The sequence below is a fragment of the Idiotropiscis lumnitzeri genome, chromosome 2 (assembly GCF_059441095.1).
Source record: "Idiotropiscis lumnitzeri isolate Australia: NSW breed Sydney's pygmy pipehorse chromosome 2, RoL_Ilum_1.0, whole genome shotgun sequence".
Lineage (NCBI taxonomy): Eukaryota > Metazoa > Chordata > Actinopteri > Syngnathiformes > Syngnathidae > Idiotropiscis > Idiotropiscis lumnitzeri.
In genome coordinates, this window is record NC_142392.1 from 32,281,398 (window position 1) to 32,353,486 (window position 72,089).

General features: G+C 42.1%; 2 protein-coding genes across 2 annotated transcripts in view; both read right to left on the reverse strand.

Moving 5' to 3' along the window:
- Positions 1-4,156, reverse strand: part of LOC148342331 (uncharacterized) — a 21,421-nt gene extending 17,265 nt beyond the window's left edge. Inside the window, exon 1 of the mRNA XM_088288138.1 lies at positions 3,579-4,156. Within this exon, the coding sequence (XP_088144264.1) occupies positions 3,579-4,156 (578 nt within the window). The remainder of the gene's footprint in view (positions 1-3,578) is intronic.
- A 10,145-nt stretch (positions 4,157-14,301) lies between these two features.
- LOC148342332 (uncharacterized) lies at positions 14,302-38,886 on the reverse strand. Its single transcript, XM_088288139.1, has 3 exons — positions 38,883-38,886; positions 32,759-33,359; positions 14,302-15,168 (listed from the first exon to the last, which is right to left on the reverse strand). Exons 1-3 carry the CDS (start codon positions 38,884-38,886, stop codon positions 14,433-14,435), a joined length of 1,341 nt encoding a protein of 446 aa, XP_088144265.1. The 3' UTR covers positions 14,302-14,432.
- Between the last annotated feature and the right edge of the window lie 33,203 nt (positions 38,887-72,089).

Genomic DNA, 72,089 nt, shown 5'->3' on the forward strand with positions numbered 1-72,089 from the left:
ATATGACCTAAAATCAATATCGCGATAAATTGGGCAATTTTACCTCAATAACGATAAATGTGCGATAAATTCCCCCTGAGGACCAAAATCAAAATAAATGCAGGAAATGCATATTAACGGCTTTTTTTATTGACCAACTGGTACACATTAGTTTAAATGAAAAATAAAAGTACAAAAATCATTTGAATAAACATTCAAAATAGCTTGCTTTGCATGACTTGAACAATGTCACCAAGAACAGGAGAAAAAGGGTACCTCTCACAAAATCTTTTTCTGCAATATTGTGCTGAGATGCTGTAATGCCATTTGCATAGGCCTAAATTTGTGTAAAGGTATTTTGTAAACAATATAAATAATGCCATGTGCAAAGGAGCTAGTCGCCTGTAAACAAAATGCGAACTAAAATGAAAAAAATGTCAATGGAATGCCAGTGCCAAATAAACAAGTGTGCTTCATCAGGAAAATGTGCCGTCTCGAGTGGTGCGCGGTCGCTACTTGTCGTCTACGTCATGCACGGTCAGGCTCAAACAGGGATCCATGTTGCGACTCGACCACAAGTCGGATGTGGATGCAAAATGCTCGACATGTCTACGCTCCCGTCCCGATGTTGTCCATATAAGGAAGTGCTGTTTGCGACAAATATTTCCGTGCCTCTTGTCGGCTACGTTCATGAGGCGTTTAAATCCTGTGCGCTCCACTGTAACTAGAGGAGCTCTATCTTTAGCTATGTGCTAGGCTATCGCGTCCACCTCTGAGACGTTCTCTCGTATGGTGTCGCCTCCGTTATGGGCTGTTGTCACTTGTCGAACCTTGCTCCTCACTTTGAACTTTTAGCACAAGCTCCAAGTCAACAGCATGATTGTGTTGGGGTGGTGAAAAAGAAAAGGTTGGACGCGCTGTTTCAGGTGCTTACGACGCACTTTGTAGTTCATGTTCTTTTGCTCAAACATTGTCTTAATGGAACCCAAAACATTTCCAAACGACAGATGTCGAATTTCTTTTCGGGACAAGCGCGACAGGAACAATTTCAACTAACGTTACTTCGTCTGCAGCCGTGTCAGCCGCTTCAGGATTTGAATCGCCAGCATCGAACGCGTCTTCTGTTTACATTCTTCTACAGCGAATGAGTCACGTGACTAGATGCGTTGTAGCCGTCTTAAAGAGGCATGAACATCGCCGCAGACAGAAAAGACTTCCTTTTTTAGACACCGAATTTACCGACAAGGGCAAAATTATGTCGGTCACTGTAATACATTTCGGTAACGGTAAATTTTCGGTTTATCGCCCAGCCCTAGCCTTGAGCATGCATTTCACACTAGTCCGCCAGAGCATTTAGGGGTTTACATGTTCACTAGTAAGATACAAAAATGAGCTTACTAGTGGATCATGTAAGCTGAAAAAAAAGCCCACTCGTTCACTAGTAAGATATTTTAGCTTACTTGTTCACACGTAAGCTCAGAAATGCCCATCACATGTTAACTAGTAAGCTAAAAAATGAGCTTACTAGTGAACTAGAGGGCATTTGTATCATACGTGTTAACTAGTAAGCTAAAAAAAACTAGTGGGCATTTTTATCTTACATGTTAACGAGTAAGATACAAAAATGAGCTTACTAGTGAACTAGTGGGCGTTTTTATCTTACATGTTAACTAGTAAGATACAAAAATGAGCTTACTAGTGAGCTCAAAAAATGCACACTAGTTCACCCGTAAGCTAAAAACTGCCCACTCGTTACTAGCATACTAGTTAACATCTAATGGCCATTTTTTAGTTTACATGTTAACTAGTAAGCGCTAAAATAAGGTTACTAGTGAACTAGTGCGCATTTTTTTTAGCTCATGGGGATCAGTAGGAAAGAATGCAATGGTTTCCTATTGGCGGTCCATTTCAAATTAATATAATCTAACCAGTCACTGCTCATGATTTTGGTATACGGTAGTCTGAAATTAGTGACATATGATGACTGTATTTTATATTATGTAATATTTAATAGCTTAATATTTACTACACAGAAAGTATTGTACATGTTTTCTCTTTTATATAACTACATACCTATTTTTTTACACCCGCCTGCATATGGAGAGGGAGAGAGAGTAAGATTAATCATAAGTAGGATGTGTTTTTATACAATCACTCTTTTCATAACAGGTATGACGGGCCGGGCTCTTAAGGGTTAAAGCGTCAAGAGATCTCATCTAGATATTGACCAATCAAAGTACTTGTCCCGCCTGCTTCATTTGAATGCAGTTCACTAGTGAACATGTTGGTGTATGAGTCATTTTAGAGACAACAATGGTCACATATTTCATTTTACATGTTGTCTAGTAAGGGCCAAATGTCCACTAGTGACACTAGTTAAGCTTTTTCCTGGCCTTACTCGCTGACTTGTCAGATTCTCAAATGCTCACTAGCTCACTAGTAAGGCATAACATGTCCACTAGTCACACTGCCAACCTTACTAGCTGACTAGTGAGGTTCAAAATGTGAACTAGTTTCCTAGTAAATGCAAAGATAGCCACTGGTTAGTCTAATTTTTACCCCACTCGTTAACTTGTGAAACACATGTTTTCATTCTAGTGAACTAGTTGAGTCCACAATGAGTCACTCGTTAATGAGTGACACTGATGTTTATTTAACTAGCTAACAAGTAGAAGGAATTTTGTCTCACTTGTCAGACACAGAAAAGAACCTGTGCAAGATTTGACTGAACATGTTTGAATTTTATCCTACATGTTGGCCTTTTATTTTTACTTGTTAAAGGTTATGCATCACGAGTGATGCATTGTGCACAACAAATATCTAACATGTGGGGATTTTTGGTATACTAGCTAATGTTTTTGCATACTAGCTGGCATTTATATCATACTAGTTAACCAACATTGCTTACTAGTGGATATGTGTGCACAACTTGTGAACTTGTATCGTTGTAACTGGGAAACAAATCAACTTCTCAAATTTGATGATTTCACAAGTTAACTTGTTGTGTGCCCATGTCACCTAGTGCGCAATTTTGTCATCCACTTGTGAACTATTTATGTGAAAATAATTGTCACTTGTTTGCTCGTGACTCACTTTGAACCCAAATACTTTACTAGTTAGAATACATGAGCTTTACAAGTTAACAAGAGAGGTCAAAATGAGCACAACTAGTGTAACTAGTGGATATCTCAGCATGTACTAGTTTACTAGTTAATATTTTGAGCCTCTCTAGTGAACTTGGAAGGCCAAAATAGATTGCAAGCCTTTAAGTAGTTTGGCTTCATGCATTCACTCGTCAACATGTAGCCCATGAGAGGCAGCTGCTAGTTAACTAGCTGCAGTTCCCCAGGAACACTTGTCAACTTGTATAAACCATGTGCAAATAAATTGGGTGGGACAATGACAAAATCTGAATTCTGATTCGTGTATTTAACTGTAGAGCCAATAGTAATCCTGGATGCACACATCTGCCCCACCTTCTCATTAGTTTTTTGTGTAACTAGTTGACTAGTGAGCATCATCATCATATCTTATCACTCCATACTGATAGCCATTGACGAGCGGTGTTATTTGCTAGCTTAAGGTCATTGTCTGTGCACGGGCTGCTCAGGCGACAATCCTGGAGAATGTGGGCCATCGTTTGGTTGGGGTTTCCGCACGGGCAGTCAGCGCTGTTCTTGAGGCCCCACTTGACTAGGTTATCCCCAGTCTTGCCAACCTTGGCTCGTGCGCGGTTGAGCGTGGCCCAGTGACGTCTTGGGAGGTCTTTTCCCGCAGACAGGCTCTCGCAGATATCGGGTAGAGCCTCGTTTGGGTTGTCGCTATCGGTACGTCTCCAGGTTCTGAGTCGGAAGCTTGGGGCTGTCGTCGCGCCGAGTCCGTCGATAGTGACGAAGCTCTTCCTAGACACGAGGCGCCTCTGCTCCTCCTGGTGTCCATGTAGTGGATGGCGTGGATCTTTTTGCTGCCTATCCCTCTCTGCCTTTGAGATTGCAAGGCGGCGGATGTTGGGCGGTGCGATGCCAGTCAATCTATAGAGTGCTGGTAAGGGCGTGGCTCTCAGGCTGCCCGTGACGACTCGGCAGGCCTTGTTGAGCTCTACGTCGACCTTTGCGGCATGCACAGAGCGGGCCCATACTGCTGCGCAGTACTCTGCAGTCGAGTAGCATAGTGCCATCGCTGTCGGTTTTGGACCTCACTAGTTGAACTTTCCATCCATCTTCTATACCGCTTCTCCTCACTAGGGTCGCGGGGGGTGCTGGAGCCTATCCCAGCTATCTTGGGGCAGTAGGCGGGGGACACCCTGAACTGGTTGCCAGCCAATTGCAGGGCACACAGACACGAACAACCATCCGCGCTCACACTCATACCTAGGGGCAATTTCGAGTGTTCAATCGGCCTGCCATGCATGTTTTTGGAATGTGGGAGGAAACCGGAGTACCCAGAGGAAACCCACGCAAGCACGGGGAGAACATGCAAACTCCACACAGGATGGCCGGAGCCGGGATCGAACCCACGCCCGATGATGTCTCTCACTGTGAGGCCATCGTGCTAACCAGTCGGCCTCCGTGCCGCCAACTAGTTGAACTCGTTCAGTCAAAATTTCTCACTAGTGTAACTAGTGGAAATTTGGGGCATCACTAGTTGACAAGTAACATTTTTGAAAGTTACTAGTGAAATATTAAGGCTTAAAGGGCTTTCACAAGTCTACTAGGAAGTATTCTAGCCATTACAAGTTAACTTTTGGGTTTTTTCGCTCTCACTAGTTAACTAGTGTAGGAAATCATATGTCACTAGTTAACATGTTGGAATAATCCACGTTTTACTATTTAACATGTTGCTGAAAATGAGTCACTTGTCAGAGTTTCTGTGCAACTACTACAACAACAAAGGGCATCACTAGTGTGGCTGAATGTATAACTAGTGCTGGAAAAGACCGCACTAGTGAAATACGCAAATGTCTGATATCAAGGATATGGATTAAATGCTCAAAGGTCTTGCCAGATGCGCTAGCTAGCATGCGCGGATCAGGTGAAGTACGCACATGTGCACAAAATTGTGCAGGGCCATCGAGGTTCATTGACTCTCACCCGACTGCGCCAGTACAAAGTTCATAAATAAATAAGACCAATACGTACTTGAACTTAATAATTTGTGTTTTATGCACTAAAATTGATCAACAGCCATTGTCAGGTAGAATTCATTCCATAAGGAATTGCTTCAACAAGATATAAAAACCAGAAAATGTAAAATGTTAAATAATCAGTTCAAATTTTATACTGGGAAACAACATGGGGTTTACCCCCACTATTGGTTATTCTGTGGCATTTATTTTCTGCACTGATTTCATTTGGCAAAAACAAATGTTCAGCAAACCGACAAGTAAAAGGCAACATTTAAAAATAAAACGGCAATAACCTTGAACGATTTCCCCAAACAACTTAATGTTGTGATGCATATTTCGAACGATAGAAAGTCGTTCTTTAGAAAGCAAATGAGAGTAAGACGTGTACAAACCTGCTTTGTGTAGCACAACACGTGGCTGCTTGCAAACTTCGTCCAGCAGTTGAAGATGTTGCTCGTTCTCTTCTTTTATTCCACAAAGTTCCTCTTTGAACTTGGGTGTCGTTCTTGCACACATTTTCAAACGCCAATCTCAACAAATCCGCACTTGATCTCTGCTTGGCGATAACTCGTGTGCTTCTCTTTGTTCGACGAGACGAATGAAAGATGGCGTCTTTTTTTTCAAGTAGTGCTGAATGGATCTCCTGCGTGAAGACTGCAGTTTGTTCAGCACTCAAGCGGAAGAATAGGACACACCCCGCTGTGATATGATTGGCTCCTGACTTTGTGGAGCACTGTCACCAACTCACCGACAGATGTCGCCATTTGCGATGCAAATAATTGTTGTCTCCTTCCAAACAAAGGAAAAACGTAAGATTTAAACCGTATGCACATTAACAAACATTTTAGCTCCCAAATATTAAAGGATTTTATACATTTGACTATAAAGGATGTAATACGATTGACTACAAGTTACATGTATTCCGTTTAATGCAATAAAGATATTTGCTGATTGTGCTTTGATTCGATGTGCAGTGGAAGGTCAGGGCAGGCTGTGTGTAATGCGTAGGTGGCAGATATCTTTTGTACAGGACGGGCCGCGCTTCTGATAACGGGGGTACTGACGCAGGCCTCCCGCCATCAAGGCGCTGCTGTGTGAGATTGGACGAGCCGACACGTCATCCTGCGGGCAGAAAACGTCCACTAAGAGAAAGCTAAAGTTAACTGCAGATGACACATAGCCAATAGTAGAATAGTAGGTTATCTTTGTTTTGTTTGCTGAAATGTATAATTGATCCTGGGCAACTCGGGGGGGCGTCGTCTTCTGTTGGGTACAGGGACGCGCAGAGCTGTAATGTTAGGGACCCGAGCCCCAGATTTGTATTAGATCTCCTGTTAGGAATAAATCCGCTCCCGTGTGAAGTTGCCGGCTTCCTGGTCATCTTTCTCTCAAAAACGAGCGCGCATAATTGTTGGATGAATGAAGGTCGTGTTTGGTTAACCATTAATGGAGTCAGATAATTAATTCGAACTATTTGGTAAACTTTTGGTGCATTTAAAGTGTAAAACCCAACAATTTTTGGCGACCCCGACGTGATGAGAGGGAGAGGACTACAAAAGAAATCCACAGACTTCGAATAAGAGAACCACAGGGTCAGGGACCCGTATCCACACCAAGTCACGACTTGTAGAACGGAAAGGAAATCCCGACTTAGACCTGTTTTCCTCTGGTGGTACCACATCTAAAAGGTAAGCAGAATACCTGTTACTACATGTCTGAATTCTGCACAATTGGGGAAAAATAAATGTAACAGAGGAAAGCGGGGATAATTGGGACATTAAATATTAAAAGTGTGGATTGTGACACGGTGTAAAATCTGGGATTTACGTATCACGGTAATAAAGTGTAAAATCTGGGATTTACGTATCGCGAAGTCGTAATAAGGTGTAAAATCTGGGATTTACTTATTACAAAAATAGTCTGGGACTATATGTGGTATTGATACGGTGTAAAATCTGGGATTTACGTATCGCGATTTGTGTGCAAGTGTAAGCAGTGTGATTGGTGTGATATAATTTGGACTGTTTTGTTTGATATTTGGCTGGGACGCACGGGAGTGGATTGTTCAGGAGGAGTGGAGATAGGTGAGATATGGGGCTCGGTTCCGATGAACCATATGAAAGTGATGGTGTGAGGCAAGAAATTGATGGACATTATGTGAAGTTGGAGACGCAATTAATGAGTGGAATTGAGGAGAAAAAAAAAAAAAAGATAAACAAAAACAAAAAAAAGGAAAAGAGAGGTATCGGAAGGTGTTTTTGAAATTACAAAAGGATGACCACATGGGATATGATTAAGTTGGCTAAGCAGGTGCAATAGAAAGAGAGGAAAATTTTGAATGACATCAAACAATTGAAAAGGGGCAAAAGATAAAGCTAAATGGATTCGGAAAGGTAAAATGGAAAAATAATTGGCAATGGCGGAGGAGGACAGACGTAGTGTGCATCAATTGGCGACAGTGGCAACAACATTGGCAAACATAAAATTGGAAGAAAAGGTTGAGAAAGTTGTGAAAGTGGACAAGAAGGAGAGGCACGTGAGAAAAAGAAGATGTTGAATGTTGTGGAAAGTTGTGCAAGTGACAAGATTGGTAAAGGGTGATATTGAACTGGTTGTTGAACCTTTTGGCGTATATTCGGAGCCAATCATGTATGTCAGGGGTTTCCAGGCAAAAAGAAAAGGGCAAAAGTTATTCCAGTTTAGAAAAATGGGGATAAACATGATTTGTTTTTTCAAAACTACAGGCCAATGGCTGTGATGTATGATATTCGAGAAATTCTTTAAAATTAGGTCAAACTGTCAGAAAGACTCGGGGGGGGGGGAACCAAAGTTTCACAGACAAATCTATAGAGCGATACAATATTTAGAAGTACACACTCCACATTGAGGGTACGTATGGAATTAACGGAACTGTATTAGATGAGAAAATTTTGCAAGTGTTTTTGTTTACCTTAAAAGGCTTTTGATACCTTGGATTATAGTGTGCTCCTTGAAAACTGAGCAAATGTGGTTGCGGAGGAGTTGCATTCAAAGGGATTTTCAAGTAATTTAGAAAATAGGGAGCAGGGATAAATAATATTTTTATGTTTAATTTTGGGGGAATATATTACAGGTGCTGAAGGGCTTGAAACAAGAATTTAAAAGAATAAAAATCAGGTTGGATTAAAATAAATTATCTAATAAATTAGTGTAATTAGAATTATTAAGTCAAAAAAATTTCATGTTATTCAGTAACAGTAGGAGAGACATGAGTGTTCAAATTAACATAAGAGAAAGAGTAAGAGAAACTGCTTCTGGGTGTCATTCTTAATTAGAATTTGTGTTGGAAACCACATCTATCGAACACAAAGTAAAAATTATCAGAAAACAATAGCCCTGTATGCAGAGTAAAAGATGCACTGGATAAGAAAGCACTATATATATATCGATTGTTAATATAACGTTCTGAGTGTTCTGTATATGACCTATTGCATTGACGTATGAGGAAGGCCTGCAAAACATATTGTCAGTCAATTTTTACTTTACAAGAATGAGCCATAAAATAATGAATTGAAAACCATAGAGAGAACCAACAAATCCACTATTTATTCAATTAATTAATAAGATTTTGTGAATTGGCAGATAATATTATTTATTTTACTTTTGATTTTTCTGAGTGAATATTTTTCCCTTAATAATTCCAGACAAATACGAGTGGAAAACCACTGAGGCCCTGAGTGGCCCGCGGCCCCTATGTTTGTTTCCATACAACCCACCCCTTCACAGCCCAGTTTGTCTCTTTTCCTGACACTAATCTCCTCGTTTCACTGTGTGTGTGTGTGGGGGTGTGTCTGTGTTCCCTTTGGCTGATAAACATAGCTGGTAGTTTGGTCTACTAGAGTTTTGTTTACTTTCTTTTCTGCTTACTCTCTGAAGGTCATTGTAAATTTATTTCTTCTTATTATGTTGCATGAAGATTTTTTTTTAAGGATCCATTGGCATAAACAAAGGTCAGTGAAGGAATTTGTGTTCCCGATAAGAAAATATGAGCCTTGATGGGGTCAAAGTGACGTCATACTGCAGGTTCCTTGCAAGATTGATGTGTCACCCGCTGTTAAGGATTTTTTAGTGACATAAGCACTGGCCACTTATATAGCTCCTGATAAGACCTGTTAAATTTGTAGAATTAATTAGTCCTATAGAAAACAAACGTCTTTACTAGGAGGCGTTCATCGAAACATCAACTCAAAGCATTAAGACCCTTTTCAATCCCCTTGCACCTAACTCTCTCTCTCTCTCTCTCTCTCTCTCTCTCTCTCTTTTTCCCTCACTCTTTGTGTGTGCGGGTGAGTTGGGATTTTAAAATTTTTGGGACATAAAGAATATACAACTTAATTGATATAGCGCATTTTACTTTCCATATCAGGTAATGAAGAAATTAATAGATAAGATGAATATAAATTAGCAGGTAATTAGAACACCAACACTAAAAACATACAAGAGACACCTGAAGAACAGTGACAATCTTATTAAAATAAAAAATTTTGAGTTAAAGGGATTATGGTTTTGGGATAGGTTTTAGGTGAAATATTCTATGAACATGTTGAAAGAAAATCCTTGGAACAGGAAATATCTAGCAATTGGAGATTGGTTTACCAAATATAAAGCTGGATTAAATAGTCCTGTAGATGATCTATTAACTGATGTGTATTAAATGTGACAGAGGTGGAAGACAGATGTTTTATGACTGTACGACGCGAACCCTGACATGACAACTTTTAAGGGACATGACTGCATTCCATAAATACCAGACTGCTAACTTCCGCATCTATGAGCTGTTTGACGTCGCAGGTGCATTATCGTCAGCCACGTCCAGGAGGAACAGGAGAAAGAGAAACGACATCACGGGGACTAAATGGGAAAATAAAGAGACCCACAGTTGTAAATTTTGGCATACGCTGGCTAAATTGAGGCAAAATTATGGATCTGCCAGCACAAATCTCAGTGAAATCAAGGCGGACACGCCGAGGGAGGGGTCTCTGTGTGGAATTGGAAAGTATCTTTTTGGTGAATGGAAGTGTGAAAGAAAAAGTGTTTGTACGTATATGTGGTTTGAGTGAATGTTTAAGGGACGGGCCTCAGAAAAGAAACCTGATTGAGGGCATCGGCAAGCCCTTACAGCACGTAGGATGCAATGGGCGGACAGGTCTGATCAACCTGGATCCCTATTGCACTCCCAAGTACTGATTTTCAAATTGTTATTGGAGAAAGATTGGACTAATCAAATACAAGCATCAAGTGAATGATTGATTGACATTATTACACAAAATTTATGCAAAACTGAAATTTTCAGAAGGGAGGTAATTTACCCCTTCACTGGCAAGTGCCACTCCTCCTCCAGTTCTCTCCACAGGTTTGAGGTGACATGTGACCTGTGTGACCAGAAGGCTGGAGAACGCTTCAAATAGCGTCACATCACGCCCATCCTGGAGGTTCTCCTCAACAAGGAGGGTGATATAATATATTCTAATTTAGGGCCCACAAAACAGATTATTAAGATATAGTTGTTACTTTAACCTGCTCATGTGCTCCGCAGTTTTAATATTCACATTGGGTGCACGAATAGATAACACACACCCAGTACAGGATAGGGAAATTTCGTTGTATTGTTTAGACCAGGGGTCTCAATCTCGCGGCCCACGGGCCATTTGCGCCCCGCGGGATGATAGTTTGCGGCCCCCGCCTTATTATGAAAGTTTAATGTTCGTGCGGCCCGCGAATTTGATATGACTGGCACTTTACAGTGTTTTGTGCGAAGCTGAACGAACCTACCAATCACGGTGGAGTATATGGCTCTCGAGGGTGGGCTTGACGTAAGCAGAGAGTTACAGCAGCGAGTTCATTCGTGTGCTGGGATGAGACTGTGACTGGTGATGTTGAAGATGTGCGGACGGATTATAGCAGGTTATGGATGTAGAAATGGACTATGAAGTGAAACTGTATCACTCAAACAGATAGTTGTCAGGATATGATTATACGTCTATGCGGGGTCTCATGATCCGCTCGCAACGTAGTTAATTCTCTGTGGGTTAATGCTGCACTTTCATCAATGGGATCCTCATCAAAAGGATATGCCATGTTCGTAATAGTAGTGAAAAGTGATGAACAATATTTTTTTTTATTCAAGACGACGGAACTACGGCAAAATTGGCCGGCTGTTTGATTGAATAAGGAAATGATTTCTCGTCTGTGCCTGTGAAAGCTGGCGGAGACGGATTCGGTGTCAATCATGAAACTTGGTCCCGACCAGTTTAGTGAGTCCCAGGGGCAGTTATCTGTTATTAAGATAGTTATCGTTATCTCTCTCTGTAAAAGTAGTCAAAATAAATGACAACAACGGTCCGTAAGCAGTCGCCTTTTTGCGCTCGCCATCCCGGTCCTTACCATAGAAACACCATGGCCTTCATGGGGAGCGTATCTATGTTCCCCGCTTTGTATGGGACCGGGGAATATAGGACCCTTTTTCTAAATATAAGTCCGATGTTCCCCGCTTTTCCCCAAAAGGGTCCTTTGTTCCCCGCTTTCCGCCAAAAGCCTTGAAATTGTGTTGTATTTCATAATTAATCCTTACCTCCCAGCTAATCCTCATCTCCTCCTCCCACCCTCCCCCTCTGTCTCGCCACGAAATAATCAAAAATTCATGTTCAGAAGAAGATTGGGCTGCCAGGATGGCCGAGTGATCTAAGGCGCCGCGTTCAGGACCCAGTCTCCCCAGGAGGCCTCGGTTCAAATCTCGAATTTCCCCATTGTGGGACTAATAAAGGGAATATTATTATTATTATTATTATATTATTAAAGAACTCTTAATACAGACATTTGACTCATTATTATTATTATTATTATTGATTACTGATTAATTTGATTAATTCCTTATTTATTTTCTTATTAATTCCTTATTTATTTTTAAATCTTATTTTGTGTTAAAAAATAAAAATAAAGACATTTGAGAAGATTAGATATTTTTAATTTTTTTCTTGCGGAAAACCAGCCTCACCCAGAGTCTGCCTCTAGTGGCCCCCCAGGTAAGCAGGGAAGCCCAGACTGGAAGTCGTTTTCCATGGCCTCACCGAACTCCTCCCACGCCCGAGTTTTTGCTTCGGCAACCACCGAAGCTGTATTCCGCTTGGCCAGTCGGTACCTGTCAGCTGCCTCCGGAGTCCCACAGGCCAGAAAGGCCCGATAGGCCTCTTTCTTCAGCCTGACAGCATCCCTTACCGCCGGTGTCCACCAGCGCGTTCGGGGGTTGCCGCCATGACAGGCACTGACCACCTTATGTCCACAGCTTCCATCGGCTGCCTCAACAATGGAGGCACGAAACATGGTCCACTCATACTCAATGTTCCCCGCCGCCCCCGGTACGTGGGCGAAGTTCTGCCGGAGGTGGGAGTTGAAACTCTTTCTAACAGGGGATTCTGCCAAGCGTTCCCAGCGGACCCTCACAATGCGTTTGGGTCTGCCGGGTCGGACCGGCATCGTACCCCAACCTCGGAGCCAACTCACCACCAGGTGGTGATCAGTTGACAGCTCCGCCCCTCTCTTCACCCGAGTGTCCAAAACATGCGGCCGCAAATCCGATGACACGACTACAAAGTCGATCATCGAACTGCGGCCCAGGGTGTCCTGGTGCCAAGTGCACATATGGACACCCTTATGCTTGAACATGGTGTTCGTTATCGACAATCCATGACGAGCACAGAAGTCTAGTAACAGAACACCGCTTGGGTTCAGATTGGGGGGGGCCATTCCTCCCAATCACGCCCTTCCAGGTCTCACTGTCATTACCCACGTGAGCATTGAAGTCCCCCAGCAGAACGAGGGAGTCTCCAGGGGGAACGCTCTCTCGCACACCCTCCAAAGACTCCAAAAAGGGTGGGTACTCTGAACTGCCGTTTGGTGCATAAGCACAAACAACAGTCAGTACCCGTCCCCCCACCTTAAGGCGGAGGGAGGCTACCCTCTCGTCCACCGGGGTGAACCCCAGTGTACAGGCGCCGAGCCGGGGGGCAATAAGTATGCCCACACCTGCTCGGCGTCTCTCACCTTGGGCAACTCCAGAGTGGAAGAGTTTCCAACCCCTCTCAAGAGGACTGGTACCAGAGCCTAAGCTGTGTGTGGAGGTGAGCCCGACTATATCTAGTCGGAATTTCTCTTCCTCGCACACCAGCTCAGGCTCCTTCCCCGCCAGAGAGGTGACATTCCATGTCCCAAGAGCTAGTTTCTGTAGTCGGGGATCAGAGCGCCAAGGTCCCTGCCTCTTGCCGCCGCCCGACTCACACTGCACCCGACCCCTTAGGCCCCTCCCATATCTATATTAGGCCATTTAAAAATACATGACTTTTTTTTTTATTTCAATGTATATTTAAGCTTGCTTATGTAATACTACAATATTTATTAAATTATTTTAATATGCAAAATTATATCAATATTAATTTAAACCTTTTTATTTCACACTTGAATATTTCTTAACATATTTGTTCTTTTGAATTTGGATGCAATTTAAATCATTCCATCCATCCAGCCATTTTCTGCCGCTCATCCGGGGTCGGGTTATTGAATTAATTTAATACATAAGTATTTTTTATATTTCAATATTTATTTCAAGATTAACTCTTCTCAATGTGTTCAATATTTATAAAATGTTTCTATATTTCTTATTAATTGCATTAAGTCTGTATTTTGGTTTCCAATTTTAAATTTTAATATTTCCCGATTTCATTATATAAGCAATCCAAAGTATAAAAAATATAATATAGCATGAAAAAAGTATTTTGTATATTTGACAAAATTATAGTTTTTCCGAAGTGAGATTCTGCTTCGCAACAAACCCCAAACGCTTGATAGAGCTCAACCTAGAAAGAGAAACTGAGACTGCTTGCGTTTCTCTTTCTTGTTCAACTTCTACATCTGTTTTTCACCTTTTCACACAGCGTAATGAAGGCCAGTTGAACAAGTGATTTTATTGATGATTGCCAAAGGCACCGATTTCATAAGCACCGTTTCTTCTCACACCTTTTCCATTAGGTATGATTAAAAAGACAACTGAAAAGCATAATGTTAAAAAATGTTATTCCAGGCAAAGGCAATAAATTTTATTTACATGTTTGATGTAAACACCAAAACAAATCATCATCACTCAGACACAATGGTTCTTCTGGCACTGATCACATTGGCTTTGTGTCAATAAAAGAGCTTTGCAAAATTCAATTTCATCATATTATATTGAAAATCACATTTACATCTTACCACAAAGAGTCGGTTCTTTCATTTTTTTTTCTTCTTTTTTTAATCTTCAAGTATCGCTGCAATTCTCACCAGCACAATTGTGTCTCTCAGCATGCTGTTTAGTGAAGAATGTTTTTGCACAAACGCTGCAACTGAATGGCTTGTCTCCACTGTGTGTTCTTGTGTGGCTTCGTAAATGTGACCTTTGAGAGAAACTCTTGGCACAAACTGAGCAGGAAAAAGGTTTTTCTCCAGTGTGTGTTCTTGTGTGGCTTGTGAAATGCGACTTTTGAGAGAAACTCTTGGCACAAACTGGGCAGGAAAAAGGTTTTTCTCCAGTGTGTGTTCTTGTGTGGCTTGTGAAATGCGACTTTTGAGAGAAACTCTTGGCACAAACTGAGCAGGAAAAAGGTTTTTCTCCAGTGTGTGTTCTTGTGTGATTTGTTAAAAATGACTTTACATTAAAGCTTTTGCCACAAACTGAGCAGGAAAAAGGTTTTTCACCACTGTGCTTTCTGATGTGGTTTGTTAAATGCAACTTTTGAGAGAAACTCTTGGCACAAACTGAGCAGGAAAAAGGTTTTTCTCCACTGTGTGTTCTTGCGTGCCTTGTGAAATTAGAATTATGGGAGAAGCTTTTACCACAATCTGAGCACGAAAAGGGTTTTTCACCACTGTGTGTTCTTGTGTGGATTGTTAAATGAGAATTTTGAGAGAAACTCTTGCCACAAATTGAGCAAGAAAAAGGTTTTTCTCCACTGTGTGTTCTTGTGTGCCTTACTAAATGAGTCTTTCGAGAGAAGCTTTTACCACAAACTGAGCACGAAAAGGGTTTTCACCACTGTGTGTTCTTGTGTGGTATGTTAAATTTGATTTTAGAGAAAAGCTTTTACCACAAACCAAGCAGGAAAAAGGTTTTTCTCCACTGTGTGTTCTCGTGTGCGGTTTTAACGACAGCTTTGAAGTTAATGAGTCAGTGTGACATGCCCTTTCACATTTGGCTTGCCCATCATCATCATCATCATCATCATCATCATCATTAGTATCATCATCATCATCATGAGCGTCTGATGTGCCCTCATTTTGTGCTTGTGATGGCCCCCAGTGGTCTTCATCACCTTCTGTTGTCAAGTGATGACTTGAGCTGCTGCTTGTCGGCTCCGCACCTCTGTTGTCCTCACTCTCATCCTTGTTTTCATCTTCAGTCTTTTTAGGGACAACGTTCACTGGTGACTTGTTGACCTCCTCCTCCTCCTTTTTGATGTGAGCCAAGTCTGGCTCCTCTTTCACAGAACGGAGATCGTATACACTGACGTCTGCGGGACACAAAAAGACAAATTTGGTTTGGTCAAGTCAAAGTTCAGGCGGCGACTTTGTCTTATATTATTTCTCCCGTGCTCCCTTGACTTGTGCCTGCCGCACACGGAGCAATACGTGCGACCTCGATTTGGACCGGACCATGGGGCCATTTCACAAAATTACGTCCTACGATGTAAACCTCCCTTTAGCAGCACAACAGTGATAAACGAGCATTTAAAAAGGAAGCACGTTGCGGCTGATGCCCGATTTCATTCCTGAATTAGTCACAGACGTTTCTGGAAGCGAGCTGAAGTTAGCACACACAGGCTATTGTGTGCGTCTGATGGAACACCTGTTGTGGGACCCTAACATATTGATGCAGACCACTGGGGGCCATCGCAACATAATGTCATTGATAAAATAGGAATCCTTCAAGCGAAATACGTTTTCAAGTATTTCATTTTGCATTTATAGATAGTTTCATCGTGGGTACTTTTTGCTTCCATTATAATCTGGATCCCTAAAAGAATTAAAGGGGCCCTGGAATCAGAGTGGCTATTTATTGCATGATTTACGTTTGTTTTTTGTTTTGTTTTTTACCCAAAATGACATTTATCCTGCTAGTACATTCCGACATTCCCCGTTTTCCTTTTTTAAAATAAAATTTCTGTTTCTAAATCAAATTTAAAACAAAATTATGTTTGAAGAGACAAAATCCCTTCACATAAGCATTAAGCAACAACACTTTCACTCTGACTTTAATGTTGACATATTTGAATAATGACTGTTTATATTAAAGTTATCCAATACATATTCAAATTAGACTAAGATACACCATAATAATATTAGAGTTCACTGAATTATTTCGTACCTGCAATGATGCATAACAGCCAGAGGGTGTCAGTAATGAGTAACAAAGTAACACAAGACCTCCCACTGATACGTCATCATTGCCATTTGGATAAATTACCAGGAACTATGAGTTGTGGGGGAGATCCAAACCACCTGGGCCACAGGAACTTTATTACCAGGAACTAAATGTTCCTGGGCTTGTTGGTAGAAAAGGGGGTTGTGGCGTACTCCCTTTTTAAGCCCATAGTAAGCCAAAGATGAAGATGCATTCCTTGCAGCATGTGCTTGTTCACTGATGAGATCCGTGCAACCCTGGATGGATGCATTAAATGTATTTTAAATGTTTGGATGAGGTGAATCTACGCACATGTGCACAAAACTTGAATTACACCCGACGAAGCCAGTACAAAGTTAATAAATAAATAAATAAGACCAATACGTACTTGATTTAAAAAAAAAAAAAACGTATTTTGTGTTTTATCCACTAAAATTGATCAACCGCCATTGATGTTTTCGCCGCAGTGTGCACATATTTTAGATTCAAGCAGAATTCCTTCCGTAAGGAATTGCTTGAACAAGATATAAAAAACAGAAAATGTAATATGTTAAATAATCAGTTCAAATTTTATACTGGGAAAAACATGGAGTTTACCCCCACTATTGGTTATTCTTTGGCAATTATTTTGTGCACTGATTTAATTTGGCATAAACAAATGTTCAGCAGACCTGCAAGTAAAAGTCAATATTTAAAAATAAAACGGCAATAACCTTGAACGATTTCCCCAAACAACTTAATGTTGTGATGCATATGTTTAACGACAGAAAGTCGTTCTTGACAAAGCAAATGAGAGTCAGACGGGTACAAACCTGCTTTGTGTAGCACAACACGAGGCTGATTGCAAACTTCGTCCAGCAGTTGAAGATGTTGCTCGTTCTCTTCTTTTATTCCACAAAGTTCCTCTTTGTACTTGGGTGTCGTTCTTTCACACATTTTCAAATGATAATTCCAAAAAATCCGCACTTGATCTCTGCTTGGCGATGAGTCATGAGCCTCTTTTCGTTAGCGGCGAGCTAGCTAACAAGCTAAGCTAACTACGCCGAAAAGCATCAACGCGCGAAGATGAGGTTATCGGCACACAAAGACTTAATGAATTATGTCGTGGTACTTTAGAGTAGCACTGGACATTCTGTGAGAAAATTACAGTCAGTTCCACACTAAATCAGAAGAATTTAGCGGTGGGTGTTTTTATTTCGGTGTGGACGGGTCGGTGGATGTGGTCAAGGTCCTTCGGAAGCTGCGCGCTTGCTAATGACGTCATGCTTTAAGCACGTATTTTTCAAATATATTTCTTTGCCTCTGTGTTTGTTTTTACCCCTGGCTGTTCTGTTTGGATATATATTTTATATAATATTTTAATTCGGTTGTTGAAAAACAACAAAATAACTACATTAACGCCGCATTCGCGAGTCAGCTCCGACGTCACTTCCGCCTATTTCCCGAGAAGCCGCTGCTGGATCAGCAGTGGGACGTTTACGTTTCTCCTACCGAACTTGCAACAATACTGTGGTTAAATCGGGCTGCAAGATTGTATGAATATAATGTCTGCATATACTAGCAGTGCTTCTCAATTATTTCACACCCGCCCCTACCAAGAAGAAAAAGATTCGCGCCCCCCCACCACCACAAATTTGTTTTCTGTCTTTCTAGATTGATATTAGATTGTCAATAAAATATCCCTAAACTAAGCTAAATTGACAAGAAATATAATTTTGAGAACTATTATAGTGAGGTTCTCGAAACTCAGTACTCTGTTGTGCAAATATTGATGAGATGACAAATATTTGTCATGTTATTGTTGGAATTGGGTCACCGTGGAAATAAGAAGTAGTTAATAAATCAACCTTTAAAAGCCAAACTTACTCCAATGCGTGTTCGTTTTTTTGTGCTCAAGAAGAAAAGGGTCAAATAAAGACTCAACAACTGATTAGAGTTCCGATATTTAGTTTCTTCAATTTCTGGAGTTCAGGAAATAGTACAAAGACAGACATCTGGGCGTCTTTTTCTTAATCTCACGAGAAAACTGCACTCGGGCGAGCACAGTCGAAAAATGCGCGCCATCTTTCAGCCCAGCTTCAGTTTTTATAGGAGTTTTTTATGTCAAGGGTAATGTAGGTTGAATCGGTTGAATCGGTCGTCCTCGCTCCCTCCCACGGCACGGGTTCACGTCCAAGGGAAGGTCCTCCCCAGGTTAGTCATCGTCTGGATAGTTGATTCCCGTCTGGTTCCCAAGACTGGCACGCCAAGGCTGGCCTTCTCCGGCGGGCAGTCCCTCCGTCTCTCTCCTCGCTGGCATTCTTCTGTAATCTTGTCGGTGTGTGCGCGTGTATGTGCAAGTGTATGTGCGTGTATGTTTATGTCTGTGTGTGTGTATGCGTATGTGTATGTGCTCCGATCTCCAATTGTTCTGTCTTTCGGAATGTGTTTTTCTTTTGATAGCGTCTGTGTGAGTCCTCCAGTGCCCAATTTGGTATGTTTGCATCTCTACAGCCCATGTGGAGAATGTGCTTCGTCGTATTTGTCCATGAAGTGCTGTGAATGTGAGGGCAGCTCATGGAAATGCTATGTGTAGAGGTTATTTTAGATTCCATTAGTTTCTTCTTATTTTCGTTGTTCAACCTCTTCGTTTGGTGGCGAATAAAAACAACTTTTTAGGCGTGAACAAACACTGATGGTCGAAGCACGGCAAAAAGACCGTGTTGCTCCTTCGCCATCATCTTTATTTCTTCTTCAACCAAAAAACACTTTCTTCTTCGTGCATAACAGTAAATAAAGAATTGCGCCCTCTAACGTTGACACATTTCACTCCACAAATCAAAATAATTACAAAAGACAAAGAAATGTATAATTTCTTGTCACAAACATACAAATGGCAAAAAACAAATATTTGCAATCATTATCCACAAAAATATAAACATTTGTGAAATGGCGCTAACATTATTGTTGTTGATGTGCGGGTCTGGCCCAGCTTCCCTCCGGACAGGTCGACAGGCAAGGCTGGAGTGGTGATATAAAAAAAACTTCTGAGACACTCTGGTGGTTGGAAAAAGATTGTATTGGTGTCAAATTAGCTGATGCCAGAAGTTCCCCCAAAAAACAACAGTTGCGCTATGTTAGAAGTAGAAATGAAGAATTATGTTACAACGTATGGAAATACAAAGGTAAAATGTTGTTGGGTTTCTCACCTGTTTCACATTCTTCACTTTGCCAGCTTTCTTGTTTGTCACTTTTTCCTGTTTGCTTGTCTTTTGGGTTGCGATTTTTGATTGGCTCTCTTAATCACTGAGGTCAGCGTCGATCTGGAGTAACTCAATGTCGGTGTAATGTGTGCAAAAATATACTTTATTTCTAAAGCGCATTTCACGTATATGGGTTTAAACTTGAATTGCTGTCTGTTTTGTTTTTTCAGCGTTACACGTTTACATTAAGTACACTAAAGTCCATCAAAGGCTATTAATTACATAAATCCTACAATAAAGCAGAACTTTAACTCTATTCATGGAAGTAAAGTTTAATTTAGGCTATTAAGTAACGCAGTGGTGGGCCTTCAAGGCCTTCTCTGTTGGCCGAACATAATCAATAAAAAAAAGAATTATCATAATCGTCGCATTGATGTCATATTATAGCTGAGCGTTGTATTTTTAGGTGAGAGTTTTGAATCCAATCAGAATTCCGCTCGCTCGTGTTGCTGGGCAGGTTTCACAATATGGGGAGCGCGCATTATTCGTTCCAAGGCCTTAAGATGCAATTGTGCGTGTCATGTAATGGTACTAAATTTATATTTGCGACTATGTTGCACCTTTACGGTAACTGAGTGTCACAATTGTCTCGCAGGGGTCTCGCGAGATTGTTCATGCAAGTGGGGAGTTGTTGGAGTGGTATCGCCATTAAAACGTGTTACAAGACAAGAGCCTCGTTGCCATCATTTACATGGTGTCAGAAGTGAACTCGAAACAATGGCCAAGTTTAATCCCCCGACGGGTTTCCCCTTTGATAAGCCACGAGAGTGGCCGGACTGGAAGCAGCGATTTGTGAGATTCAGGACCGCCACGAAACTCGACAGAGAAGAGGGCGCGGTGCAGGTGAGCAGCCTGATATACGCCATGGGTAGCGAGTCCTAGAACATCTACAAGTCGTTTACATTCGCCGAAGATGGACACAGAAATTACTTTGAACGAGTACTTGGCAAGTTCGACGACTATTTCGTGCCACGACGGAATGTGATACATGAACGCGCATGCTTCCACCAGCGCGCACAACGGCCGGGCGAGAAGGCGGAGACTTTCATTCGGGCGTTGTACGAGCTCTCCGAACATTGTGACTTCGGCGCGACCCGAGAGGAGAACATTCGTGACAGGATCGTCGTGGGAATATTGGACAAGGAGGTTTCACGTTAACTGCAGCTGATAAACGACCTAACGCTGGCGCGGACGATTGAGACGGCCAGGCAGTGTGAGGAGGTAACGTCCCAAATTAGCATGCAAGGAGAAGCAGCTGGGATGGTACATGAAGTGACCAACAAGTTTAAAAGGTGCACCAAGCAACGCTTCAAGCAGAGGGAGAGCTGTTATGGACAATGTGGAAAATGTGGGAAAGCCAAGCATAATAAGGATGAAATGTTTCCTGCTAAGAAATCTACATGTAACTCGTGCAACAAAGTGTGACATTGGAGCAGAGTGTGTAGGAATAAAAAAGCGGCGGTGAGTGAAGTTACAGAGCAACCGGAGCAACAGCAACCGTATTTCCTTGGGTCAGTGAGAAAAGCAAATGGGACTTCACAGCAATGGGCCGTGAAGTTGTTGCTGGGATCTACACCAGCAGAATTTAAAATTGACACAGGGAGAGATGTGAACGTCATCTGCGAACAGATCTATCGCTCGCTCATCCCCAAAACACAATTGCAGCCTGCTGACATTCCGCTTGATAGTCGAGGTGGTGAATTGCAGTGCTTAGGTCTGATCCAAAGCACAGTTACCTATGAAGGCAAAACCTACCCTCTCGCAGTTTATGTTATTCGTGGTCGCACGGTGAATAACCTCCTCAGCCGGCCAATGTCTGTGAAAATGAACCTGGTGAGGAGAATAGATGAGTTGGTGACTAACAGAGGCCACATACAAGCATACGGTGAACATGGGACTTTAAAGACTGAACCGGTGCGAATACAATTAAAAGACAATGCTCAACCATATGCCGTACACACAGCGCGACGTGTTCCTCTGTCCATGCTGCAAAAGGTGAACGAAGAGTTACAGAGGATGGAACAAAATGGCATAATAGAGAGGGTTACACAGCCCACTGACTGGTGTGCACCCATGGTGCCAGTCCTGAAGAAAAGCACAGGAAAAGCCCGCATCTGTGTCGACCTCAAAAGGCTGAATGAGGCTGTTAAACGAGAACGGTACATTTTGCCCACAGCTGATGACATAATAGCGAAACTAAGCGGAGCTACAGTCTTTTCTTCCTTGGATGCAGCCAGCGGGTTCTTCCAGATACCTCTCCATCCAGACTGCTGTAGGCTCACTACATCCATCACTCCCTTTGGCCGCTTCAACGTTAAACGACTCCCGTTTGGAATTACAAGTACACCAGAGATCTTCCAGAGAAAGATGATGGAGACTCTACAGGGCCTTGAAGGGGTTGAGGTCTTCATGGATGACATCCTGGTGTACGGGGCTACTGAGAAGCAGCATGACGACAACTTGGAGAAGGTAATGCAACGCATCAACACTGCTGACCTGAAGCTCAACAAAGATAAGTGTTCAATTCAACAGGACCAGCTGCGATTTCTTGGACACCTCATCGACAGGTCTGGCATCCGGCCAGACCCAGAGAAGGTGGAAGCTATACGGCAGTTGTCGCCACCAGGTGATTTGAAAGAGCTGAAGAGGATATTGGGAATGGTCAATTACCTAGGAAGGTATATTCCAAACCTCTCAACGGTGGGTCAGCCAATGCATAAGGTTATGAGGAATGATGCGGTCTGGAGGCTCAACAAGCAGCTTTTTGAGAACATTAAGGACTTGCTAACAACTGCACCGGCGCTTGCCTACTACAATGTGGGGATGCCAACTGCTGTGTCGGCTGATGCGAGCAGTTATGGACTGGGTGGTGTGTTACTGCAACTCCATGGAGATCACTGGAAACCTGTAGCTTATTGCTCCCGAAGGCTAAGCGATGCAGAATCTCGCTACGCACAGATAAGAAAAGGAAGCATTGGCTGGTGTCTGGGCGTGCGAGAAGTTCGACAGATACCTTAACGGACTGGAACAGTTCAAGTTGGGAACTGATCACAAACCACTTGTACCTCTCATCAACAATCGAAGTTTGGACAATGTACCCTTACGTTGCCAGCGTCTTCTCATGAGACTAATGAGATTCAACCCTATCGCAGAATATGCTCCTGGGAAAACCCTGATTGTTGCGGACGCGCTGTCACGCAGCCCGCTACCTAACGCAAACACTGTAAACGAAACGCATAGCGATGTGGCCTGTTATGTGGCTAGTGTGGTGGAAGGGATCCCGGCATCTACAGGCAAGTTGGAGGAAATTAGGGTAGCGACAGCCGCTGACCCCGAACTTCAATGTGTTGCAGGGCTAATAGAGAGAGGATGGCCTGAGCACATCAGTAAAGTGCCAGTAGTTGCTAGAGCATATGTTCAAGTTAAATCAGAGCTGTCAGTGCACGATGGCCTAATTCTGAGAGGGTGTAGGATTGTTGTGCCACGATCAATGAGAGGGGAAGTACTTCAGAAAGTTCATGAGGGACATCAAGGCCTCATCAAATGTAGACAGAGAGCGGGTTCATCCGTGTGGTGACTTTCATCAGAAATATGCAAGCTCGTGGCATCATGTCAAGTGTGCTACGAAATGAGAAGAACTCAACAAAAGGAGCCACTCCTATCCACACCGCTTCCGGAGCGACCTTGGAAGAGAGTAGCCATGGACATCTGTGAATTTAAACAACATAACTACCTTGTAATCTCGGATTACTACTCAAGGTTTATTGAAATATTACACCTGCCATCTACAACGAGTGCACAAATAATAAAAGTTTGAAAACCGTTTTCGCTAGATTCTGCATTCCAAGTGAGATAGTGATTGTCAATGGTCCCCAGTTTACAAGTGCTGAATTCAAGGAGTTCGCTAAACAGCTCGGCTTCCAACACTACACGTCCAGCCCTCATCATCCAAAAGGAAATGGACATGCAGAAAGAGCAGTGCAGACAGCTAAGAAGATCCTGAAGCAGGAGGACCCTGTCATGGCGCTCATGTGTCATCGAGCTACTCCCTGTTCCATGACAGGCTACAGCCCAGCTGAGCTGTTGATGGGGAGGAAAAATAGAACGACACTTCCAACGCTGGAGGAGAACCTCAAACCTAAGTGGCCCAGCAGGACAGATGTGGAGGAGACAGATAAGAAGGAAAAGGCTAAACAGACTCACTACTTCAACCGTCGCCATGGAGCCAGAACTTTGCCTTCTTTACATCCAGGTGACCAAGTGTTTTCCAAATTGGATCACGAGAAGTCATGGTGTTTGCCAGCTGTGGTTTCATGCGAGAGTACAACACCTAGGTCCTTCATCATCCGGACACCACAAGGAGCAGAACTGAGGCGGAACCGCCGTCACCTCAAACCTGGGCCAGTTCCCCAGTCAGTCCCAGCAGCGTCCGAAGACTACAAGCTGACGGACATCCACCCTGTCAACACCGGCATAGACGACAACGTTTCTGTATGCCGGAGCGAGTCGACATCCTCGACTTCCCCACCGACTCAGGTGGTGACCCGTTCTGGACGGGTGTGCAAACCAGTTGACAGACTTGACCTGTGAGACTGAGACTCATGGTCTTTGGGGGGGGGATACAAAAAAAAGGGGAGTAGAAAGGAAAAAAAATACATTGGAGAATTGCATGGAAATTAAGTAGATTGTTGAAGAAAACAGTGGGATTGTTTGTTACCGATGCCAAAATTACTCATGCTGTTGGGATTTGTTTGATTGGTGCATATTTCTGGTTAACTTGATTTCTGAGAGGCATCTTTATTTTTTTTTTTTTTTGCATTTTGCAGCCCAGTTGGGGAAATAAATGCTTGTTTTGGTGTTATTGAAAATAACACAAAAGAGGGGAGATGTCATGTAATGATGCTAAATTTATATTTGCGACTGTGTTGCACCTTTACGGTAACTGAGTGTCACAAATGTCTCGCAGGGGTCTCGCGAGATTGTTCATGCAAGTGGGGAGTTGTGGGGAGTGGTAACGCCATTAAAACGCGTTATAAGACAAGAGCCTCGTTGCCATAATTTACAGCGGGAGTCTCTCCGTCTCTCCTTCCCCTGTAATCTTGTCGGTGTGCAGATTGTGTGGTGTATGTTTTCCCAGATCAAATAGTTATGTTTTTTCTAGGCGCAGCCACCTTCGGGAACCTGATGCTCAGTCCCACGAAAGGATTCGTCGAAAGCACAAGGTGCTCGTTGCTAGAGTGCTGATCGATGCCCAGTCTTCCAAAGTGGTCCCCCTTTGACTTTTCAAACCATGCAACAAAGCTGTGACTGTTAAAGAAGAATCCATTGCTGGGCTCCTCCAGCCAGCCGAAGCCATGCAGCCGTCCAGCGTACCCTCGGTGAAGGACACACTTGTTGGCCCGCCAGTGGTTCCTCTGCACCTGCAAGAGCTCGATGCCCAGAGTTCCCAAGACCTTGATGACCATGAGCAGCTCCAACTTAAGCGTTTGCTGTGCACTTATGGCCACACATTTTCCACAGGGCCTACAGACTTGGGCCGAACCAGCCTTGTCCAGCACGACATTATGACCCGTCATGGTGCTCCAGTCAAACAACCACCAAGGAGAATGGCAGGAGAAAAGCAGCAGCAAGCAGACCAGCAGATCCACGACAGCCTGCAAAGCGGTGTTGCTCAGCGTAGTCACAGTAGCTGGGCCTCACCCATTGTTATGGTGCATAAAAAGGATGGGACTTACCGTCTATGCATCGACTACAGAGCCCTCAACGACCGTACCATCACCGATGCATATCCCCTACCCCGTATCCAGGATACGCTGGACACGCTCTCCACTGCTAAATGGTTCAGCACGTTGGATCTTGCTTCGGGCTACTGCCAAGTGGAGTTGACCCCAAGAGCACGCAAAGACGCCGCTTTTTGTACCAGAAAGGGCCTCTTCGAATGGAATGTCATGCCATTCGACCTTTGCAACGCTCCAGCGACGTTCCAACGGCTGATGGACCGCGTCTTGGCTGGCCTGCAGTGGGAGACCTGCTTGGTCTATTTGGACGACATCATTGTGCTGGCCAGGGACGTGACGGAGATGCTGCAACGTTTGGGCAAGGTGTTTGACCGACTTCAGCACGCGAACCTGAAGCTGAAACCTTCTAAATGCTGCCTCTTTCGACGCAAGGTTGCATACCTTGGCCACATAGTATCTGAGCACGGTGTGGCCACCGACCCGAGCAAGGTCCAGAAGGTCCAGACGTGGCCCACTCCCACATCAATCCAGGAGGTGAGACGATTCATCGGTCTAGCCTCGTACTATCGTCGGTTTGTAAAAGACTTTGCATCAATAGCCGAGCCCCTGCACAACCTTGCGGTGAAATGATACTGGACACCGATGCGAGTGACACGGGCGTCTGCGCTGTACTGTCACAGATTCAACAAGGTGTGGAGCGAGTGTTGACTTATGGCAGTCACAAACTGACGAGAACCGAACAGAACTACTGCACGAAGAGACGTGAACTCCTAGCCATTGTGGACTTCACTTCACATTTCCGCCAGTACCTCCTTGGACGACGCTTCAAGGTGGGCACCGACCACAGCAGCCTGCGCTGGCTAACCAGAATGAAAGAGCCGGAAGGGCAATTGGCTCGAAAAACTTGCTAAATACGACTTTGAGATTGTTCACCGCCCAGGGCGTCTGCACGCCAATGCTGATGGCCTCTCCAGAAGGCCCTGTCGCCAGTCCTTTGTCTGCAAAGTGCCAAGTCCTTCCTCGCATCCGACGGGCGTCACACATCAGGCGCTCCAGTGCGAATTGGACTCTGTCCCCGGTTCCCTGTCGCTGAGTCCAGTGGGGGTAGAGGGACGACCGTCCACTATGGTGTCGGGTCTAGTGGGGGTAAGTCAAAGTGCCCCTGCACCCGACACACATACTGTAGACCAAGACAGTCAGACCAATGTACACATTATCAATATGACCGAGAAGGTACATGTGACGAGAACCCTTGATACTGCTTCGTTGTTTCATGGCTGGACAATGGGGGAGCTGAGCCAAGCCCAGGACGCAGATGCTGACATTGCACCAATACGCGCCTGGATGTCAGCCAGCAGTGAGCGCCCCCCTTGGACTACAGTTTCATCATGCAGTCCAGCCGTGAAGACGTACTGGTCCCAATGGAAACGACTCTACTTCAGAGATGATGTTTTGGTCGGTCGTTTCTACTGCCTTGACGACACCCAATTCTACCCGCAAATTCTGCTGCCTCGCAATTTACGGCCGGAAGTGATGAAACAGATGCATGACGGTGCCGTGGGTGGACATTTTGGTGTTGAACGGACCGTGGCCAGATTACAAACCCGATACCATTGGTACCACATGAGAGAGGATGTCACCCTCTGGTGCCGGACCTGTACCAGCTGTGCGTCCAGGGCCCGCCCCGTCAAGAGACCACAAGCCCCAATGGGAAATGTCCGGGTTGGGGCCCCGATGGAGCGCATTGCCTTGGACATTATGGGACCACTCAATGAGAAACCGGTATGTGCTTGTCATACAAGATTACTTCACGAAATGGACAGAGGCGTTTCCCATTCCTGATGAGCAAGCTGTGACCGTTGCCGAAGTTGTTGCTTCTGAGTGGGTGCTACGGCATACCTCATGCACTGCACAGCGATCAGGGACGCAATTTTGAATCTGAAGTATTCCTAAGCATGTGCCGCTTGTTTGGCATTGACAAGACTCACACTACACCATTTAGACCCCAGTCAGATGGCCAGGTTGAACGCTTCAACGCTACTCTCCAGAAGATTCTGGCCTCCACCGCGGAACGTTGCCATTGGGACTGGGACCTTATGGTTCCTTATACTGTCATGGCCTACAGGGCAACTAAACACAGTTCCACCGGGTTCACACCAAACTCCATGATGTTCGGCAGAGAAGTGAGCGAACCAGTGGACCTCGTTGCTGGGTCTCCACCCGACCCAGACATTCAACCGTTAGTTCCAGAGTACGTCAAACAGCTGCGTGAACGCCTGGAGCTGGCCGATCTGATCACCAGAGAAGCTCTGGGTGAGTCTGTTACGCGTGCAAAAAGACAGTACGACAAAAACTGTTGCCATTCGCAGTACAAGATTGGAGATCCTGTGTGGTACCTTGTAAAAGGTACGCACCACGTCAAGAACAAAGTGAGGAAGTTCCTTCCGTCATATGAAGGGCCATTCTTTGTCCTTGGACAATTGGACGACCTGGTCTACCGTATTCAGAAGAACCCGAGATCCAAGGTGAAAGTGTTCCACCACGATCAACTTAAGCATTATCGCAGCCGTGAGCCCCTGGACAACACCTGGGCTTTGGACCGAGCTCAGAGGTGGGCACCTACCGAGGTTCCTCCGCCAGCTGTGGAGGATGGCCCAGCAGACCATGATCTAGGCCTGCGTGATTTGTTCTCAAGCGTGACTGACGATCCTGGCACCATTTCACCATCTGCATCTGACCCCACACCGGTTGTGCTCATTCCATCCTCCCCTTCCCATGGAGACCATGAAAATGGTGGGGGCGCGGTGAGTGAGTCACTCCAGCTGCGCCTGCCAGTCCAACGACCAGGACGTCCCTGCAGGGCAGCTGACCGTTATGGTGCCTAGGTGACTTAAATGGTGTGAGGAGCACTTGAATGTTCAAGGCAGTTCTCAGGGCCTTATCTAAATTTTATACAATTTTCCTACTTCGTCCATGTTTTAATGGAAGTTGTTTACAAATGCGATTTTTCAACGTTTTTTTGCTGTTAAAAAAAACTAAAAAAACTGTCACTGCTACGCTTCTGACCTGTCATTGTAAATTGCTTTATCTGAGGAATTCCGCCGGTCGCCTTAAATTGATTACTTAGGAGTGGATTTCAGTTCCTTCCTCGTGGCGTTTATTTTCACCGTGGTTAATATGCATTTCCTTATATGAACCGATTATTGTAACCAGGCTGTCATTTACCATACCTCGCTTGTATAAGAGAATGATAATCACAACTGTCTTTTGGGCACCAAGCCTCTTATAGATGTTGTAGGTCAGCTCGTGTTTCTGTGCTGGAGTGGAATTGTTTAATTACCATCCAGAGTGGGGGTAGTGTTGCGACTATGGTGACAAGCTTGCGTGACGTGTGGGTGTGCGCATGCGTGGAGGAGGGAGGGGGCGGATGTTTTTGTTGAGTGTTGTATGAAAACAAAGTGGAAGAAAAAGATGGAAGAGGGGAGAGCATGAAAACAATAAAGTGAGGCTACAGGTACACTGTCTCCCTGCTGGCGTGTTATTATTGATTGGGAGGGCTCCGCATATCGACGACGTGCGCCGATCACGATCCCAGGGCAACTCCGGCCTTGGAGACGGATCTCCCCTGCGTCCCCCCCGACCACGGTCAGGAGGAAACCGAGCAGGAACGGATAACAATAATATAATGAATCAGTAAACACCATGACTACAATCCCAGTCTTATCTATGCACTGTACTTCTACTTTCATTTGATAAATTATTTTAACATATTCAGTAAACATGAACCTGCTAAATTAAATAATTTGTGAGGAATCGGAGGGTGGAGGTAGAGGAGGACCCAAAATGAAGGGATGTCAGGCAAGGGTAACTTAAAGGGAATTTAATTAACAAAATAGGGCAAACAAGGTACTAGGCACAAACAAACGAAATAAAGTGCAAAACAACGACGACTAACAAAACACGGCTGGGCACAACTAAACTGGACTAGGACGCAGGGACAGAAACCAGGGATAAGCGACCGTGACAATGAAAAATGAACAATGAGCATGGACAATGAACAAGGGCAACAGTGACATCCAAGAAAGGGCAATGAACCAACGCCGAGTAGTCAGCGTAGGAGGCTTAAATAGTGACGTAATTAGTGGGTTGACGAGAGACAGGTGCGTGGCTGGTGGGCGCGTCTCTCCAGCCATGACGACATGACAGGACATGCGCTGGAAAGAAACGCCCCCACGCCCGTTGAGCAAACGTAAACAAAAACAAGACATGACGGAAACGGACCATAACATAATTGACCTTTTGTCCCGTAAATGTTTAAAATAATGCCAGCAATCGTAATACAATCCTTCACTATTAATTACATAAATCCTACAATAAAGCATAACTTTAACTCGATTGATGAAAGTAAAGTTTAATTTAGGCTATTAAGTAACTCAGTGGTGGGCCTTCAAGGCCTTCTCTGTTGGCCAAACATAATCAATAAAAAAAATGATAATAATCGTCACATTGATGTTATATTATAGCTGAGCGTTGTATTTTTAGGTGAGAGTTTTGAATCCAATCAGAATTCCGTTCGCTCGTGTTGCTGGGCAGGTTTCACAATACGGGGAGCGGGCATTATTCGTTCCGAGGCCTTAAGACGCAATTCTGCGGGCATCTCTTCTGTCAAAGTCAATGAGCTTTCATATTTGTTAGACGGTTGCGATAGCCAATCAGATCACGAGTTGGTTACAGTGAGCCTTTTCGCTGGCCTTATGCTGAGGGTGATGAACGCGTTTTGTGATTGGATACTCACTCGTAAGGGGGCGGCGCTATGCCGAATCAACACACCCGAAAGTCGTAATTGGCGGCCGTTCGAAAATCTGAAATATATTCTAGCTTTTTTTAAACCACAATGGCCGAAGGAGGGAAAAGTGTGATTTTTATTGCAGATACACTTGCAAGGACATTTTCAAGTCGGACCTTTCAAGAGAAGCTATATCGTCCAACACTCACTTAGTGGTGCGTAAGTGTGTTTCTGTATATTGTTTGTCCAGCCGTGGTGTCATAAATGATGATATTTTGATGGGGATTTACTCAAGTAGGACAAAGTAGGACTTCACTGAAGGCACAGGTGTGAAATGCACTGAATTAACTAAAAAAGTAAAAGTAAAAAAAAAAATTACGATTGTTTAAGAATGTGCAAGAAAGAACTCAATCTGATCGAAATGTTGTGCTTTGACAAATGCCGATAAGTAATGATATTTTCCAGGAGGTATTTATTTCTTTGTTGTTTATTCATTCAATTCTAGACTTGTTTCAATATTTGAGTGTTGTTTTTCTTTCAATATGTCGTATATTTTGTCTTTGAAGTGTGGGTCCTTGCTGCCTTCCGGAGAGGCAGCCGAGCAAGGCTGGATTGGTGATGGAAAAGAACGAAAGAAAGAAGAAAGATTTTATTCTCGTCACATGCTGATGTCAAAAGAAGTCTCCCCAAAAACGTGTGCGTGTGTGCGCTCCGCGCACGTGCAAGCCCCCTCTCAGACATTCCCTTCTTATAGGGAAGGCCCAAATAGGACATGAATATCTAATTTTCCCTTGTTGCATATGCATTCCCATTCCGCTAGTCTTCGGGATTTCCCTCCAAAAGTCCCCCAGAGGGAGAACAGATGCGTCTCCCCTTTGATACGACCAGTCTACTCGTGACCACCTTAAATTACTCTCATACCCTGGAAGGTCACTGACCTGGCGAGAGAATTGCCCCCACCATAAACAATGCTCAGGCCTATTTTCTCTCAGGGCAGTATCTGGTTACATCGGAACTTCAGAACCAAGACTGGTCACTTCTGTGAGCTCAAGTCCCTTCATAGTTAAGTAAAGAGAATTACTTCCCATATCTATATTAGGCCATTTAAAAATACACAACTTTTTTTTTATTTATTAAAATTTATATTTAAGCTTGTTTATGTAATAATACAATATTTATTAAATTATTTTAATGTTAAATTATATCAATATTAATTTAAACCTTTTTATTTGACTCTTGAATATTTCTGAACAAATTTGTTCATTTGAATATGTGTGCAATTTAAATTATTCCATCCATCCAGCCATTTTCTGCCGTTCATCCGGGGTCGGGTTATTGAATTAATTTTTTAGTATTTTTTATAATTCAATATTTATTTCAAGATCAGGACTCTTCTCAATGAGTTCAATATTTATAAAATGTTTCTATATTTGTTATTAATTGAATTAAGTCTGTATGTGGTTGCCAATTTTAATATTTCCCTATTTCATTATAAAAATAATCCAATATATAAAAAATATAATACAGCATGAAAAAAAATATTTGGTATATTTGACAAAATGATACATTTTCCGAAGTGAGATTCTGCTTAGCAACAAAACGCCAAACGCTTGATAGAGCTCGACCTAGAAAGTGTATTTAGCCAGTCAGAAATTTAATCAGAAAGTGAAATATTAAATGTATGTGAGGGGATATTTGAAGAGTTTGAGTTTTGTTCAATGGACCATTCATATACGAGCCAGCCAAACACAGCGAGAAAACCAGCACTGACTCCAGTCGCCATCAAGTTGCCAACTCCTGACATTCCAAACCCTTTGAGAGAAACTGAGACTATTCGCGTTTCTCTTTCTTGTTCTTTTTATAGTTCAACTTCTAGTTCAGTTTTTCACCTTTTCACGGCCTATTGAAGGCCAGTTGAGCAAGTGGAACAAGTCATTTTATTGATGATTGTGGAAGGCACCGATTCCATAAGCATCGTTTCTTCTCACACCTTTTCCATTAAGTACGTTTAAAAAGACAACTGAAAAGCAAAATGTTCACAAATATTTGTTCCAGGCACAGGCAATTAATTTTATTTACATGTTTGATGTTAACACACAAAAAATATCATCATCACTCAGACACAATGGTTCTTCTGGCACGGATCACATTGGCTTAATGTCAATAAAAAAAGCTTTTCAAAATTAAATTCATCATATTTTATCCAAAATTATTTTTACATCTTACCACAAAGAGTCAGTTCCTTGAGTTTTTTGTTGTCTTTTTTTTAAGCGTCAAGGATCGCTGCAATTCTCACCAGCACAATTGTGTCTCTCAGCACCCTCTTTAGAAAAGAATTTTTTAGCACAAACGCTGCAACTGAATGGCTGGTCTCCACTGTGTGTTCTTGTGTGGCGTCGTAAATGCGACTTTCGAAAGAACCTCTTGGCACAAACTGAGCAGGAAAAAGGTTTTTCTCCACTGTGTATTCTTGTGTGCCTTGTGAAATGAGAATTATTGGAGAAGCTTTTACCACAAACTGAGCAGGAAAAAGGGTTTTCTCCACTGTGTGTTCTTGTGTGTTCTGTTAAATGTGACTTTTGAGAGAAGCATTTTCCACAAATTGAGCAGGAAAATGGTTTTTCTCCACTGTGTGTTCTTGTGTGGCTGGTTAAACTTGACTTTTCAGAGAAGCGTCTACCACACACTGAGCAGGAAAAAGGTTTTTCTCCACTGTGCGTTCTTGTGTGGATTGTTAAACTTGAATTTTGAGAGAAGCTTTTACCACAAACTGAGCAAGTAAAAGGTTTATCTCCAGTGTGTGTTCTTGCGTGTTCTGTTAAAGTTGCCTTTTGAGAGAAGCATTTTCCACAAACTGAGCAAGAAAAAGGGTTTTCTCCACTGTGCGTTCTTGTGTGGATTGTTAAATAAAACTTTCCAGAGAAGCTTTTGCCACAAACTGAGCAAGAAAAAGGTTTTTCACCACTGTGTGTTCTTGTGTGCCTTACTAAATGAGACTTTCGAGAGAAGCATTTCCCACAAACTGAACAAGAAAAAGGTTTTTCACCACTGTGTGTTTTTCTGTGTCCTTTTAAAGACCGCTTTGAAGTTAATGAGTCAGTGTGACATGCCCTTTCACCTTTGGCTTGCCCATCATCATCATCATCATCATCATTAGTATCATCATCATCGTCATGAGCGTCTGATGTGTCCTCATTATGTGTTTGTGATGGCCCCCAGTGGTCTTCGTCACCTTCTGTTGTCACGTGATGTCTTGAGCTGCTGCTTGTAGGCTCCGCCCCTCTGTTGTCCTCACTCACATCCTTGTTTTCATCTTCAGTCTTTATAGGGAGAACGTTCACTGGTGACTTGTTGATCTCCTCCTCCTCCTCCTCCTCCTTTTTGATGTGAGTCAAGTCTGGCTCCTCTTTCACAGAACGGAGATCGTTTTCACTGACGTCTGCAGGACACAAAAAGACAAATTTGGTTTGGTCAAGTCAAAGTTCAGGCGGCGACTTTGTCTTATATTGTTTTTACCGTGCTACCTTGACTTGTGCCTGCCGCACACGGGAGCAATGCGTGCGACCCCAACTTGGACCGGACCATGGGGGCATTTCACAAAATTACGTCCTACGATGTAAACCTCCCTTTAGCAGCACAACTGTGATAAACGAGCATTTAAAAAGGAAGCACGTTGCGGCTGATGCTCGATTTAATTCCTGACATGGCCACAGACGTTTCTGGAAGCGAGCTGAAGTTAGCACACACAGGCTATTGTGTGCGTCTGATGGAACACCTGTTGTGGGACCCTAACATAATGATGCAGACCACTGGGGGCCATCGCAACATTATGTCATTGATAAAATAGGAATCCTTCAAGTAAAATATGTTTACAAGTATTTCTTTTTGCATTTAGAGATAGAATTAAATAATCCTGGGCTTGTTGGTAGAAAAGGGGGTTGTGACGTTCTCCCTTTTTAAGCCCATAGTAAGACAAAGATGCAGATGCATTCCATACAGCATGCGCTTGTTCACTGATGAGATCCGTGCAACCCTGGATGGATGCATTCAATGTATTTAAAATGATTGGATGGGGTGAAACTATGCACACGTGCACAAAACAGTGCAGGGCCACCTGAGGTTCATTGACTCTCACCCGACCAAGCCAGTACAAAGTTCATAAATAAGACCAATACGTACTTGATTTTTAAAAAACTTAATATTTTGTGTTTTATCCACTAAAATTGATTAACCACCATTGATGTTTTCGCCGCAGTGTGCACATTTTTTAGAGTCAGGCAGAATTCCTTCAGTAAGGAATTGCTTGAACAAGATACGTCAGAGTTTTTGCCAAAAACGAGACAAGCCTGCACAAATGAATCACCCAGCCAAGATTGTCTTTGTCACTTGCGAGGAGCAGTCCGCCAAAGAGAAAAGCGTTCCCGCTCTTGTGCGGCGTTTTATTGAAGCACAGCAAAGTAATTTGTACATGCAAACTCATAAAGAATGGAAAAACATGAACACTTTGACTTTATCACACCCGTCCGTCCACACTCTTCCTGTTGTTCGAACGGTTTCAGCTTACAAGACATGTTTGGGTCACACTTCTGTTCAATGCGAGGTAAACGGTTTCCTGTCAAACACGGTTAAAAACGTGCATCTGTTTTTGTGGCTTCCTGCTAAACTGCCAGCATAGACACAACTCTTTTACCACTGAACTCACGTTTTCCTGTTTAAGAGGTCCATGTTTTTGTGACCTTCTATTAACCTGTAAGCATAGTTTTGAAACTTGAGGTGTCAGGTTGAAATGCCCTGAGGCCTTTGGGAGAGCTTAATTTGCTGCTGACTGAAATAGCTGACTGCACCAGATAAAGGTGACTGACACCAGGGAAAAAGCAGGCATTGTTGTTCATTTTTACAGGTCGACCGGGAGAGTGAGACAGAGAGCCGTCCTGCTTCCTTCAGCTCTGTGCACCCTCTCTCTGCTAGCCCCCCCCATATTAAAAAATAAAACGGCAATAAAACCTTGACCGATTTCCCCAAACAACTTAATGTTGTGATGCATATTTTTAACGATAGAAAGTCGTTCTTTACAAAGCAAATGAGAGTAAGACGTGTACAAACCTGCTTTGTGTAGCACAACACGAGGCTGCTTCCAACCTTCGCCCAGCAGTTGAAGATGTTGCTCGTTCTCTTCTTTTATTCTACAAAGTTCCTCTTTGTACTTGGGTGTCGTTCTATCACACATTTTCAAATGATAATTCCAAAATATCCGCACTTGATCTCTGCTTGGCGATAACTCGTGAGCTTCTCTTTGTTCGACGAGACGAATGAAAGATGGCGTCGTTTTTTTCCTTCGCGAAAATGGCAGTCTGTTCGTCACGAAAGCGGAAGAACAGGACACACCCCGCTGTGATATGATTGGCTGCTGGCTATGTGGCGCACTGTCACCAACTCACCGTCAGATGTCACCATTTGCGATGCAAATCATTGTTATCTTCTTCTAAACATTGGAAAAACGTACGATTTGAACCGTATGCACATGAACAAACATTTTAGTTCCCAAATATGAACTTGAGAGATGTATTGAATTTTACTTTTGTTGCTGGTTTTGTTTATACATCTGACACCATGTCGTCGGTTGGATAGTATTTCAAATGTATTTCCCTATTATTAACAGTTGACATGATAAAGTGATACTTTATGTCAACATATTTGCACCTTTGCCTTTTTCCAGGCTTTTTTGACAAGTTGCGATGTGGTTGTAAATTTTAAATTAAAACATGTCACTCTTTTATTACTTAACTGTTATTGTGTTCGAAAATGATTTGGGTATTTATTTAAGTACTTGAATATTTCATTATTCGTTTTAGTATTCATTAAACTACAATAATTCACTATTAATTTCAAGATTCATTGAACTGTTTTAGGAATAATTTAGTATTCAATGTTTAATTGTTACAGAATTTACTTTTTAAATTTTGGTTTCACCATCTTAATCTTATGGAAAATTATTTAACAACCACCAACACAAGGTTTTTAAAGAGAAAGATAAAGATGTCCTTTCATAGTCCCACAATGGGGAAATTTGCAGTGTTACAGGAGCAAAGGTATAGATCACACAGAGGCGGCGGCGTAATGTAGCCGTTAATGTATAACATTAGCAGCAGACATTCATAAAAAGCATGCAAATATACACTGTATATACGTAAATACACAAATCCCCCTGAATATACACACTTACATCCCACAACATATACAAGTGTAAGGAAACACTCCAAATGTCTGTCAATGGTATGGAGGGGAAATTAATAAAAATGCTGCAATGATAAAAAATACTGCAATGATAGAAAATACTGCAATGATAAAAGTGCTGTAATGGTAAAAGTACTGCAATGATAAGACTACTGCAATGGTAAACAAAATACAGCATTGGTCAATATTTAAGTACAGCATTGGATAAAGCACAGTAGTAGTTTGTATTGCATCCTCGGACTGCACAATTGCACTAATGCCCGCCCATTTGTAGACCTTCCATGCAACCTGACATCTTATGCATTCAAGAAACACACAGGGAACTACACAATCCACCTGTAGTTCCAGGAATGGCAATGGCGGTCTCAATACCCAGCCGCACTTATGGAAGTACCATCTTTGTAAAGGACCCAGCAAAAGTCATAAAAACGGAACAAATCCCAGCTGGGGAAATGGAACTATTAAAGCTTGAGACTGAGTACATGGTTGTAATCTCAGTCTATAAACCACCTAATGCTGAGTTTCAATGGCCAACAAACTTAAATATATCCTGTAAGACACATCTAATAATTGGTGACTTCAATAGCCACAGTACCCAATGGGGATACAGAGAAGATAATCAGAACGGAGAACAAGTTATCTCATGGGCCATTAACAATGATCTAACACTTCTTTATGAAAGTAAAGATCCCCCTACCTTTTCTAGTGCCCGCTGGAGAAGAGGATACAATCCTGATTTGGTGTTTATTTCTAACAACCAAAGACAAGTGTTCCGAAGAACTGTTCTGGGTCACATCCCCAGATCCCAACACCGACCAGTTGAAGTAAGGACACAACAAATTATAAGACCAATTGTATTTGATTACCTCCCCAGGTTTAATTTCAAAAAAGCAATCTGGGAATCTTTCATGGAGGACATGGAAGTAAGAACAAACACCATAGCTCCAAGACCAGAAAACTATGATGTTTGGGTAAAGCAAATGTGGAAAGCTGCTCAAAAAAGCATCCCAAGGGGATGTAGGACAAAGTACATCCCAGGGATGAATCCAGAGACCAAAGAGTTATATGAAGAGTATATAAAACTATATGATGAAGATCCTTTTGATGAATCAACTATTGAAATGGGAGAAGCTTTGATGAATGACATTGGGGAAGAAAGAAGGAGAAGATGGAATGAGATGATAACAAGTATAGACCTAAGCAAAAACAGCAAGAAGGGCTGGGCAACCATTCGGAAACTAAACTGTGAAGGCAAACCCCCATCCCGGACAGCAGCCGTAACTCCCAACCAGGTCGCAAACCAACTTCTCAAATATGGAAAACCTCAACATAATCCAATAAAACAAACCAAAGCTTACAATAATATAATTAAAGAATGCATAAACCGACATGAAACCCTTCCCCCTTTCACAATAAGAGAACTGACATCAGAAATCAAATTACTTAAAACAAATAAAGCAGTTGGAATAGATGGGATTCACAATGAATTAATAAAACAGCTTGGGCCAAGAGCAAAGAAGTGGCTTCTCTCTCTCTTCAACCAATGCCTAACTTCACTAAAGCTCCCAAAGAAGTGGAAGAAGGCCAAAATCGTAGGTCTACTTAAACCAGGCAAAGACCCAGAGAAGCCTGAGAGCTATCGCCCAATTTCACTTCTTTGTACCACCTATAAACTCTTCGAAAAACTCCTCCTCAATAGGCTAACTCCATCGGTCGAAGACCAGCTTATTGAAGAACAAGCAGGCTTCAGACAAGGATGCTCCTGCTGTGGCCAAGTCCTCAACCTTGTCCAATTCATTGAGGATGGATTCGAGAAAAACCTCAAAACAGGAATAGTCCTGGTTGATCTAACAGCAGCATATGACACAGTCAACCACCGAAGCCTACTGATGAAAATGGCCACAATGGGAATAAATGGCCACATTGTAAATGTCATCAGAACCATCCTTAACAACAGGAGATTTTATGTTGAAATGGATGGCAAAAGGAGCAGATGGAGAAGTCTAAAGAACAGACTCCCACAAGGATCAGTGCTGTCCCCTCTGCTCTTCAACATTTACACTAATGACCAACCATCATATCCCAACACTAAACGCTTCATTTATGCAGATGATCTTTGCATTGCCACCCAAGCAAAGGACTTTAAAGACATTGAAAAATGTCTGACTGGAGCACTAAGTGTAACTGGCAAATATTACCAGCAATGGTCATTAAATGCCAACCCAGGGAAAACAAAGATATGTGCTTTCCACCTAAACAACCGGGAAGCATATCGAAAACTAAATATTGAATGGAATGGGAAAAATCTCACCCATGATGACCATCCAACTTATCTGGGTGTAACACTAGACAGGACTCTCTCCTTCAAACAACACCTAGAGAAACATTAGGAGCAAGGTGTCCTCTCGAGTCAACTTATTGAAAAAGCTGGCTGGAACAAAATGGGGCACAGATCCAAAGACATTGAGAACAACTGCTTTGGCTCTGTGTTTCTCAACAGCAGAATATTGTGCCCCCGTATGGTCTCGATCTGCCCATGCCAGCAAAATAGATCCTATCCTTAATGAAGCTTGTCGTGTGATAACTGGAGCATTAAGACCAACACCAGTCAATATCCTCCACAGGCTCTCGGGCATTCCACCTCCTGCCTTGAGAAGAGAAACACACACCAAAGTGGAAAAACGCAAGCAAGAAAATGATAATCGCCATCCACTCTTCTCCCATGTACCAGTCCCTCCCAGGCTGAAATCTAGGAAAAGTTTCATTTCAACTGAAAGTCTGCCTGAAAACATCACCCCTAGACGGTACAGAATGAATAAATGGAGAGAAAAAGAAAACATGGGACCAGAACAACCGTGTGTCCCAAAACCAAAAGAAAAACTACCCAAGGGCACAAACCTTGAAAGGAAAAAATGGTGTACCCTAAACCGTGCAAGATCTGGTGTTGGGAAAACCAAAGACAACCTAACAAAATGGGGCCTTGCCACATCCTCAGTATGTGACTGTGGTTTCCTAAACCAAAATATGAAACATATCCAACTTGAATGTCCAATAAGCCCTGTATATATCACTCCACCAGACCTACAAAAGGTCACAGACAGGGCAAAAATATGGATAAACCACTGGTGTGACACGATATGATGATGACAGGAATATGATGAATTATCATGTTATGAGGGGACATTTGATATACAGTTAATTGATATAAATTAAATTAGAAATTTTAAGTCTGCGGATAATCCACTTCAAATTATACTGACTCATTGGTTGAGGAAAACGGGGTTATATTAGTTAGTTAAAAAAGAATAGCTAAATTATAATTGACGTGTTCATGTGGATTGAATATGAATCATAAACAGAAGACAAAACCAATTGGCATCAGCATTTGTAAAATATATGTAAAATATTAAGTTTGTGAGCTCTTATGGGAGACGGGACGAGACGCGACTGGATTGAAGCTTCCGCCAGTGACACGTCCAATAGTGTCACCACCACACAGCTGTGCCGGGTGGCCGTCCTCGAGGGCGTGCGCCTCCCAGTTACTGACATCATGCGAAACAGTCCGTCAATGAGAAACTGCTAATCAGTATGAGTAGAACCCCCGTTTTTGCATCGATGAAAGAAAATATTGTATTGGATGGAGAACAGAATTGTTACACTTGCGGGTTCAGGGCGCCAAGAGTGCTAATTCACCGGGAACGGAAAAAAGAATATGGGGGGAAAAAATCAATTAAAACAGGGGGGAAGCAGCTAATGCAGCAACCGACGCATGCAGCTCCCATTGCGTCTGCTCTTTCCATTTCCGCTGCTCCTGGGCCAGGTTCTGGTGGCGCAGTGCCACAGCAGGCTTGTTGTCCGCACCTGCCGGTCAACAAGGTCACGTAACAGAAGCTGCGGTGGTTATAGACATGGGTTGTGAGTGGGACGTGCTCTTGCTGTGGGATGTGGGGTCACTGGGTGATGAGCGGTCCAAACCGAGCCACTTCCTGAAATGTGCCATCCTGTGGTCCAGCGCCATGCCTGTCACAAAGAGCTCCACTAGCACGGGGGCGCCATCGCTACCCCCTCCTCCGACAACGCTTCTATGGCTTCCAAACGCACAGTTGACGCCTCAACCCGATTGGGACCACATTCCACGATAGGGGTGCCCGCGGAGCCTCAGCATTCAAGGACCGGCAAGTCTTGGCATTCCGGTGACGATTGATGGACAACAGTTTTTGATGGTGGAACAAGATATTCCACACTTTGCAAGCTTCTTCTGCATATCCCAATGAGCAACAACACTGTCACGTTTGTGGGACTCTTGAGATTGGCCGAGTCACTGCCATGGACCAAAACACTGGAATTCGAGTGGGACTAAAATTTCCAGAAGGGACTGAATTTGACTGTGTACAACCGCGGGGGGAAGCATATGTTGTCCTCCGTTCCAGTCGACTGGGCAGCTCTGAGACCAGGGTCTCCATCCTCCCGCGGGTGGTCCGTCCTGTTCCTGCTCTGGTCTGCGCGGTGTAGCCGACTCCACCCTTTCAAACCACCAATTGGTCCTTTTCATTGAACACTGAGTTATGATGATTTGGTTTGTCAGGATGCATTCACCCAATTTCGAGAGTCAGAAGCGCATCTTGCATTAGGATTATGTATTTGTGATGTCTACCGGTGCTGCCTTGGATGTGTGCCTTGCCCCAGAGCAGAGGAAACGGTATGAATTCTCTCTGTTCGCGGAGCCACAAATCACATTAACTATCGATGCGCATCATCATACTCAAGATTTCGGCCCATTGGTGAAGACTTTTGGCAGAGTTAATTTTAGATGTCGAATACTCCATGTCACTAGCAGGGTGTGGTGTTTCAGCACCCATTACGAATTCCTCTGTTATGGAACATTTTCCGAATTTCTCGACACTATGGTAGACAGGGAATGGGTCACTCTGAAGCGAAAGCTCTGTTTGCGTCTCTGCCAGAGGGGTTGTGGACCCGGGGTCTGACTGATGTTGTGCTCTGCTCCACAGCTTGTCCAATTTGTTTTTGCCTTATCTGCGAATGTTTTTATATTATTGTGAAAGAAATTAAGTTTGTCATGTCATCATGTTTCAAAACTATGCTTACGGGTTAATAGGTGGTCACAAAAACATGGACCTCTTAAACAGGAAAACGTGAGTTCAGTGGTAACAGAGTTGTGTCTATGCTGGCAGTTTAGCAGGAAGCCACAAAAACAGATGCACGTCTTGAACCGTGTTTGACAGGAAACCGTTTAGCAGATGTGTGACCCAAACATGTCTTGTAAGCTGAAACCGTTCGAACAACAGGAAGCGTGTGGACGGGTGTTATAAAGTCAAAGTGTTCATGTTTTTCCATTCTTTATGAGTTTGCATATTGAAATTGCTTTGCTGTGCTTCAATAAAACGCCGCACAGGAGCGGGAAAGCTTTTCTCTTTGGCAGACTGCTCCTCGCAAGTGACAAAGACAATCTTGGCTGGGTGATTCATTTATAAAGGCTTGTCTCGTTTTTGACAAAAACTCTGACATAACTAGTTCAAGCAATTCCTTATGGAATGATTCAACCGGACTCTAAAAACTGTGCACACTGCGGCAAAAAGATCAATGGAGGTTGATCAATGTTCGTGAATAAAACACAAATGATTACGTTTTTTAATAAATCAAGTACGTATTGGTCTTATTTATGAAACTTTTACTGGCTCGGTCAATGAACCTCCAGTGGCTCTGCACTGTTTTGTGCACGTGTGCGGAGTTTCACCCCATCCAAACATTTAAAATACATTTAATGCATCCATCCAGGGTTGCACGGATCTCATCAGTGAACAAGCGCATGCTGCAAGGAATGCATCTGCATCTTTGCCTTACTATAGTCTCAAAAGGGCTGAAAGTCACAACCCCCTTTTCTACCTACAAGTCCAGGAACATTTAGTTCCTGGTAATAAAGTTCCTGTGGCCCAGGTGGTTTGCATCTACCCCACAACTCATAGTTCCTGGTAATTTATCCAAATAACAATGATGACGGAACAATGGGAGGTGTTACTTTGTTACTCATTACTGACACCCTATGGCTGTTATACATCATTGCGGTTACAAAATAATTCAGTGAACTCTTAAAATATTTTGGTGTATCTTAGTCGAATTTGAATACATATTGGATAATTTTAAAATATACAGTCATTATTCAAATATGTCAACATGAAAGTCAGAGTGAAAGTGTTGTTGCTTAATGCTTATGTGTAAGGACTTTTACTCTTCAAACGTAATTTTGTTTTAAAATTTATTTCAAAACAGAAATTTTATAAAAATAAAAAGGCTAATGTCGGAACTTACTCGCAGGCTAAATGTCATTTTGGGTAAAAAAAACCCCAAACGTAAATCATACGATAAATAGTGACTCTGATTCCAGGGTCCCTTTAATTCTTTTAGGGATCCAGATTATAATGGAAGCAAAAAGTACCCACGATGAAACTATCTCCAAATGCAAAATGAAATACTTGTAAACATATTTCGCTTGAAGGATTCCTATTTTATCAATGACATTATGTTGCGATGGCCCCCAGTGGCCCCCATTAATAAGTTAGGGTCCCACAACAGGTGTTCCATCAGACGCACACTGTAGTGGCAACTCTTTGGGGTTTACTTGCCACTGTAGGAGCAGGTGAGTAATGACTAGCCTGACGCGACGAAACTTCCAATCGACCAGCGTCGGTGGTGTGGCTGTCACAGTTCGCTGATCAGCGTCGTTGTTGGTTGTCGTGCATTGATGTCGCTGGTTGTCGTCGGTCAGAAAACTTTGTCACCTTAAACCCGACCTTCTGAATGTCCGTTTTAGACACGTCACATGACTATAATTTATACGGCATGTCACATGACCACCCTCTCACGTGTGGCTTGTTAGGCAATCAATATCAATAATGTTTAAATAATAATAATGAATTCCAAATTAGAAACAATCCTCAATATGGCTCTTACAGCTGGATTTATGTGTGGTCCTGCAGGAGGTGTTAGAGTGACGCCAGGGAGCAATTTGACCTTATTATACTTAGTTTTCCAAGTTAAAGTACCTTTATGTAGCATGCATTGAGCATGATTTAGGTTTTAGTCAATTAGGTTTCCCAAATTTTAGACAATGGATTCATATAAAAGGTTGGAATGGGATTTTTGGTGACATGCTGGCGTCGTTTTTGCTTTATCAGGACAAGATTGCCTCGAGGGGGGAAATATGTAGTGTATTTTTATATTCACTCTGATGAACATTTTATTAATTCTCTTAAATAACTATGAGGGAATTGGAGACTAAAGAAGTGACCAGTCTTTGTGTTGAAATTCCATTGTAAACGAGATACTGTCCAAAAGGCTTGAAAAGCTCTAGGTGTGGAGCACTCGAGGTGATAGAAGCAGTCAGGATGGCACCAGACGGTCACTTGAAATAGCAACCACATCTGCTCTCGCCGTAGGGAGCTTTGGGGGCAAAATCGTACAATGACAATGCATATGCAACAAGGTAAAGTTAGACATTCATGTCCGGTGTGGCCATTCCCAATCAGAAGGAAAGGGAGGAGACACCCTTTCCCTTTCTCTTTTTTGGGGAGACTTCTTTTGACATCAGCATGTGACAAGAATAAAATCTCTTTCGAACCAAAATGGCTGTGTCAGGGAGGTTCTTTCCATCACCAAATCTGTCATGCTTGGCGACCTGTCCGGAGGGAAGCTGAGCCAGATCCACACATCAACAACAAAATATACCACACAGGTTAATAGAAGGTCACAAAAACATGGAGTTCTTAAACAGGAAAACGTGAGTTCAGTGGTAAAAGAGTTGTGTCTATGCTGGCAGTTTAGCAGGAAGCCACAAAAACAGATGCACGTCTTGAACCGTGTTTGACAGGAAACCGTTTAGCTCGCATTGAACAGAAGTGTGACCCAAACATGTCTTGTAAGCTGAAACCGTTCGAACAACAGGAAGTGTGTGGACGGGTGTGATAAAGTCGAAGTGTTCATGTTTTTCCGTTCTTAATGAGTTTGCATATTCAAAATGCTTTGCTGTGCTTCAATAAAACGCCGCACAGCAGCGGGAAAGCTTTTCTCTTTGGCGGACTGCTCCTCGCAAGTGACAAAGACAATCTTGGTTGGGTGATTTATTTGTGCAGGCGTGTCTTGATTTTTTACAAAAAAATATCTGACACATCATGTTCAAGCAATTCCTTATGGAATGATTCAACCTGACTCTAAAAACTGTGCACACTGCGGCAAAAATATCAATGGCGGTTGAATTTTAGTGGATAAAACACAAAGGGTTAAGTTTTTAAAAAAACCAAGTACGTATTGGTCTTATTCATGAACTTTGTACTGGCTTACAATTGGCTTAAAAAGGGAGAACGTCACAACCCCCTTTTCTACCCACAAGCCTGGGAACATTTAGTTCTATCTCTAAATGCAAAATGAAATACTTGAAAACATATTTCACTTGAAGGATTCCTATTTTATCGATGACATTATGTTGTGATGGCCCCCAGTGGTCTGCATCAATATGTTAGGGTCCCACAACATGTGTTCCATCAGACGCACACAATAGCCTGTGTGTGCTAACTTCAGCTCGCTTCCAGAAACGTCTGCGGCCATGTCAGGAATGAAATCGGCATCAGCCGCAACGTGCTTCCTTTTTAAATGCTCTTTTATCACTGTTGTGCTGCGAGGAAAGGGAGGTTTACATCGTAGGACGTAATTTTGTGAAATGTCCCCCATGGTCCGGTCCAAGTTGGGGTCGCACGCATTGCTCCGTATGCGGCAGGCACAAGTCAAGGTAGCACGGTAGAAACAATATAAGACAAAGTCGCCGCCTGAGCTTTGACTTGAACAAACCAAATTTGTCTTTTTGTGTCCTGCAGACGTCTGTGAAAACGATCTCCGTTCTGTGAAAGAGGAGCCAGACTTGACTCACATCAAAAAGGAGGAGGAGGAGGAGGAGATCAACAAGTCACCAGTGAACGTTCTCCCTATAAAGACTGAAGATGAAAACAAGGATGAGAGTGAGGACAACAGAGGGGCGGAGCCTCCAAGCAGCAGCTCAAGTCATCACGTAACAACAGAAGGTGATAAAGACCACTGGGGGCCATCACAAGCACATAATGAGGACACATTATCGGACGCTCATGACGATGATGATGATGATGATGATGATGATGATGGGCAAGCCAAAGGTGAAAGGGCATGTCACACTGACAGTTGGGTATGTTCTCAGTGTGGGAAATCAACAACTTCAAAGTTGTCTTTGAAACGGCACACAAGAACACACGGAGAAAAACCTTTTTCATGCTCAGTTTGTGGAAAATGCTTCTCTGAAAAGTCACATTTGCAAATCCACACAAGAACACACAGTGGAGAAAAACCTTTTTCCTGCTCAGTTTGTGACAAGAGTTTCTCTCAAAAGCCAAGTTTAACATATCACACAAGAACGCACAGTGGAGAAAAACCTTTTTCCTGCTCAGTTTGTGGCAAAAGCTTCTCTCAAAAGACTCATTTAGTAAGGCACACAAGAACACACAGTGGAGAGAAACCCTTTTCATGCTCAGTTTGTGGCAAATGCTTCTCTCGAAAGTCTCATTTAGTAAGGCACACAAGAACCCACAGTGGAGAAAAACGTTTTTCTTGCTCGGTTTGTGACAAAAGCTTCTCTCGAAAGTTTGATTTAATGATCCACACAAGAACGCACAGTGGAGAAAAACCTTATTCATGCTCAGTTTGTGGAAAATGCTTCTCTCGAAAGTTTCATTTAACGATCCACACAAGAACACACAGTCAAGAAAAACCTTTTTCCTGTTCAGTTTGTGGTAGACGCTTCTCTGTAAAGTCAAATTTAACTTGTCACACAAGAACACACACTGGAGAAAACCCTTTTTCTTGCTCAGTTTGTGGTAAAAGCTTCTCTCAAAATTCAAGTTTAACATATCACACAAGAACGCACAATGGAGAAAAACCCTTTTCCTGCTCAGTTTGTGCCAAGAGTTTCTCTCAAAAGTGGCATTTACAAAGCCACACCAGAACACACAATGGAGACAAGCCATTCAGTTGCAGCGTTTGTGCTAAAAAATTCTTTTCTAAAACGGGTGCTGAGAGACACAATTGTGCTGGTGAGAATAGCAGCGATCCTTGAAGCTTAAAAAAGGACAAAAAAAACTGAAGGAACTGACTCTTTGTGGTAAGATGTAAATTTTGAATAATATATTGAATTTTGCAAACCTCTTTTATTGACACTAAGCCAATGTGATCAGTGCCAGAAGAAGCAATGTGTCTGAGTGATGTTTTTTTTGTGTTGACATCAAACATTATAAATGAAATTAATTGCCTTTGCCTGGAACAACATTTGTTAACGTTATGCTTTTCAGTTGTCTTTTTAATCGTACCTAATGGAAAAGGTGTGAGAAGAAACGGTGCTTATGAAATCGTTGCCTTCCACAATCATCAATAAAATGACTTGTTCCACTTGCTCAACTGGCCTTCATTACGCTGTGAAAAGGTGAAAAACTGAACTAGAAGTTGAACTATAAAAAGAACAAGAAAGAGAAACGCAAATTGTCTCAGTTTCTCTCAAAGGTTTTGGAATGTCAGGAGTTGGCAACTTGATGGCGACTGGAGTCAGCGCTGGTTTTCTCGCTGTGTTTGGCTGGCTCGTATATGTATGGTCCATTGAACAAAACTCAAACTCTTCAAATATCCCCTCAGATACATTTAATAATTACGGTTTCTGAATAAATTTCTGACTGCCCAAATACACTTTCTAGGTTGAGCTCTATCAAGCGTTTGGGGTTTGTTGCTAAGCAGAATCTCACTTCGAAAGAAAATATCATTTTGTCAAATATACCCAAATTTTTTTTTCATGCTATATTATATTTTTTATACGTTGGATTAGTTATATAATGAAATGGGGAAATATTAAAATTGGCAACCACAGACTTAGTTCAATTAATAAGAAATATAAAAACATTTTATAAATATTGAACTCATTGAGAAGAGTCCTAATCTTGAAATAAATATTGAAATATAAAAAATACTCATTAAATTAATTCAATAACCCGACCCCGGATGAGCGGCAGAAAATGGCTGGATGGATGGAATAATTTAAATTACCTACATATTCAAATGAACAAATATGTTAAGAAATATTCAAGTGTAAAATAAAAAGGTTTAAATTAATATTGATATAATTTCACATTAAAATAATTGAATAAATATTGTAGTATTATATAAGCAAGCTTAAATATACATTGAAATACATTTTTAAAAAGTCGTGTATTTTTAAATGGCCTAATATAGATATGGGAAGTAATTCTCTTTATGAAACTATGAAGGGACTGGAGCTCACAGAAGTGACCAGTCTTGGTTCTGAAGTTCCGATGTAACCAGATACTGCCCTGAGAGAAAATAGGCCTGAGTATTGTTTATGGTGGGGGCAATTCTCTCGCCACGTCAGTGACCTTCCAGGGTATGAGAGTAATTTAAGGTGGTCACGAGTAGACTGGTCGTATCAACGGGGAGACGCATCTGCTCTCCCTCTGGGGGACTTTTGGAGGGAAATCCTGAAGACTAGTGGGATGGGAATGCATATGCAACAAGTCAAGTCAATTTTATTTGCATAGCTCTTAATCACAGACAGTCTCAAAGGGCTTTACATAACCACAATCGACATACACTGATATTAACCCCCAGGAGGGCAAGGAAAAACTCAAAAAACCTCATTAGGGGAAAAGTGAGAAACTTAGAGAAGGGACCACAGATGGGGGAATCCCCCTTCCAGAATGACCAGGCTGCAATGGATGCCAACTGGGCAACATTTGACACGTAAAATGATGCTATGCAATAATAGATGAGATAATGTGAGAGTCAATTGAATGAAGTGCTGCAGGAAGATGACTTCAGTGGACTGGGTCCTCATCCAGGGCCGTAATATCCATGGCAGCATATCCGAAGATGAGCCTTCGATCTTGTACCGGTCAGTTGGTGTAAATTCAGTACAGCCACTTCCAAGTGAATCGCCATCACCTAATTCGGGGAATTGGGAACAGAAAAGAAAGAACAGAAATAGCAAACAGGCCAACAAGTAGTTCAATGAAGTGCTGAAATATAAGGAAATCAGAAAAGGCGCTGCATGAAGACGACTTCGGCAGAGCAGGTCCCTTCCCGGTTCGTCAGTGCCGTAATCTTCAAAGCATGTCCCCATCACCTAATTCCCAAGCAGGGGAAGAAGGGGGCAGAAAAGAGAAGAAGCGGCAGTAAACAGGCCAACAAATAATTAAATTAGATGCTAAAGTATATAAATAAATTGATCAAATGTCGCGCTGCAGGAAGACGACATCACTGGAACAGGTGCATGCCCAGTTGGTCAATGCCTTAAACTTCCTAGTGGGTCACCGTCACCTAATCCCCCAGCCGGGGGAAAAGGGGGCAGAAAAGAAAACAAAAGAAAAAAAAAAAAAAAAGAAAAAAAAAGCGGCAGTAAACAGGCCAACAAATATTTCAGCTAAATGCACAAGAGTATAAATGCGTCTTTAATAGTGTTTTGAACATTTCTACTGAGGTGGCGCCTCTAATATCTGAGGGAAGTGCATTCCAAAGCATTTGTGCCCGAATAGAGAACGCTCTAGAACCTGCGGACTTCTTTTTGGCTCGCGGGATCACTAAAAGACCAGCATTTTGTGAGCGAAGGTTTCGGGACGGAACATATGGTACCACGAGGTCAACGAGATAGGAAGGTGCTAAGCCGTGCAATATTTTAAAAGTAAGTAGCAGAACTTTAAAATCACATCTTCCGAGGACCAGAAGCCAATGCAAATTGGCTAGTATCGGGGTAATATGATCAAACTTTCTCGTCCTAGTCTTTTAATACTAGACATGGGGAGACCCGAGAGCAAAACGTTACAATAGTCGAGGCGAGACGTAACAAACGCATGGATTAATCTCTAATCCTCTAATCTCGTTGCACACTTGAGTACAATGACAATAAAGGGATTTCTATTCTATTCTATTCTAAGATTTCCGCGTCACACGTTGATAGAATTGGGCGAATTTTAGCAATGTTACGCAGATGAAAAAACACAGTTCGAGTTATATTTTTTATGTGCATTTGAAACGACATAGTTGCGTCAAATATAACGCCGAGATTTTTTGTTGAATCCTTTTGGGCAATATTATATTTATCGATACTCAGAGTGGTGTCTTTGAAAAAGTACAGATGACGTGCTGGTCCAATGATGAGCATCTCGGTTTTATCTGAGTTAAGACGCAAAAAATTGAAAGACATCCATTGTTTAATTTCGGCAAGGCACGCCTCTAATTTATAGCAGTCGCGCGGATTCGTGATATCCAACGGCATGTATAATTGCGTATCATCAGCATAACAGTGAAAACTAATGTTATATTTCCGTATAATATCACCAAGCGGTAGCATGTAGATGCTAAACAATAGAGGTCCAAGTACCGATCCCTGCGGAACTCCACATATGATCTTACAAAGATCCGAAGTCGTATTGCCATGAATTACACGGTGCGTCCTCTCCGACAGATACGAATTAAACCAAGAAAGCGCTGAACCTGAAATGCCAACACACGTTTCAAGGCGTTTTAATAATATGTTATGATCAACGGTATCAAAAGCGGCACTAAGATCGAGTCAGAGTAATATTGATGAGGTGTCGGCGCCCAAAGCTATGAGAAGATCATTAGTAACTTTAGCAAGGGCCGTCTCAGTAGAGTGGTCGGCTCTAAAACCCGATTGGAAAGGTTCAAATTGATTATTAGCAGTCATATATTCATTAAGTTGTTGCGCTACGATTTTTTCAAGAATTTTTGCAATAAACGGAAGATTTGAAACCGGCCTATAGTTGTTGAGACTCTCTGGGTCGAGGTTTGGTTGCTTAAGTAGCGGTCGGATAACGGCGGTCCTAAAAGCTGCTGGTACTACACCCGTGGTAAGTGATAGATTAATTATATTTAAAACAGACGGTCCTAGGGTCGTAAACAGTTCTTTAATTAGTTTACCATGAAGCGGATCGAGCACACAAGTTGTCGGTTTTGCTGCACTAACCAATTTTGTTAGGCTCTCAAGAGATATTTTTTTAAATTGACATAAGGTTATCGGACAGTTATCAGCCCTAATGTCCCTATTAACACCGTTTATCGCGGAAGTCGACGGAATTTTAAGAACAGTGTCTTTAATCTCCTCACGAATACATTCTATCTTCTGAGTAAAAAATTGCATAAAATCGTGAGCTGAATAGGAAGAGATATCCGAGGTTGGTCGCTGTTGCGTTAGCATTGCTACGGTATCAAATAAATATTTAGGGTTGTTTTTATGCAAGACAATTAATCTAGAATAATAATTAGTTTTGGCTAGATCAAGCGCTTCTTTGTATATTAGTAAACTATCGCACGGTGCCTGTCGGAAGACCTCAAGTTTGGTCGCACGCCATTTGCGCTCAAGCTTCCTACAAGATCGTTTCAGTACGCGCGTTTCCTCTGTAAACCACGGAGTAAGCCTCTTTGGACGAGTTTTAGTTTTTAAAGGCGCGACGGAGTCAAGCGCATTTAACAAAGCGACATTAAAGTTGTTTGTGAGATCATCAATCGTACCAATATAATTAGGAAACGAAGCAGTTGCTAAAGGGAGTAGCTCAGAGAACGCAACGATGGTTGAGGAGCTAATGTTACGGCTGCTATAATTTTGATTATGGTCAGAACGATGACAGTGAGCCAAGACTTCAAATTTGATAAAGTAATGGTCAGATATAGCACGGGTATATGGTAATACAATTATTTTTGAAGATGCTAAGCCTCGGGTTAATACCAAATCTAGCGTATTGCCATTTATATGCGTTGCTTCATTTATTATTTGCGTGAAACCAAACATATCAATGATTGTCCGAAACGCTACGGTTTTTTTCTTTTTTTTTTTTTTTTTTCTTTATTGCAAACTGTAGAAAATACAACAATTAGACAAATGTAAAAGTCATTATAGTAAATCGAACAATTGAACAAGAAAACGATCATGAATATAGTGGAAAAGAATAATATAACTATTAAGTAAAAATACAGATAGATTAACGGAGAAATAGAAACAAATAAAATAAATAAAGAATAAATAAAGATATTAGGTAACAACTTGCTTGGGGCTGAAAAAATAGGACTATATAAACACCTTCAAGTTTTTGCAGATCTCTATTGTTTTATGAGCCTTTTGTTTAAGAGAATATTTGATGGAATGGATGTACTGTTGAAAATCGTTGTAAAAAACAATAAAGCATGGTTTCTTTCCACGAAATTTACAGGAGTGAATATGGTATTTTACCATTATAATCAAAAGATTTATCAAATAATATACATCTCTTTCGTCCATGTTATCTTCAACGAAACCAAACAATACATTTTTCCAAGCAATTCTTATATCACTTTCAATATTATTATGTATAAAATCACATAATTTCTGCCATAACAAATGAACATAAGGGCAATACCAAAATAAGTGAATAACAGATTCAGGGCATTTGTTACAAAAGCTACAGTCCGTGTTAATACCGATCTTAAATAGTTTGTTTATATACATTTTGGATGGGTAGAATTTATGTATCAATTTAAAAGATATTTCTTTAATTTTGTTTGTGATTAGATATTTGCTTGATTGGAGCCAGACTTTTTTCCACGGTATATCATTAACAAACATATTCCAGTGTGGAATAACATAGGGTAATGTTGTAACGTCTTTCTGGAGCATGTTCCTTATGAGCCTATTGTTATTAATGGAGCCGCTAAGTAAACACACCTTCCCCGCGGTTATGGTAGTTGGGGAGAGATAATCGGTTTTGTAATAATCCAAACGCTTCTGACCTTTGAAAAGCATGCAAACACCAGTGGGGATGGCTCCAAAGACTTTGGCAAAATCACCAGGTGTCACAGGGATACGATATTTCCTAAGAAATTCCTCATATGTAAACAGAAGTCCTTCATTATTAAACAGCTGATCGACCCAGATGATTTTGTTTTGGAACCAGTACTCCAGAAAGAGTGACTTATGCTTATAAAGAATATCCTTGTTATTCCAGATCAAATATTTATGGGGTGAAAAATTGTGTTTGTAGATAAGTGACCAAGAAAGAAATGCCTGGCGGTGAAAAGCTGACAACTTAACAGGGATTTTATCAATGTTATAATTGCTGACAAGAAATAAATCAATACCACCCAGCTTTGATAACATATGGAGAGGAATAAGATTCCATATTGAGTCGGGGTTTTGATACATTTGCTTGATCCAATTGATCTTAAAAGTATTATTCAGTGTAAGAAAATCCAAAAAGTTAAGGCCACCAGTTTCATAAGAATTCATAACGACAGTCTTTTTTAGATAATGATGTCTGTTTTTCCAAATAAAGTTATATAGTATTCTGTCAATGTCTTTAAGGATCTCCTTATTGACATGTAATGCCATAGCCGCATATATAAGACGAGAGAGTCCTTCTGACTTGGCAAGCAAGATCCTACCTCTCAACGACAGATCACGAATAAGCCATTGGTTTAATTTGTTATGGGTACTTTTAATAATTGGAGAGAAATTTGTAGCGCATCTCATTTTTTGATCTTTTGATTATCAAGATACCTAAATATCTCACTTCATTTCTTATGGGAATGTTATACAGCTCAGAATTATCACAGTTTTTAATAGCAATAAGTTCACATTTTTTAATGTTCAGGCATAAACCGGAGGCCCTTGAGAATTCCCCGATGGTTTTGATAGCAATAGGAATTTGGTTTTCATTTTTCAAAAAAAGTGTTGAATCGTCTGCTAGTTGTGTCAGTATTAATTCTTTGCCGAGGAGAGAAATGCCTTCAACAGCACTACTTTGGATATGATAAGCCATCATTTGTGCCACGATTAAAAACAGATATGGGGAGGCAGGACAGCCCTGCCGTATACCTCTAGAGATTTTAAATCGAGGGGACGTGCCACCTGATAGTTTAATGGAGCTATTACCGTTTTCATAGAGAATTTTCATAGCTGAGCAAAAATAATTACCAAAGCCAAATTTAATTAATGAATGAATTATGAACTGATGTTCAACTGTATCGAAGGCTTTATAAAAGTCAAGAAATAAAATAAAGCCATTAAGGTCCAAAATATCAGAGTAATCTAGTATGTCAATAACTAGTCTTATGTTGTTTGTTATGTGTCGTTTGGGCATAAATCCTGACTGAGTCTCATCAATAAGAAAGTTCAAAATTCTTTTCAGTCTTCTGGCAAATATCAGAGCAAAGATTTTGTAATCATTATTAAGCAACGAAATCGGACGCCAATTATCAATCAGAGTATTATCTTTGTTTGGTTTGGGAATTAATGTTGTTAAACCTTGAGTCATTGTTATAGGAAGTGTTCCTCTTTTTAGACTTTCTACATAAACTTAAAAAAGGAATGGAGTCAGCTCAGATTCAAAGGATTTGTACAGTTCTGAAACTAATCCATCACTACCTGGAGATTTGTTATTCTTTAGGAGAGTAATAGCTTCTTTTACTTCTTCTGGTGTAATAGGTTTATCACATAAGACCATATCAGCTTCCGTAATTGTTTTAACAATTAAAGGATTCAAAAGGGCCTCGGTTGACGCCTGACAAAATTTAGAACTGTATAAATTTGTATAAAAACGGCAACAGTATTTCGCTATAAGATTGTGGTCTTCTGTAAGTGTTCCATCAACATTTAATTTATTTATTTTATTAATAGTGGCATGACGTTTTTCTAAATTAAAAAAGTAATGCGAGTTCTGTTCCCCTTCCTCCAGCCATCTTGTTCTGGACCTAATAAATGCTCCTTTAGCTTTTTGAACGTAAAGTTCATCTAATTTCGTTTGCAGAGTAGATAGTTCCACTTTTTCTGCCGCTGTCAAATTATCAAAGGGTTTGGAGGATAAGCAGGTGATTCTTGATATCACATTCGATTCTTCACCCCTTCTGGATTTAGCCAACTCACTACTAAATTTCCTGAAAAACTTACCAAGTTCAAATTTCAAAAGTTCCCAATTAGTGCAGAATTGTTTTTCATTTATAGCTTTAGACATGAAGTGAGAAATTAATTTTTTTACCTCCTTTTTAACAATATCATCTGTGAGTAATGAGCTATTAAGTTTCCAATATGCCGAGCGTGCATTACCAAGTTGAGATGTCGACAAGTTAATCTTAATGTATATAGCCTTATGATCTGTGAGAGGGGTAGGATGTATGCCCACCCCAATATTGTTTTTATTAACACTCTTTGATATTAGCCAAAAGTCAATTCTTGATTGGCTCGATCTTGTTTTATTACTCCATGTAAATGTTTTGTTCATGGGATATTTTACTCTCCATATATCATCAAGGTCAAATTTATCCATAAAGGAAATTAAGTTAGAGTTTGTCCGATTAGACGAGCTAGGCGGCCATTTATCCATGTTATTATCTAATATAACATTAAAATCACCCCCTATAAGTAACACAGCATTAGGAAATTTAGTTAACCAGTTAATCAATAAATCATCAATTGACCTAATAAGATTATCATTTTCCGTTTTTTTATTATAACCATATATATTACTTATTATGTATACTTGATCATTAACTTGGATAGCTTGGCAAACACAGTGACCAGCTGGATCATATTCAGTAAGCAAAACTTCCCCGTTAAATCTGTCCTTTAAGGTAGCAACTCCAGCAGAATGTTCAGTGCCATGAGCAAGCCACATACTATTGCCCCATTGTGATTTCCAGAATTTTTTATCATTTGTGACTGAGTGAGTTTCCTGTAAATAGACCAGGTCTGTTTTGAATTGTTTGGCAAAAAGAAACAAGGCTTTGCGTTTTGTAGAATTTCGTAAACCCTTAGCATTTAGAGAAAGAAAAGAAAGATTCAATAACATTAAACAAACAGTTGAAAACAATTAGAGCTAAAGATAAACCTTTAAGTAAACCTGAAGATAGATTAAGTATATTGTCGAGATCAGCACTTGTAAACATGTCATAAAGACCAGGTAATAATAGCTACATATTAAATAAATATAGCATTGCTATAAACACTAAGTATGTAACCGTTTAATAATACCAAAAGAACAGTCCCTTTTTTTTTTTTAAATGAACCCTGAGTTAGAAGAGTATTTCAAGAAAATAAGAATTGTTAGGAGCATGGTTTCAACTCAAACTTGATCCCAAGAAGATTGAGAAAAAAGAGAAAAGTACTGCAATACACTTGAGAGAGTCCAGGTCTCCTCTTTCGAGGAAACAATGACCCAACCCTTCTATATGCGAACTTCTGAACCATTGATGTATCCCTTTCCACCCACAAAGTAGGCCATCTTGCCCTCTTCTCGAGCCTTTTTAATTCTGGGCCACAGTCGTTGTCTATTATCGCGGTCCTCCTTTGTCAGGTCCTCAGTGAAGCGCAGTCCCTTTGCCTGAAGAAATGCATTGTTCTTTGCCGCTTTCCAGAGTTCCTCTTTGATCCGACGAGAGATGAACCTGATGATGATATTGCGAGGCTTTGCATTGTCTTGAAATTTTCTTCCTGCTCGATGAGTCACATCAACAACATCGGGAAACTTTTCTTTTTCAGATGGTAGTACGTGTTGGCAAACAGCGATAACCTCTGCGCGTACATCTTCCTTCTCTGCTTCTGGTAGTCCGTGTAGCCTCAAGTTCCAACGTCGCCCGTAGCTATCCAAGTCAACCACACGCGTCATGTATGTCAAGACAGCCTCCTCATTTTTGTCAAGACGTTTTTCAACGAGGGTTATTTTTCCATTCATCTCTTTTATTTCTGAGCGAACAGTGTCCACCATTTTTTCAATAGCATCACATCTTGAGTTAATCAAGTTGGCCAAAGTGCGGACAGCATCGTCGGAAGAAAGAGCACTTTCTTGAGCGAGGGTGTAGGACAAAATAGGTCTCTTGGCAAGCGGAGGCTTACTTGGAGTAACAGGCAGCAGCGGAAAGTCATCATTCGTCAAATGTACAGCGTCGTCCATCACGTTGCTAAAGACGTGGTCGCTAGCATTAGCAGAGGCTTGTTCTCCACATTCCCCGCTTTTATCACTTCTTCTCCCCGACTTTGGCATTTTCAGCGGTTCAATAATTCAAATCGGGTTCAATTGACGTCGGACTGGCTCTATTGTATACCTTAGTTTTACCCGGGAATGTCTTATAAATCCGTTTTATGCTGAGAGCTCGACATTCACCGTCTCTTCAAGCCGCCATCTTGGGAGCCATCCCCCTGCATTCGTTATTTTTTTTTATTTTTTATTTTTTTTCTTTATTGCAAACTGCAGAAAATACAACAATTAGACAAATGTAAAAGTCATTATAGTAAATCGAACAATTGAACAAGAAAATGATCATGAATATAGTGGAAAAGAATAATAGAACTATTAAGTAAAAATACAGATAGATTAACGGAGAAATAGAAACAAATAAAATAAATAAATAAAGAATAAATAAAGATATTAGGGAACAACTTGCTTGGGGCAGAAAAATAGGACTATATAAACACCTTCAAGTTTTTGCAGATCTCTATTGTTTTATGAGCCTTTTGTTTAAAAGAATATTTGATGGAATGGATGTCCTGTTGAAAATCGTTGTAAAAAACAATAAAGCATGGTTTCTTTCCACGAAATTTACAGGAGTGAATATGGTATTTTACCATTATAATCAAAAGATTTATCAAATAATATACATCTCTTTCGTCTATGTTATCTTCAAAGAAACCAAACAATACATTTTTCCAACAATACATTCGTTATTGATGGATGAGCGCAACTGGCGCTGACGTCATCAATTGCCCTAGTGGTGGTGTTGCCATACTGCATTACTCAAAAGAAAACTGCTCCAACACTATCCAACCAACAACATGGTGTCAGATATCGTGTTCTTCAACGGAACAAAGTAGACGGGGGAACAACTGCAGGCTTGTCGGTGGCTTTATTTGTCTCTGCTTACACATCAACCTAAAGCAACAGTGCCTCCCCAATATATACCATCCCCGTAATCAGGATCAGCTGCAGGCCGTAATCAAGGATCAGCTGCAGCCCAGATGAACCTGTCTCATGCACAGCACCGTCAGTCCCAAACAATACAATACACCACATCAGATGTGAAAACAAAACCAGCAACAAAAGTAAAATTCAATACATCTCTCAAGTTCATATTTGGGAACTAAAATGTTTCTTCATGTGCATACGGTTCAAATCGTACGTTTTTCCAATGTTGAGAAGAAGATAACAATGATTTGCATCGTAAATGGTGACATCTGTCGGTGAGTTGGTGACAGTGCGCCACAAAGCCAGCAGCCAATCATATCACAGCGGGGTGTGTCCTCTGCTCTTCCGCTTTCGTGCCGAACAGACTGCGGTTTCCTTTCAGTGCTACTTTGAAAAACGATGCCATCTTTCTTTCATCTCGTCGAACAAAGAGAAGCACACGAGTTATCGCCAAGCAGAGATCAAGTGCGGATTTGTTGAGATTGGCGTTTGAAAATGAGTGCAGGAATGACACCCAAGTACAAAGTGGAACTTTGTGGAATAAAAGAAGAGAACGAAGCAGGTTTGTACACGTTTTACTCTCATTTGCTTTGTAAAGAACGACTTTCTATCGTTAAAAATATGCATCACAACATTAAGTTGTTTGGGGAAATCGTTCAAGGTTATTGCCGTTTTATTTTTAAATATTGCCGTTTACTTGCAGGTCTGCTTAACATTTGTTTATGCAAAATGAAATCAGTGCCGAAAATATATGCCAAAGAAAAACCATTAGTGGGGGGTAAACTCCGTGTTTTTTTTCCCGGTTTAAAATTTGAACTGATTATTTAACATTTTACATATTCCGGTTTTTATATGTTGCTAAAGAAATTAAGTTTGTCATGTCATCAAGTTTCAAAACTATGCTGACAGATGTAGTGTATGTTTATATCCACTGTTGGAGTTGAGCCACCGAGAAAATTAGAAACATTTAGTAAATGAATCTTCAAAGCCAAACTTACTCCAATGCGTGTTCGTTTTTTGTACTCAAGAAGAAAAGGGCCAAATAAAGACTCAACAACAGCTGATTAGGGTTGCGATATTTTAGTTTCTTCGATTTCTGGAGTTCAGGAAATAGTATCTGGGCGGCTTTTTCTTAATCTGACGAGAAACTGTACTCGGACGAGCCCAATCGAAAAATGTTGCGCTGATCTCAGCCCAGTCTGACATTTTCTAGGAGGTTTTCTTTGTCAAGGGACATGTAGGTTGAATCGGTCGTCCTTGCTCCTTCCCCCGGCCCGTCCACGTTCCACGTCCAAGGCTGACCTTCTCAGGCAGGCGGTAGTCTCTCCGTCTCTCCTGCTCACATTCCCCTGTAATCTCGTCAGTGTACAGATTGTGTGGTGTATGTTTTCACAGATCAAATTACGTGTTTTTGGTACTCCTGATCGTGTCCCTGTGACGTCCTCCCCGGATATGTTTGTATCTTCTATGGCCTATGTGGAGAATGTGTTTAGTCGTATTTGTCCATGAAGTGCTCTCTGGTTTGTCATCAGTTTGACCTGAGCAGACTGAATCTGTTTGTTCTGAATGAGAGTGTGGGTCATGAAAATACTATGTGTGCAATTTTGAGGTCTTACATTTAAACTTAGTCATATAAATTTAGCATATGAACGCATCCGTAAACACCATGACTACAATCCCAGTCAATCTTATCTATGCACTGTACTTCTACATACATTTGATAAATGATTTTTGTTTAATCAATGTCGAACATATTCAGTAAATATGAACCTGCTAAATTAAATAATTGACCTTCTGTCCCGTAAGTGTTTAAAATAATGCCAGCAATCGTAATACAAACCTTCAATATTCATGTCCGGTGTGGCCATTCCCTATAAGAAGGGAAGGCCGGAGAGAGGGGACACCTTTCCCTTTTTTCTTTTTGGGAAGACTTCTTTTGACATCAGCATGTGACGAGAATAAAATCTCTTTCTCACCAAAATGGCTGTGTCAGAGAATCTTTTTCCATCACCAATTCTGCCATGCTCCGCCACCTGTCCGGAAGGGAAGCTGAGCCGGCATCAACAACAAAATATACCACACTTTTGGCATTTTGCTCCATTGAGGGTCTCAGGGTGCTGGGGCGCAGGCGTTCAACAGCCGGCCGGCTGAACTTTCGGTGAGATGCTTTTACTCACAATGGGTGTTGTGCGCCTGTGTCCAAGCGGTCGGGGCTTTTGGGGTCATTAAAGAGAGCTTGTGCGTGTGGGTCTGCTGGCTGATTGGTCATGGAAAATGTCCCTGTGTTAGTTTCAATTATTGTTTAAACAAGAGGCCTCTATAATGATTAAGACATAAAAGATGTCAAAGTAACCGCACTATGAAAGAACATTATAAAAAGTATAAAAAAAAATAAATGCATTTAAAAATTGATGATAGGAACTAAGTAAATGGGACTAGTGCGGGAGAAATGTGCAGAAGATAAAGAAAAGAAAGGTCTAGTGGTTAAAGAGATGAGAAATAAGAAGTGTAAAACTATAGCTATAGACAACATAGTCGTGAATAAGCTCAGTTTGAGCACAGACCCTGGCCAGGGTGTAAATTTTAGCAGGAAAATGATGAGCTGAAAATAGAAATAATGAAGAGCAGCGCGCTTCCACGTATCGTATTGGGCACTTTGTGGCATGGAACACAGTAAGGATCGAGGCGTACCGTTGTGTGGAGGGCCTGGGGCTGAGCCGACGGTTTCGCTGGTGCGTAGCAAGAGTAATGCATTAAGTCTGGGCCGGTTCGACTCCGCTGTTCAGATACGTACCCTGTGATTACTCGTGTTCTGGTCAAGGCCTCACAAAATCAAAAACCTGGCTACCATCTACTGTGGGACCAGGAAGTCAGGCAGCCCCCACGCACGAGATAAGGGGTGATAGTTATAAACCAGTGCCAGTCCCTCCTTTGTAGAAAGAATTGCCCCTTCTAAAACCCAAATGTTATTGCATTAATATTCCGTTTTATCAGTTCAACTAATGCGTGTGCGTCCTAGTGTGCATTGAAAGATGCAGCATAAAAAATCTGTTTAAAAATTTGGATAATAACTAAAGCAAAATTAGAATGAGATAATTGGCTACATAATCATTGGGGTGAAATTAATCTTCATTGCAAGAAGCGGTCATTTAAATAGAGAAATCTAAGATCATAAAAGGATGAATGCATGTTCCGTGGAATCTGATTTGTCAACACGGAAAAGCCCTGAGTGATGAAAACGTGAACATATGGTTAAGGAACAGGTCTCTTTGACGGCCAAAGTCTGACTATGGTAAACAATTGATAATTAGACCTCAATGAAGTGATTGTGCAGGTGAAAAAGTTCATATCTTGACTGTGAAAAGCTAAAGTGAGAAACTAGGATTAATTATTTGGCAAACACGAGAATGTATTCAGTCTCGAGGAAGACTGAACGCAGTAAAATTGCAATAAGAAGAACAATAAACCAGCCCAGAGTGTTACAATGTCCTGGAAACAAAAGTTTGGGATTACCCCTGAGGGTGAAATTCCTCTCTGAACTGCTCCTTTGTGCCCCCGGCAGCAACTCATGAAACAGGGATACTGAAAAGAGATGCAATTTTGTTGAAACAGAACATGCAAGGTTAAAGGTCATGCAAAACGAAAAAAAAAAAAAACATCTAATGTTCCATACTTCAGTTTGGGGACGGATGGACTACGGTAATTCAATTAATGGAACGACATTTTAAGATGGAAATGACAGGAATATGATGAATTATCATGTTATGAGGGGACTTTTGATATACAGTGAACCCTCGGTTATCGCGGTTAATGGGGACCGAGACCACCCGCGAAAACTGAAAATCCGCGAAGTAGCGGCGCGCTTTCAAAAATGCTTAAAAAAAGTGCGAAGTAGCGGCGCACCTTCAAAAATGCTTTAAAAAAAAAAAAAATTATATATATATATATATATATGTATATGGGTAGAGAGAGAGAGAGAGTGAAATTCATGTTATAACAAAAAAACAAAACAAATTATTATTAAAACTTATTTTTTATTCCCCAGCCATTATTTTTGTATTTATTTAATTACTTCGACTTTTACCTGCTGGTACGCCGTCCGGTGTGCCTTGTGAAATGAAAGGTGGCATTCTTCATTTATTTATTTATTCATTCATAACTGACAGCCTCGCGCTCCGCTCATGCCCGGGCGGAAGAGGTGCTCCTCTTCGGCTTACTGTGACGCGAGCATGCCCTCCTCCTCCGGAGCTTCCATTCGGTTAAACTTGGGGGCCGCTTGGCACCGCCCGTGCCCGGGGAAGATGCTCCTCTACGGCTTAACTGCAGCACGCCGGCCGGAGCTCTGGTACGGTCCGAACCGCGCGAAACGTCGACACCAATCGTGTCCGGGGGAACGTGCTCTTCTTCGTCCACTCTCCTCTTCGCCCACGCTCTTCTTCGATGCACGCCAGCCGTCTAACCGCTCCAGCGCCCCCTCGTGCCGCTCGGCGAAACTACAATGCCCCCGAATATTTTTTAGACCCGCGAAGCACTGAAGCGCGAAGTAGCGAGGGTTCACTGTACAGTAAATTGATATAAATTAAATTAGATATTTTTAGTCTGCGCATAATCCACTTCAAAGAATACTGACTCATTGGTTGAGGAAAACGGGGTTATACAGTGAACCCCCGCTACTTCGCGGTTCACCTTTCGCGGGTTCAGTGCTTTGCGGGTCTAAGAAATATTCGGGTGTATTGTAGTTTCGCCGAGCGGCACAAGGGGGCGCTGAAGCGGTTAGACGGCCGGCGTGCGCCGAAGAGGAGAGTGGACGAAGAAGAGAGTGGAAGAAGAAGAGCAGGTTCCCCCGGACACGATTGGTGGCGACGGACACGATCGGGGGCGACGTTTCGGACCGTACCCGAGCTGCGGCCGGCGTGCGTGGCAGTTAAGCCGAAGAGAAACAACTTCCGCCCGGGCACTCGCGCGGCGACATTTTGCTTCGTTCGGGGCCGTGCGTGAGCTCCGAAGGAGTCCGGCCGGCGTGTGTGGCTGTCAAGCCGAAGATAAACAACTTCCGCCCGGGCACTCGTGCGGCAACATTTGGCTTCGTTCGGGACCGTGCGTGAGCTCTGAAGGAGACCGGCCGGCGTGCGTGGTAGTTAAGCCGAATAGGAGCACCTTCCGCCCGGGTACCGGCGGAGCGCGAGGCTGTCAGTTATGAATGAATAAATAAATAAATGAAGAATGCCACCTTTCATTTCACTGTCATGATCCGTGCCTGTCATGCCGCGTGTGTTTTTGTTTTTTCAGCTGTGTGGGCGTTCCTCCAGCGATCGTCTCGCGCCATGTCGTCAGCTGCTGCGAGACGCGCTGATTACACTGACTATATTGTGATAATAAATATCTTTGTATCACCACCTTTTTTCCCGGGTCTGCGTTTGGAGAGTCCTGTTCAATCCTCCAGTTCTGCTGGAGGATCATAACATTCACAGGGCACACCGGACGGCGTACCAGCAGGTAAAAGTCAAAGTAATTAAATAAATACAAAAAGAAGTAATTGAATAAATACAAAAATAATGGCTGGGGAATAAAAAAATAATAAGTTTTAATCATAATTAGTTTTTTTGTTTTTTGAATTTCACTCTCTCTCTCTCTACCAGTATATGTATATGTATATATATATATATATATATATATATATATATATAGGTGCGAAGTATATATATATACACAGTGTTTTTTTTTTTGTTTTTTTTTTCAGGTGCGACGCTACTTTGCGGATTTTCAGTTTTCGCGGGTGGTCTCGGTCCCCATTAACCGCAATAACCGGGGGTTCACTGTATTAGTTCAGTGGTTCTCAATTATTTCCTATCACGCCTCCCCCCTACCAAGAAGAAAATAAATTCGCGCCCCCCCACCACAATTTTGTTTTTTACATTTTGTACTCATGTACATGTTCTTTGTATATTAATGTTAGATTGTCAATAAAATATCCCTTAACAAAGATAAATTGATTAAAAAAAAAATATCATTTTGAGAACGACTATTGTGAGGATCTCGAAACTCAGCACTCTGTGGTGCGAATATTGATGGGATGATAAATATTTACTTTATGTTTTTGTTTATTTTTTTTTAACTTTATTAACATGAACAAACCAAACAGTTATTAATGCGTACATAATATAGAAAAGACAAAAAGAGCCAGGGGGATTTCAAACAAAAATTCTACATAAATAACATAAAGCACATGTTTGAATATGTTGACTAGACATTTTTTTTTATGTTTACAATCTGACGTCAAACCGCTTCGTTTTGATGACGTCAGCCATTTCCGTGTTCCAGCCTGAGAGCGTCTGCTCAATTGCTAACGTAGCCATCGTCTTATTTTGTTTGGATACGTAATGGTTGCAATACAACATTTCTGTTCATAGCTGCTGGCTCTCCGCCCGAACGCGGTTTGAGTCAGACTTCTTTTAAAAGTCGAGCGTCCATCGAAGCAATTCATTTTAGCGATTAGCGTGCTTAGCGCCTCCTTGCTCGCTCTGCTGAGGCGCAAGATAGCTTGGCATTTAAAGAGCGGCGAAATAAATCACTTCCGGGTCAACAAGCGACGGGGCGACGCTTTTTTTTTAATCAGGACTGCGTGACAAGGCGACACGTTTTTTTTAAAACCAGTACTGCGTGAACTCGGGGCACAAACAGCTTTGACAAGCTCAAACTCGCGTTGTCTGAGATCGCCTTTTTCGGTCCCAAAACCATGCAAAAAATTATGTTCCCCAGGGTCCCACGCGCCCCCCCCAGCATCGCACCACGCGCCGAATCACTGGTGTAGCACAACAGGAGGCCGCTTGCAAATTTCGCCCAGCAGTTGAAGATGTTGCTCGTTCTCTTCTTTTATTCCAGAAAGTTCCTCTTTGTACTTGGGTGTCGTTCGAGCACACATTTTCAAACGCCAATCCCAACAAATCCACACTTGATCTCTACTTGGCGATAACTCGTGTGCTTCTATTTGTTCGACGAGACGAATGAAAGATGGCGTCGTTTTTTTAGAGCAGCGCTGAACGGATTTCCTGCGTGGAAACTGCAGTTTGTTCTGCACTAAAGCGGAAGAACAGGACACACCCCGCTGTGATATGATTGGCTGCTGGCTATGTGGCGCACTGTCATCAACTCACGCGCCCCCCTCAGCATCGCACCGTGTCCCACTATTTGAGAATCACTGTATTAGTTAGTTAAAAAAGAATAGCTAAATTATAGTTGAGATGTTGATGGGGATTGAATATGAATCATAAACAGAAGACAAAACCAATTGGCATTGGCATTTGTAAAATATGATGAGGGATTAAGTTGGTGAGCTCTTATGGGAGACGGGGCGAGACGCGAATGGATTGAAGCTTCCGCCAGTGACCCGTCCGATAGTGTCACCACCACACAGCTGTGCCGGGTGGCCGTCCTCGAGGGCGTGCGCCTCCCAGTTACTGACATCATGCGAAACAGTCCGTCAATGAGAAACTGCTAATCAGAATGAGTAGAACCCCCGTTTTTGCATCGATGAAAGAAAATATTGGATTGGATGTAGAAAAAGAATTGTTACACTCGTGGGTTCAGAGGGACAAGAGTGCTAATTCACCCGGAAAAGAAAAAAGAATATGGGGGGAGGGAAAAAATTAAATAAAACAAGGGGAAGCAGTTGATGCAGCAGCCGACGCATGCAGCTCCCATTGCGTCTGCTCTTTCCGTTTCCGCTGCTCCTGGGCCAGGTTCTGGTGACGCAGTGCCACAGCAGGCTTGTTGTCCGCACCGGCCGGTCAACAAGGTCACGTAACAGAAGTAGGGGTGGTTATAGACATGGGTTGTGAGTGGGACGTGCTTTTGCTGTGGGGTCACTGGGTGATGAGTGGTCCAAACCGAGCCACTTCCTGAAATGTGCCATCCTGTGGTCCAGCGCCATGCCAGTCACAAAGAGCTCCACTAGCACGGGGGCGCCACCGCTACCCCCTCCGACAACGCTTCTATGGCTTCCAAATGCACACTTGACGCCTCAACCCGATTGGGACCCCATTCCACGATAGGGGTGCCCGCGGAGCCTCAGCATTCAAGGACCGGCAGGTCTTGGCATTCCGGTGACGATTGATGGACAACAGTTTTTGATGGTGGAACAAGATATTCCACGCTTTGCAAGCTCCTTCTGCATATCCCAGTGAGCAACAACACTGTCACGCTTGTAGGATTTTTGAGATTGGCCGAGTCACTGCCATGGACCGAACCCGCACCTGTGAAACAAACACTGGAATTCGAGTGGGACTGAATTTCAAGAAGGGACTGAATTTGACTGTGCACGTCCGCCGGGGGAAGCATATGTTGTCCTCCGTTCCAGTAGACTGGGCAGCTCTGAGACCAGGGTCTCCATCCTCCCGCAGCTGGTACGTCCTGTTCCTGCTCTGGTCTGCGCGGTGTAGCCGCCTCCACCCATTCAAACCACCAATTGGTCCTTTGCATTGAACACTCAGTTATGATTATTTGGTTTTTCAGGATGCATTCACCCAATTCCGAGGGCCAGAAGTGCATCTTGCATTAGGATTATATATTTGTGATGTCTACCGGTGCTGCCTCGCATGTGTGCCTTGCCCCAGAGCAGAGGAAACGGTATGAATTGTCTATGATCGCTGAGCCACAAATCACATTAACTATCGGTGCGCATCATCATACTAAAGATTTAGGCCCATTGGTGAAGACTTTTGGCAGAGTTAATTTAAGATGTAGAATACTCCATGTCACTAGCAGGGTGTGGTGTTTCAGCACCCAATCCGAATTCTTCTGTTACTGAACATTTTCCGAATTTCTCGACACTATGGTAGACAGTGAATGGGTCACTCTGAAGCGAAAGCTCTGTTTGCGTCTCTGCCAGAGGGGTCGTGGACCCCGGGGTCTGACTGATGTTGTGCTCTGCTCCACAGCTTCTCCAATTTGTTTTTGCTATATCTGCAAAAGTTTTTATATTATTGTGAAAGAAATTAAGTTTGTCATGTCATCATGTTTCAAAACTATGCTTACGGGTTAATAGAAGGTCACAAAAACATGGACCTCTTACACAGGAAAACGTGAGTTCAGTGGTAACAGAGTTGTGTCTATGCTGGCAGTTTAGCAGGAAGCCACAAAAACAGATGCACGTCTTGAACCGTGTTTGACAGGAAACCGTTTAGCTCGCATTTCACAAAAGTGTGACCCAAACATGTCTTGTAAGCTGAAACCGTTCGAACAACAGGAAGCGTGTGGACGGGTGTGATGAAGTCGAAGTGTTCATGTTTTTCCATTCTTTATGAGTTTGCATATTCAAATTGCTTTGCTGTGCTTCAATAAAACGCCGCACAGGAGCGGGAACGCTTTTCTCTTTGCCGGACTGCTCCTCCTCAAGCTTGGCTGGGTGATTCATTTGTGCAGGCTTGTCTCGTTTTTTTACAATAACTTCTCTGACATATCTTGTTCAAGCAATTCCTTCTGGAATGATTCAACCTGACTCTAAAAACTGTGCACACTGCGGCAAAAATATCAATGGCGGTTGATGAATTTTAGTGGATAAAACAAAGGATTAATTAAAAAAAAAAAATCAAGTACGTATTGGTCTTATTTATGAAATTTTTACTGGCTCGGTCAATGAACCTCGGGTGGCCCTGCACTGTTTTGTGCACGTGTGCATCGTTTCACCTCATCCAAAGATTTAAAATACATTGAATGCATCCATCCAGGGTTGCACGGATCTCATCAGTGATCAAGCGCATGCTGCAAGGAATGCATCTGCATCTTTGCCTTACTATAGTCTCAAAAGGGCTGAAAGTCACAACCCCCTTTTCTACCTACAAGTCCAGGAACATTTAGTTCCTGGTAATAAAGTTCCTGTGGCCCAGGTGGTTTGCATCTCCCCCACAACTCATAGTTCCCGGTAATTTATCCAAATGACAATGATGATGTATCAGTGGGAGGTCTTGTGTTACTTTGTTACTCATTACTGACACCCTTTGGCTGTTAAGCATCATTGCAGTTCCAAAATAATTCAGTGAACTCTTAAAATATTATGGCGTATCTTATTCGAATTTGAATACATATTCCAGAAACGTCTGTGACTATGTCAGGAATGAAATCGGGCATCAGCCACAACATGCTTCCTTTTTAAATGCTCGTTTATCACAGTTGTGCTGCGAAAGGGAGGTTTACATCGTAGGACGTAATTTTGTGAAATGCCCCCATGGTCCGGTCCCAGTTGGGGTCGCACGCATTGCTCCGTGTGCGGCAGGCACAAGTCAAGGTAGCACGGTAGAAACAATATAAGACGAAGTCGCCGCATGAGCTTTGACTTGACCAAACCAAATTTGTCTTTTTGTGTCCTGCAGACGTCAGACAAAATGATCTCTGTTCTGTCAAAGAGGAGCCAGACTTGACTCACATCAAAAAGGAGGAGGAGGAGGAGGAGATCAACAAGTCACCAGTGAACGTTCTCCCTATAAATACTGAAGATGAAAACATGGGTGAGGGTGAGGACAACAGAGGGGTGGAGCCTCTAAGCAGCAGCTCAAGTCATCACATGACAACAGAAGGTGATGAAGACCACTGGGGACCATCACAAGTACATAATGAGGACACATTATCAGACACTCATGAAGATGATGTTACTTATGATGATGATGATGATGGGCAAGCTAAAGATGAAAGGGCATGTCACACTGACTCATTAACTTTGTCTTTAAAACCGCACACAAGAACACACAGTGGAGAAAAAACATTTTCATGCTCATTTTGTCGCAAAAGCTTCTCTCGAAAGTCACAATTAACAAGGCACACAACAATACACAGTGGAGGAAAACATTTTTCCTGCTCAGTTTGCGGAAAAGGTTTCTCTCAAAAGTCACATTTAACAGAACACACAGTGGAGAAAAGCCTTTTTCTTGTTCAATTTGTGGCAAGAGTTTCTCTCAAAAGTCGCATTTAACAATCCACATAAGAACACACAGTGGAGAAAAACCCTTTTCCTGCTCAGTTTGTGGAAAATGCTTCTTTCATAAGGCAAATTAACAAGCCACACAAGAACACACAGTGGTGAAAAACCTTTTTCTTGCTCGGTTTGTGGAAAATGCTTCTCGAAAAAGACATATTTAACAGAACACACAAGAACACACACTGGTGAAAAACGTTTTTCCTGCTCAGTTTGTGGCAAAAGCTTCTCTCAAAAGGCACAATTAACAAGCCACACAAGAACACACACTGGAGAAAAACCTTTTTCCTGCTCAGTTTGTGGCAAGAGTTTCGCTCATAAGATAAGTTTAACAAAACACACAACAACACACAGTGGTGAAAAACCTTTTTCCTGCTCAGTTTGTGGAAAATGCTTCTCAAGAAAGACATATTTAACAGAACACACAAGAACACACAGTGGTGAAAAACCTTTTTCCTGCTCAGTTTGTGGCAAGAGTTTCTCTCAAAAGGAAGATTTAACTAAACATAGAAGAATACACAGTGGAGAAAAACCCTTTTCCTGCTCAGTTTGTGGCAAAAGCTTCTCTGTAAAGTCAAATTTAGGAATCCACACAAGAACGCACAGTGGAGACGAGCCATTCAGTTGCAGCGTTTGTGCTAAAAAATTCTCCACTAAACGGAGTGCTAAGAGACACGATTGTGCTGGTGAGAATAGCAGCAATCCTTGAAGCTTAAAAAAAAGAAAACAAAAAACTGAAGGAACTGACTCTTTGTGGTAAGATGTAAATGTGATTTTGAATGAAATATGATAAATTTAGTTTTGCAAAGCTCTTTCATTGACACTAAGCCAATGTGATCATTGCTAGAAGAACCATTGTGTCTGAGTGATGATGATTTTTTTTTGTGTGTTTACTTCAAACATGTAAATAAAATTAATTGCCTTTGCCTGGAATAACATTTGTTAACGTTATGCTTTTCAGTTGTCTTTTTAATCGTACTTAATGGAAAAGGTGTGAGAAGAAACTGCTTATGAAATCGGTGCCTTCCACAATCATCAATAAAATCACTTGTTCCACTTGCTCATCTGGCCTTCATTACGCCGTGAAAAGGTGAAAAACTAAACTAGAAGTTGAACTCTAAAAAGAACATGAAAGAGAAACGCAAATCATCTCAGTTTCTCTCAAAGGTTTTGGTATGTCAGGAGTTGGCAACTTGATGGCGACTGGAGTCAGCGCTGGTTTTCTCGCTGTGTTTGGCTGGCTCGTATATGTATGGTCCATTGAACAAAACTCAAAGTCTTCAAATATCCCCTCACATACATTTAATATTTCACTTTCTGAATAAAAGAGATAGAAAATAGGCCTGAGCATTGTTTATGGTGGTGGCAATTCTCTCGCCAGGTCAGTGACCTTCCAGGGTATGAGAGTAATTTAAGGTGGTCACTAGTAGACTGGTCGTATCAACGGGAAGACGCATCTGCTCTCCCTCTGGGGGATTTTTGGAGGGAAATCCCAAAGACTAGCGTGATGGGAATGCATATAAGTCAAGTCAATTTTATTTGTATAGCCCTTAATCAGAGACAGTCTCAAAGGGCTTTACATAACCACAATCGACATCCACTGATCTTAACCCCCAGGAGGGCAAGGAAAAACTCAAAAAACCTCAGTAGGGGAAAAGTGAGAAACCTTGAGAAGGGACCACAGATGGGGGAATCCCCCTTCCAGGCTGCAATGGATGCCAACTGGGCAACATTTGACACATAAAATGATGCTATACAATGTTAGATGAGATAATCTGAGAGTCAATCAAAAGAAGTGCTGCAGGAAGATGACTTCAGTGGAGTGCGTCCTCATCCAGGGCCGTAATCTCCATGGCAGCATATCCGAGGATGAGCCTTCGATCTTGTACCGGTCAGTTGGTGTAAATTCAGAACAGCCACTTCCAAGTGAATCACCATCACCTAATTCCCAAGCAGGGGAAGAGGGGGCAGAAAAGAGAAGAAGCTGCAGTAAACAGGCCAACAAATAATTAAATGAGATGCTAAAGTATATAAATAAATTGATCAAATGTCGCGCTGCAGGAAGACGACATCACTGGAACAGGTGCATGCCCAGTTGGTCAATGCCTTAAATTTCCTAGCGGATCACCTTCACCTAATCCCCCAGCCGGGGGACAAGGGGGCAGAAAAGAGGACAACAAGTAGTTCAACTAAATGCACAAGAGTATAAATGCGTCTTTAATAGTGTTTTGAACATTTCTACTGAGGTGGCGCCTCTAATACCTGAGGGTAGTGCTTTCCAAAGCATTGGTGCCCGAATAGAGAACGCTCTAGAACCTGTTGACTTCTTTTTGGCTCGCGGGATCACTAAAAGACCAGCATTTTGTGAGCGAAGGTTTAGCAGAACTTTAAAATCACCTCTCAATTGGACCGGAAGCCAATGCAAATTGGCTAGTATCGGGGTAATATGATCAAACTTTCTCGTCCTAGTCTTTTAATACTAGACATGGGGAGACCCGAGAGCAAAACGTTACAATAGTCGAGGCGAGACGTAACAAACGCATGGATAGATTTCTGCATCACAAGTTGATAGAATTGGGCGAATTTTAGCAATGTTACGCAGATGAAAAAACACAGTTCGAGTAATATTTTTAATGTGCATTTGAAAAGACATAGTTGCGTCAAATATAACACCGAGATTTTTTGTTGAATCCTTTTGGATAATATTACATTTATCGATATTCAGAGTGGTGTCTTTGAAAAGGTACCGATGACGCGCTGGTCCAATGATGAGCATCTCGGTTTTATCTGAGTTAAGACGCAAAAAATTGAAAGACATCCATTGTTTAATTTCGGCAAGGCACGCCTCTAATTTATAGCAGTCGCGCGGATTCGTTATATCCAACGGCATGTATAATTGCGTATCATCAGCATAACAGTGAAAACTAATGTTATATTTCCGTATAATATCACCAAGCGGTAGCATATAGATGCTAAACAATAGAGGTCCAAGTACCGATCCCTGCGGAACTCCACATGTGATCTTACAAAGATCCGAAGTCGCATTGCCATGAATTACACGGTGCGTCCTCTCCGACAGATACGAATTAAACCAAGAGCGCGCTGAACCTGAAATGCCAACACACGTTTCAAGGCGTTTTAATAATATGTTATGATCAACGGTGTCAAAAGCGGCACTAAGATCGAGTAAGAGTAATATTGATGAGGTGTCGGCGTCCATAGCTATGAGAAGATCATTAGTAACTTTAGCAAGGGCCGTCTCAGTAGAGTGGTCGGCTCTAAAACCCGATTGGAAAGGTTCAAATTGATTATTAGCAGTCATATATTCATTAAGTTGTTGCGCTACGACCTTTTCAAGAATTTTTGCAATAAACGGAAGATTTGAAACCGGGCTATAGTTGTTGAGACTCTCTGGGTCAAGGTTTGGTTGCTTGTAAAGAACGACTTTCTATCGTTAACTATATGCATCAACACATCCATTTGTTAGAGGAAAATGCGTTCAAGGTTTTTGCCTTTT

Excerpts from the sequence above, each read along its gene's own strand:
- LOC148342332 (XM_088288139.1), bottom strand. Across the intron at positions 15,169-32,758 it reads TGCTCAGTTTGTGCCAAGAG|CTTCTCTCGAAAGACTCATT; the intron begins GTTCTTTCGAAA and ends TTGTGGTAAAAG.